Source organism: Silene latifolia, chromosome Y (assembly GCF_048544455.1).
Source record: "Silene latifolia isolate original U9 population chromosome Y, ASM4854445v1, whole genome shotgun sequence".
Classification (NCBI taxonomy): Eukaryota; Viridiplantae; Streptophyta; class Magnoliopsida; order Caryophyllales; family Caryophyllaceae; genus Silene; species Silene latifolia.
The window spans coordinates 203,846,133-203,918,221 of NC_133538.1; positions in this window are offsets into that span (position 1 = coordinate 203,846,133).

Sequence of the window (72,089 nt, forward strand, 5' to 3'; positions counted from 1 at the left end):
CTGCCAGAAAGATGGCCGACCGAGCCGTAAAGGTGGAGGACTATCACAAAACCTGGGTAGGCCACAGTGAAGCTGGGCACCCAGAGAGGAAGAGCCGCCGGGACAGCATAGATGAAGGTCGCCGTGACGGGAATAGGTCACGGCCTGAGAGATTTAATAGGAAATAGCACTCGGCGGGCACCGGGGGGAGTTCGGGACCGTACAACCAGAAGCAGTACAGTAGTCTCACGCCCCTGGTCGCCTCTCCGGCCGAGGTCTTCACCCTAAGCAAGAATGATGGACAGAAGTGGGTGAGGCCCCCAAGGCGAGGGGGGACGGTGACGCAAGCTAGTTTTGCGAATACCACGACCAGACCGGCCACAAAACTGACAACTGTCGACATCTAAGGAACGCCATCGAAGAGATAATCCGAAAGGGGAGCCTGTGCAAGTATGTAGCTGGAGGCCCAGGAGCAAGCGCCGATGGGGCGAATAGAAAATCAGTATTCCAACTGATGGGAGTGATCCAGGTTGTCATCGGGGGAAACGAGAACGATGGGTCAGCTAATGGGCACAAACGACACCTGAATGAGTTATACCAAGCCATCAACTTTGTGCCCAAAACAGCGATCCCCGCTTCCACCATCCCCGATATAACCATTGGAAAGAAGGACTACGAGGGAGTCGTCGCCCGCATGCACGACCGCTTGTAGTCCACCTCGGATATAGCCAACCACTTGGTCAAAAGGTGCCTGATTGACACAGCGCCTACACAAACATCATGTTCAGGGAGTGCTTTCTTAATCTCGGTCTGAAAATTGGAGACCGAGCCCCCGCACTAACCCGCTATCTGACTTCTCAGGGGCCTACTGTACCCTCGGGGTCAATGGGATCCGGTGATGTTCGGTCAAGCGGATGCGGCTAAAAATGTTTTATCTGAGTTCGTGGTTATCGACGGTTCGTCTTACAATGTTCTCATAGGCCAAATCACTTTGAGCGAGGCCGATACAGTGATGTCCATCCGGGCCCTGACATTGATGTACGTCTCGGACCGGGGGGGAAGCACAAAAGCTCGTCTCAAAGGACGAGAGAGATAAAATAGTCAATATCCAAGTGTCGGCCAGGGGGTGCAACATGCAATCCCTCAAAGTGGCGAAGAAGTCGGAGAAAGGGAAGAGCCCATCCTTGCAGCAGGAGGGCGATCCGATGAACACTAATGTCGGCATGGTCGAAGGAGCCGAGACCGAGGAAGTGGAAATTGACCCAGAGCGCACCGTAACTGTCGGTGTCGACCTGGAGCCAAAATTCAGAGCTGATCTCCTAGACCTGCTGAGGAAGAACAAAGATGTCTTCGCATACTCAGCTGCCGAGATGCCAGGCGTGAGCCGGGAGGTGATCGTTCACAAGTTGAACGTACTATCCACCGCTCGGCCTGTCAAGCAGAAGATGAGGAACTCCTCGGCCGAGAAGGATGAGGCCATCAAAGCTGAAGTAGACAAATTATTAGCGGCGGGCTTTATCATGCCTTGTACTTACCCAGAGTGGCTAGCAAATGTTGTAATGGTGAGGAAGTCGTCAGGGGCGTGGAGGATGTGTGTTGATTTTACCAATCTTAATAAAGCGTGCCCTAAAGATTGTTATCCCTTGCCTCGAATAGATAGTTTAATTGACGTCACGGCAGGCTACACTATGCTAAGCCTGCTAGACGCCTTCTCAGGGTATCATCAGGTATTCATGGCAGAGGAAGACATTCCTAAGTGCGCATTCATCACCATTCACGGCACATTCATGTATAAAATGATGCCGTTTGGTTTGAAGAACGCTGGCGCAACTTACACTAGGTTGGTGGACAAAGTGTTCCAAAATCAAAAAGGGCGAAACATCGAGGCTTACGTCGACGATGCTATTGTAAAAAGCAAGTCTGACAGCGAGCACTTAGCCGATTTGAGCGAGACATTTTGTTCACTAAGGAAATATAAAATGAAGCTTAACCCAAAGAAGTGCAACTTCGGTGTCCGGGCCGGCAAGTTCCTCGGCGTTCTTGTCAGCGCCAGGGGAATTGATGCCAATCTAGAGAAAGTCCAAGCAATACTAGACCTACCGGAGCCAAGAAATCGATAAGAGGTTATGACGCTGACCGGAAGGATGGCGGCTCTCGCTCGCTTCATATCTCGGTCGGCCGACAAGAGCACTCCGTTCTTTAAAGTGCTGAAAGGGAATAAAAACTTTAGCTGGGGGGAGGAACAGAGCACGACTTTCGTGCAATCGAAAGCCCACCTTCGACACATGCCGACCCTGTCCGGGCCGACGCTGGGGAGACGCTATATCTATACTTAGCGATTACCTCGGCCACGGTCCGTCCGTAATCGTCGGGGAAGAAAATAAGCAGCAACACTCAATTTACTTTATCGCCCATACACTGCTGGCCGCCGAAAGAAATTACCCACTAATCGAAAAAGGCAGCCCTCGCTGTCGTCGTTGCCGCAAGGAAGCTAAAACCCTACTTCGACGCACATCCCGTGACGGTCTTAACCGACCAGCCATTGGAGAAAGCATTAGAAAAATTCAAAAAATCCGGCAGACTTATCAAATGGGCGGTGGAGCTCTCCGGCTTTGGCATTCAGTACAAGCCGAGGCCTTCGATAAAGGGGCAAGCGCTTTCAGACTTCCTGGCCGAGTGCACATATCAAGAAGAATCACATCCCAGCGTGTGGGAAGTGTATATCGACGGGTCCTCCACGGCGAACAGCTTAGGAGCCGACATCCTTATCATCAGCCCTAACGGAGACGAGTTTGAGTACGCCTTGAAGTTTACCTTCTCGGCCTCAAATAACGAATCCGAATATGAGGCGGTGATAACTAAAGTCGAGTTAGCTAGAGCTGTCGGGGCGGAGCACATTGTGTTGAAAACAGACTCACTATTAGTAACTAATCAAATCCGAGGAGAGTATGAGACTCGAGACGATGGGATGGTAAGGTACCTGGAAAGGGTAAAAGCTGACACCTCAAAATTGAAATCTTTCCAAATACAGTGCATCCCCAGGTCTGAGAACAACCGAGCCGACGCTCTCTCAAAACTTGCCAGTTCAAGCATCAAAAATGTCGAACCGTCTTTGGTGGATATCAGAAATGCTAAAAGCATCACTGAGACCGTGGGCATGGTGGGCGACATCGAAGTCGAGACGACGTGGATGACTCCGATAATGAAATACAAGCTGACAAAAGAGTTGCCGGAGGACCGCAGTCTGTCTCAGAAGATAAGAAGGATCGCTTCAAGGTACTTAGTGTTCGAAGGAGAATTATACAGAAGGTCCGTAATAAGACCACTCTTGAAATGTGTCGGCCTAGCCGACCCGGAGCTTATACTGAAAGAGATTCACGAAGGCATCTGCGGACATCACATGGGGGCGAGAACGCTAGCCCACAAAGCTCTCCGAGCCGGCTACTTCTGGCCTACCATGCTGAAAGATTCCAGGGCAAAAACCAAGAAGTGCAAGAATTGTCAAATGCATGCTCCGGTAATACATGCACCTTTCCGAGACCTGCAACCAGTACTTAGTCCCCTACCATTTGCACAATGGGGGATGGATTTATTAGGACCATTTCCGACGGCCTCCGGAGGAAGGAAGTACCTGATTGTCGCCGTTGACTACTTCACCAAATGGGTCGAGGCTGTCGCGGTGCCTGCCAAGACCATGGCGGCCGTAAGAAAGGTGATTTGGGAGAACATCATAACACGTTTTGGGTTACCCCAAGTCATTGTATTTGACCACGGCCGAGAGTTTTGGAGCGACATGGTGATGAATTGGTTGGAAGAGCTCGGTATCAAATTTGCATACTCCTCCGTCCGCCACCCCCTCGAGCAACGGGCAAAGGAGGCACTAATAAAACAATACCGAACGGGTTGAAGAAGAAGGTTGAAGATCTAAAGGGAAGATGGGTTGATGAACTACCGGCGTGGCCCCCGTGGTCCCTTCGAACCACGAGAGAAAGAAGCAACAGGTACAACCCATTCCACCTAGTCTATGGGTCCGAGGCCGTCCGCGCTAATTGAAGCGGTGCCGACATTAAGAACGCAAACCTTTAACCTGATCGAAAATGAGGAAGGCTCCGAGAGCCTCCTAGACTGGTCGAAGAAAGTCGAGATACGACACGGCTCAACTTGGCAAAGATATCAAAACCGAATGAGAAGAGCATACAACCGTAGGGTCCACAAAAGAGACTTAAGAGTAGGAGATCTAGTCTTGAGAAAGTCGGCCGCAACCAACAAAGGAAACATCCATGGTAAGATGACGACCAATCGGGAAAGACCTACGGGGTGGTTGAAGAAATGAGGCGGGACATACCTACGACAGACATGGAGGGTGTGCCTCTAATGAGCCACTGGAACACAGACAACCTTAGGAAGTATTTCGTATAGCGGCGGAGGTGTCCAAGACCGTTGTGGGCACCCCAACGCGTGATTATATCTTATGAAGAGTGATCCAAGTTTTTCATCGAAAGGCTTGTCCCCTCCGTAGTCGTACCAAAGTAGACGCCACGGCCAAAGCCGGGCAGTCACTAGTAGACGCCACGGCCAAAGCCGGGCAGTCACTACAAATGCAGTTGATACTCGCGAAAGCGACCAACATGCTTAAGAACGTATAAGTACAGTTGAGAAACGCAAATCTGATCGCCGGCCAATCCGGGAGTGGCAGAGGAAGCGATCAATATGTCTATAGATACGAATGCAGTCGAGCCGTAACCTCGATTGCCTCGGCCAAAGCCGGGAGTGACGGGGAAACGACCGATATGCTAACATGTTTACAACAGCAGTTGGGAAGCGCAAATCTGACCGCCTCGGCCAAAGCCGGGAGTGGAGGAGGAAGCGACCGACATGCTAACATGTTGCTAAGCAAATTGGGAAACATGAACCTTGCTACCTCGGCCTGTTCAGGTGCAGCAAAGGACACGACCAATATGCTAAAAACGTTTAAGTACAGTTGAGATACGCAATCTAAGTGCCTCGGCCAAGCCGAAGGTAAAACGAAAAAGCGCTCAATATGTTTAAAAAACGTAATAAGACAACTGAATGGAGGATGAGATCAAAGCCTCGGCCAAGCCGAGGGCAAATAAACAAACTTTATTAAAAGCTGTCCGAAGGGCCGGGTGAATCTGGTGACGATCGCCCGTCTCCCTATGCTTGTTGCTGCTCGCCACCGCAGCATAAAGAGAAAGATCACCAACGGTGGGCGCCCGGAAGGGACGACTTGGCGGCTTCACTTGCCTTTGCCCTCTCGGCCTCCTCTCTAGCCTCCTTCACCTTAGCATCATGGGCCGCCTTGGCGCAGCCTTCCCGAGCGCCTTCGCCGCCTTCGTCTCGGCCGCGGCCTTGGCCTCCGCAGCAGCCGCCTTCTCATCCAGAAGCCTGTCAAAATCTTGCCACGGAAAGGTGCCTTCAGGAAGGAGCTCTTTAATCGCATCCCTGGTAGCATCTTCATCTTGGTCCCGGTACCGGGCACACATTTCAGGGATAACGATGGTTTTCAGCATCTCAATATCCTTCTCCCTATGAGCAAGGATAGCCTTTGTGCCCTTATGCTCCTTCGCCTCGGCCAAATGCAGGGACTTCCATCTCTCCCTCTGCTCAACCATGGCCTTGTAACCACCCTCAAGCTTGTTCCTCTCCTCCCGCAGCTTAGCGGCATCAGCCAACGCAGACTCAACCTTGGCTCTCTCAGCCAGGACCACCTTCTCGGCGTCCTCTTTAAGCTTTCGCTCAGCGAGGAAGTCCTTCATGGTGGCCAGGAAGTCCTTCTTCGTCCTCTCGGTCTCCTTCCTAGCAGCGGCAAGCTCAAGCCTAAGCCGTTCGAGCGTAGGGGCAGTTTGAGCCACGAGCTTTTCTTGCTCGATAAGATGAGTGTCGGCTAGTTCAGCCCACTTCACCAGCCTTTTGGCCAACCTTATGCCGTCCGCCCTGAGCTGAACGGAGGAAACCTTCTCGGACGAGGAGTCGGCGGCGGCATTTTTGTCGCCCGTCTGCACAGGCTGGTTCTCCAATTGTCGTTCGGTGAGAACAACAGCTGGCGACGACTGATCTATAAAAAACCCAGACAAAGCGTCCATGTCAACATTCATCGACATATCAGAAAGCTTATCATCAGGAATGAATAAGGAACCTGCTAAATCCGAGCCATGGGTTAGATCCGTACCAGTCCTGGCCTTCTTGGATTGAGGGCCGGCTGACCCCACCTCTCTCCCTGCCTCGGTAACAGCAGCAGCAGGCGATGTTTCTTTCCTCTTACCAGAGGGAGGAGGACCCTCCAGAACGGTGACGTCCTCGTCAACATTGACGACCACCTTATACTTTTGGACTACGGGGATTGAAGATCGAGTTGGAGTTGACGTCGTAGCCGCCGTAGACGTTGTTTTTGGTCTCCGGCGCGGCACGTTACCGCCAATCTCTGCTTGAGTCGCCCCCACATCCATTGCCTTCAACGCCTGCTCCATGAGTTCGTGCGGGGCCTGTCTGCGATCACGCGGCGCGGCCTTAGGGTGCAGCTCAACAACTCTCCCGTCCTGGTCAAGTCCCAACTTGTTTAGGATGGAGACAGAGAGATCCCGGCCAAATAGATCTGAAGAGTCTATTGATCCAAAATACTCAAGAGGGGGGGGGGGGTGAATTGAGGATTTAAAACTTTTTGAAAGCTTTTTCGATTGTGCGTATGTAATTGATTATTTAAAGTTTATTGATTAAACTTTAACTAATCAACTAATGATTGTAAGCAAAAGAAACGAAACAAACGAAAGAAGAAGAGACACAAGGATTTTTGAAGTGGTTCAGTTTCACAAGTCGAAACCTACGTCCACTATTCTCGATTAATAAATTTAGTACCTTTCTCCGGATTACAAATTTACTAACCCAACTCGTACAACTAACTCTAGCTGTAACTCAATGAGTACCGTTAAATACTCGAGTGACTAACTTACGCTAATAAGAAAGCACTAATGATTCTTCTAATAGTTCACGTTAATGAACAAGTAAGCAATCAATTATAGCACTATTATCTTATAACGATAATGAAAGAACGAATGCACAAGTCTATAAATCACACGACCTTTCTTGAAAAATAACAAAGCGGTTTTTGCTCTAAAACACGGTTTTTGCTTTTTGTAAATATATGAAAGTTATGCTCAAAGGTCTTAACTTTAATGATGTAATGTATGGAGTATTTATAGTAAAAGAGGAGCAAGGGTTTCGGTTTAAAAACCCTAGATGCCGTGTGCCCTAGATGCCGTGTGGAAGCCTTGTAAAGCAAGAAAAGAATTAGGTTAAATCTTTCCTTAATTCTTTTCCAAGACTTGCCTTAATAAATAATATTTTCCTATCTTAACAACTCACCAATATCTTGGAGATTAGGAAAGATAATATAAGGAGATAAATAAATCTCTAACAAATATTATCCTAATACCTTAACCCTTATCCAAGCAAAGACTTGATGTGCAAGAAGGAAAGTACTATTCACGTTTACTATTCACGCGGCACTGTTCACGGGCACTATTCACACAGCACTATTCATCCCTAATATTTTTATAAGATAGAAAGGAATAAATCAAATAATAAAGAGATAACAAATCTCTAATCAAATATTCTTTTAAAGATTTACTTAATCTTTTCCTTCTATCTTTACAAAAATAATATCTTATAAGTTAGGAAAGAATAAATCAAAATAATATAAAAGAGATATTAAATCTCTAATCAAATATTATAAAGATTTACACAAAACCCTAACTTGTACAAAGAGTCATCGTGTAAGAGAAAGAAACGACTCATAAGCCCATTCCTCTTTCACGAAACCCTAGGTAAGATAAATTAGGTTTAGGGTATTATAGAGTATGTAGAAACTAGAAACCCTAATTAGCAAGATGTCTCAACTCATAAGTTGATTCAATCATAATTACTAATTATAAGCTCATAGTAGAACCATACTCAATATTAAAATAAGCTCCCTTGTAAAATAAATACTTTTACTAAAACATTTAAAACGGTTTTCCAAAAACAATTTAAAAACTATTTTGTCGTGTGTTTTATAAACTTCACATCTCAATGTTATAGTAGAAGAGCTATAACATTGAGCTCTTTAACAAGTAATGTTATGGCTGTGAAGCTATAACTTTACCAATCAAAGAAGCGCATTCTTACGTTACCATTACGAGATAATCACCTACGCTATTCTAATCTTCGTTAGGAGATCTTCGAGTGTAGGCTACTTCATTATCCAAGCTTGATCAATCTTTAATTGAGCTTCATCTTCTCATGAATGCTTGAACAATTCTTCCATTATCTTTAATATCTTGATCCTTGATTGAGGGCATGATCATGATATGTTCTTGTATACTTCCGTCACAATTCTTTAATGCTTGCGATTAGTAAGCCCAATCTAAGAGACTAAACAAACAATTACGCGCAACGAGTATATAAAATATAAAGCACTCTTGACATCATCAAAACATAAACATATATCCTATATGGTTCAACAAATTCCCCCTTTTAGATGATGGCAAGTCTCCTAAAATTGTGACTAAGTATGTAGTTCCCCCTCAATATAATACCGTTATCTTTATAGATAAAGATCAACGCAAGATCAAGACAATTTTTCAAAAACCGAAACTTAAGGACTTTAAGAGACAATTGGTCTTGACAAGGAGCAAGCTTAGGCAAATACTAGATCATGGTTATTTCTTCCCCCTCTTGACATCATCGAAAAGACGAGAATAGACATAAAACGACTAGAATGATATCAACCGAGGCAGGAAATATATATTAATCAAAGCACATATTATAGTATAAGAACGATTTCAACATAAGCAAGCTCTAAATATAGAGTGTGTAATACAAACCGAGATGAGTAGAGATTTTGTAGGAGAGAAGAAAATTAGTCACTCACCTAACTACGACCTACAAAAGCATGCATGCAATCTAACATGATAGATATCTCTAGTAACCGTACATATACACTCCAACCAATCGAGGTCCAAAACACATGCCGAGGACTTACATATGAATGTGAGGTGAGGTAATTGGGTAAGAAGGGGTAAAATAATTTGGATATGTGGAGGTAAAAGCCAAGCTAGCACCGATCACAACCAAAGGCAACCATATTCCACTTTCCAACCCAACATAAAGGATGATACACCATGCCAAGTATGGCACAAACTCACTCACATCAACAAGTTCTTCTCCTCAAGTAATATGGAATGATAAGAATAGGAGTAATAAGAGATTTCTGCTTTTCCATCTTTTATAATAACATTTTTTTTTTTTTTTTTTTTTTTTTTTTTTTTTTATTTCATTTTTTTTTTTTTTTTTTTTTTTCGGTTCATCTTTTTCTTCCTTCCTTCCAATATTCATCACAACACCAACCAAATTGACCACAACAAGACTTCCAAATATACCAACAAGACTAGCTTGACAAGGGTAGGCCATATGGAATGTAGTTGAATAAATAGGTCAAAACAAGGCAAATTTGGCTAATGTGAGGTTAATAGGTAAAACGTAAAGGAAGGGTTGCCTCTCCACATGTGTAACCACCACAAACCCGAGTGTATACAGGTAATAAGAGACAAATTTCATGCTTATGCAATTATGATGTTACATGCCATGTAAGGAGTACTACTCACATCCTAAATGAAACCAATCATGAATGTCATTGGTTTATGAATCTCTAAACCTTAGAATGTATATGTGATGAACAAGAGTTATGGTTTGTATACAACACAAAATATAACAGACTAGCAAATGGAATATTCTCATAAGATAATAAAATACTATATAAGAATGTACTTGCAACGGAAAATACGAACACAGTCATATAATCTCATCTTAACTAGCCAGTCATACGGATACGAAATAGTTATGATAGTTTAGGTGCCACCGATTAAACCAATTTCCAACCGTAAAGTCTCAAAACGTCCTCTAGCTAATGATTTTGTCAAAATGTCTGCCCATTGTTTTTCAGTACTACAAAATTCAAGTTTTATATTCCCCTTCTCAACATGGTCTCTAATAAAATGGTGTCTTATTTCAATATGTTTGGTACGTGAATGTTGTGCGGGATTTTTAGAAATAATTATCGCGCTAGTATTATCACATAAAATAGGAATACATCCTACATCAACACCATAATCACGTAATTGTTGCTTAAGCCATAAAAGTTGAGTACATACCGATCCTGCAGACAATATATTCGGCTTCAGCAGATTGAGAGAGCAACCGAATTTTGTTTCTTGAACCCCACGTGATGATACATGGTCCGATAAAAGTGGCAACACCTGACGTGCTTTTTTCCGTCTAGAGAACATCCCGCGTAGTCGGCATCGAATAGCCGACTAGGTCAAAATTGCATTCCATAGGATACCATAGATATAAGTTGGCCGTTCCAATTAAATAACGTAAAATCCGTTTTACGGCCGTCATATGCGATTCTTTGGGAGACGATTGATATCTCGCGCAAACGCATACGCTAAACATGATATCCGGTCTACTTGCGGTCAAATATAACAGTGACCCAATCATCCCACGGTAAGTAGTTTCATCAATCGATTTCGTTTTCATCCAATGTCAATTTCTTGTTCTCGACCATTGGAGTAGGCATAGCGTGTGAATTTTCCATCCCGAATTTCCGAATCAACTCTTTGATGTATTTCTGTTGATGGATCTTAATGCCTTCATCTGTTTGTTGTATTTGCAGACCTAGGAAGAATTTTAATTCTCCCATCATACTCATCTCGAACTCGGAAGTCATCAACTCAGAAAAGTATTTGCATAGGCGTCGGTTGGTTGATCCAAAGATGATATCATCGACGTATATTTGAACAACCAAAAGGTCGAATCCTCGTTTTCAAAAATAGGGTTTTGTCGACGGATCCTCATCAATCCACCGTCAAGTAGAAACTTGGATAATCTGTCGTACCAAGCCCTAGGTGCTTGCTTCGATCCGTATAGGGCTTTATCTAATTTGAACACGTGATCCTCAAATTTGATATTCTTAAAACCAGGAGGTTGTTCAACGAAGACTTCTTCTTGTAGATAACCGTTCAAGAATGCCGTCTTGACATCCATCTGGAAGAGCTTCATTCCTTTGTGTGCGGCGAATGCTATCAGAAGTCGAATAGCTTCAAGACGTGCAAAAGTGCGAAAGTCTCGTCATAATCTATTCCTTCTTGTTGATTATATCCTTGGACCACCAATCTTGCTTTGTTTCTGACAATGACTCCGGCATCGTCTAATTTGTTCCTGAAGACCCACCGAGTTCCAATAACTGTTCGATCTTTTGGTCTAGGAACTAAATGCCAAACCTTATTTCTTTCGAACTGCTGTAGCTCTTCTTGCATAGCGACAATCCAATCTGATTCAGCAAGAGCTTCATTGATGTTCTTTTGTTCGACCATGGATAGGAAAGAGTAGAAGGAACAGAAGTTGTTTAAGGACCGTCTTGTTTGAACACCCTTCTTAATATTCCCAAGAATATTGTCCATGGGGTGTGAGTTCTTGTATTTCCACTTCGTCGAAGTGCTTGGTTCTTCCTCGTTATTTGAGCTTGTCCCGACTTCATTTGGCTCGGAATTAGAGGAAGTTCCCCCTGAATCCAATCCGGGTGTTGTATTTGAGCCGATTATAACCTCGGACTCTACACCTTGATTTGGATTCAATGTTACAGTAACATCATCTATAACATTGGTTTGGGAGTTCTTATTTTGAGTAGATGTTATAGTATCATCAACTATAACTTTGTCCTTCTCCTTTTTGTCTTTTGAGGAACGATCAAGTTCATCGTTTATTCCCTCAATTTCATTATCCTCTAATTCCAAATCCGGGGGATCATCTCTTGAGAGACGGAAGTCGGGTTCATCCAAGTCTTCTTCCTCATCCTGTAAAGGCTTATCGAACATGTTATCTTCATCAAAGATAACATGGACACTTTCTTCAATACAGAGAGTTCTCTTATTGAATACTTTATAAGCCTTGCTATGATCTGAGTATCCTATAAAAATCGCCTCATCACTCCTAGGGTCGAACTTACTTAAACGGTTTTTACCGTTATTATGTACAAAACATTTACTCCCAAAACAACGAAGATGGGAGATATTAGGTTTTCGACCTCTAAGGAGTTCATATGGGGTTTTCTTAAGGATAGGTCGGATCATAGCACGATTATGGATGTAGCAAGAAGTACTAATGGCTTCAACCCAAAAGTTACGAGGTAAACCACTACACAGAAGCATTGTACGTGCCATATCTTCTAAAGTTCTATTCATACGTTCAACGACACCGTTTTGTTGCGGAGTTCTTGGTGCGGAAAAGTTATGTCCTACACCATTAACTCTACAATATTCTATAAAGGTTTGATTATCAAATTCGGTGCCATGATCCGTACGAATAGATACTAGATTAGTCTTATATTTATTTTGAACACGTTTCATAAGACAATCAAATTCATCAAAAGTTTCATCTTTTGAATGAAGAAAGATAGGCCATACATACCTTGAGTAGTCGTCTACAAGAACAAAGACGTACCTTGATCCTCCTCTACTTCTTACCTTCATAGGTCCACATAGATCCATATGTACCAGTTCCAAGGCTTCATTTGTGCTCACTACTCGTTTCGGTTTGAACGATGATCTTACTTGTTTACATCTAGCACATGTGTCACACATCTTTTCTTGGTCGAACTTTATCTTAGGCAGTCCTTCAACCAAGTCCCACTTCTTGAGTTTATTCAAGGTTAGTGAGCTAATGTGACCGAATCGTTTATGCCATAAACAAGGATCATCAAGAGTAACTTTCATACACGAAAAAGAGTTAGTAGGCACAGCATTTAAATCTACCATATACACGTTCCTTTTACGGTGGCCTTCAAGAATGACATTGCTAGTTCCTTCAATAATAATGCGACAACTATCAGTATGAAAGACTACTTTGTTACCTTTGTCGCATAGTTGAGATATGCTTAGCAAGTTGTGTTTTAGACCATCTACGAGATAAACGTCACTTATTGCGTGAGATTTGGAGATTCCGATTTTGCCAACTCCTATTATTTTTCCCTTTTTATTATCCCCGAACGTCACTTTTCCTCCGTTGAAAGGCTTGAGTGAAAGAAACAGATTTTTGTCTCCGGTCATGTGTCTTGAACATCCACTGTCAAGATACCATTGGTTGTTTTCTTTCACTTCTTCCTGCAGAAAGGATTAGATACAATTTTTAGGTACCCAAGCTAAGTTGGGTCCCTTGTGATTAGTTACTCTAAATATTAGATCCTTTCGAACCCAAATACTTCTAATCACCGTCTTTCTAACTTTAGGTTTATTTATCTTGGCAGGATTTCTAGGGTTAGGGTTTTCTCTAGGTCTCGGAACTTCTCTAGGTCTCGGAACTTCTCTAGGTCTCGAAACTTCTCTAGGTCTCGGAACTTCTCTAGGTCTCTCTTGACTAGATGCCTTGTGAATAGGTTTACTAGGTTTAGATTTGCAAGGGCTTTGTGAGGTGCTAGGTTTCTTAGAGTAGTCAAAGGCCATGTCATAGAACCAACGGAATTTATTGTTCCTTTCTTCGTTAGGTTCGTCAGTGGGAGTTTCCTTATCCTCGTCAACTGTGTCAACAGTTTTGGCATGTTCGGCATTCTTTCGTAAGTCATGAGCCTTTTTGACACAGTTGATTTGGATGTGACCCGTATGACCACAGTAATTGCAAATCAAATATTCAGGAAGATCAGCATACTTCCTTTTTCTAAAATCAAAATCCGAAGGTGTTGATTTGCATTTAGAGTGATCTCTACGGCTGTAGCACTCATGTCCTAACCCCATCTTCATATTGTTGTCAGATTGTTCGGTTAGGAAGTTCAGGACTTTTGTGCTACCTTCCCACTTATCATGGACCTTTCTAGCGTGTAGAAGCAAGTCTTTTAGGGTTTTGATTTCCTCTTGACATTTCGTGTGATCTACATCATTGTCCTTTTTAAAGTTGTCACGAAAGTCTTGGAATCGTTTGTTAAGAATGAACACAACGTCGGTGTGGTGTTTCTTAACATTGATCATATCGGTCTTGGATTCTTTCAATTGCTTTGAAAGAGAGTCTATCTCTTTCTTTTGATCCAAGATCACTTCTTCATTAGATGTGACCTTAGTTTCCAAGATTTCTTTGACTTTTCTAAGTTCTAAAGTTATAGCTTCATTAGCTATAACTTTGGCTTGAAGGTGCTTGATTTTAAGCTTTAGGTCGGAAGTTATAGCTTCATTAGCTATAACTTTGGACTCTAATTCCTTCTTTTCAGCCATCGTAGAATCTAATGTTGTAGCTTTCTCATTGTAACTTTAGATTTCAACTTCTTAGCTTTAGTCTTGAGATTATGATTCTCTTCCGCAATATCGAGAATCTGTTCCTTTAGATCTTTCAATTCCAAATCCTGTTCATGGCACTTATCAAGAGATTGTTCAAAGAATTCAATTAGGGCACTTTTAGACAATTTCTTAACACGTTTTTTAAGCTCAAGGTAACTTACCTCTTCATCGTCATCTTCGTCCGATTCTCCAAGAAAACAATAGTTTGAGTGAGAAGTTGTGCTTTCATCATCACTGTCGGAGATTAGGTCAAGACTAACACTGCTCAGACAAAGGTTAGCCACTTCGTCGTCTTCAGATTCCTCGTCATCTTCTGATTCAAGGTCTCCCCAACACGAAGCCATCATAACTTGCTTGAATTCTCTCTTTGTCTTCTCACGTTTCGTCTTGTCCTTTATCTTCTCCCATGTTGGACAATCTTTGATCATATGACCAGATTCTCCACATCTGAAGCAACCTCTATTTGCGAAAGACGACTTTGAGTCATTAACCTTTTTGTTGAATGACTTGTTGTTGTTGTTGTTAAAGGATGATTTTGTTTGTTTGTTTCGAAATATTTTGTTTTTGAAACGGCGTGCAAAACAAGCAGTTTCATCCTCTAATTCGAGTCCACTTCTTCACTCTTTAAGGCCATACTCTTATTTCGGCTTGGTTCAGCGTCATCTTTGTTAAGAGTAATTTCATGGGCCATGAGAGCACCTATGAGCTCTTGATAGGATAAGGTTTCAAGATCTCGTGATTCCTCCATTGCAGTGACCTTAGCACGCCACTTTTTAGTAAGGCTCCTAAGAACCTTTCTAGCAATGTCCTCAGTACTGAATTTCCTACCTAGGTTTTTCAGTTCGTTGATGATGCTTGAAAACCTTGCGGACATACTATCTAGAGACTCATTAGGCTCCATGATGAATAGCTCATATTTTTGCATAAGCAAATCAATTCGGTGCTTCCTAACAATGGAAGTACCTTCATAAGCTAATTCGAGCCCATCCCATATCTCCTTGGCCGTGGAACAAGAGGAGAACCGATCAAACTCTGTGGAAGTCATTCCGTTTTGCAGAAGACTTATTGCTTTGGAGTTCTTCTCAGCTTTCTTGTAGTCGGCCTCGACATAGTCCTCTTCTTTCTTTTCATAGGTAGTGCCTTCCTCGGATGCCACAAGAATTTTATGCGGTCCGTTTTGAATAATCCTCCAAAGACTCCCAATCGTGTCCTTTCACATAGTGAGTCATCATGTTTTTCCATAATCCATAATTCTTCCCATCAAAGACGGGACACTTGAGATATTTGGAATCCATTTATCACGTGATAGGCGGCGGAATATAAAACGATAAGATAAATGAAAAACAAGATAGATCAGCCTCTTTGCGGTTAGGCAATCAAGAGCACGAGGCTCAGATACCAATTGAAGAGTCTATTGATCCAAAATACTCAAGAGGGGGGTGAATTGAGGATTTAAAACTTTTTGAAAGCTTTTTCGATTGTGCGTATGTAATTGATTATTTAAAGTTTATTGATTAAACTTTAACTAATCAACTAATGATGTAAGCAAAAGAAACGAAACAAACGAAAGAAGAAGAGACACAAGGATTTTTGAAGTGGTTCAGTTTCACAAGTCGAAACCTACGTCCACTATTCTCGATTAATAAATTTAGTACCTTTCTCCGGATTACAAATTTACTAACCCAACTCGTACAACTAACTCTAACTCAATGAGTACCGTTAAATACTCGAGTGACTAACTTACGCTAATAAGAAAGCACTAATGATTCTTCTAATAGTTCACGTTAATGAACAAGTAAGCAATCAATTATAGCACTATTATCTTATAACGATAATGAAAGAACGAATGCACAAGTCTATAAATCACACGACCTTTCTTGAAAAATAACAAAGCGGTTTTTGCTCTAAAACACGGTTTTTGCTTTTTGTAAATATATGAAAGTTATGCTCAAAGGTCTTAACTTTAATGATGTAATGTATGGAGTATTTATAGTAAAAGAGGAGCAAGGGTTTCGGTTTAAAAACCCTAGATGCCGTGTGCCCTAGATGCCGTGTGGAAGCCTTGTAAAGCAAGAAAAGAATTAGGTTAAATCTTTCCTTAATTCTTTTCCAAGACTTGCCTTAATAAATAATATTTTCCTATCTTAACAACTCACCAATATCTTGGAGATTAGGAAAGATAATATAAGGAGATAAATAAATCTCTAACAAATATTATCCTAATACCTTAACCCTTATCCAAGCAAAGACTTGATGTGCAAGAAGGAAAGTACTATTCACGTTTACTATTCACGCGGCACTGTTCACGGGCACTATTCACACAGCACTATTCATCCCTAATATTTTTATAAGATAGAAAGGAATAAATCAAATAATAAAGAGATAACAAATCTCTAATCAAATATTCTTTTAAAGATTTACTTAATCTTTTCCTTCTATCTTTACAAAAATAATATCTTATAAGTTAGGAAAGAATAAATCAAAATAATATAAAAGAGATATTAAATCTCTAATCAAATATTATAAAGATTTACACAAAACCCTAACTTGTACAAAGAGTCATCGTGTAAGAGAAAGAAACGACTCATAAGCCCATTCCTCTTTCACGAAACCCTAGGTAAGATAAATTAGGTTTAGGGTATTATAGAGTATGTAGAAACTAGAAACCCTAATTAGCAAGATGTCTCAACTCATAAGTTGATTCAATCATAATTACTAATTATAAGCTCATAGTAGAACCATACTCAATATTAAAATAAGCTCCCTTGTAAAATAAATACTTTTACTAAAACATTTAAAACGGTTTTCCAAAAACAATTTAAAAACTATTTTGTCGTGTGTTTTATAAACTTCACATCTCAATGTTATAGTAGAAGAGCTATAACATTGAGCTCTTTAACAAGTAATGTTATGGCTGTGAAGCTATAACTTTACCAATCAAAGAAGCGCATTCTTACGTTACCATTACGAGATAATCACCTACGCTATTCTAATCTTCGTTAGGAGATCTTCGAGTGTAGGCTACTTCATTATCCAAGCTTGATCAATCTTTAATTGAGCTTCATCTTCTCATGAATGCTTGAACAATTCTTCCATTATCTTTAATATCTTGATCCTTGATTGAGGGCATGATCATGATATGTTCTTGTATACTTCCGTCACAATTCTTTAATGCTTGCGATTAGTAAGCCCAATCTAAGAGACTAAACAAACAATTACGCGCAACGAGTATATAAAATATAAAGCACTCTTGACATCATCAAAACATAAACATATATCCTATATGGTTCAACAAGATCTGCAAGAAACAAAGTCAACAATTAAGCAAAAGAAGTAAACCAAGGCTCAAATACAGAAGCATAAAAAGCAAAGGTGGGCCTCATACCGACCCCACTCACCCTGGTGAGGGCCGGTATGAGGCCGACGTGACAAAGCGGCTCGTCTTGAAGGACGATCTGCGTCGGAGGCATCCATCCCTTCGGCGTGCCATCCCTCTCAGCCTCGAACAGGCTCATTGCCCGCACTTCGTTGTCCTTAAGATAGACCTTCTTGGAGTCCATCTTAATTTTATTACGGGAGACATATCTTTCATGCTCCCCCTGACTCTCACACCGCAAACTGACACGGCGCTGGAAGGACCGGGGTAGTGGATAGTCCTCCGGAACCTCGACATACACCCACCGCCCCTTCCAGTCTTTGCAGGATGTCAGCTTGGAGACGGTCACGTAACCCGGCTCGGTCTGCACGTTATACCGCCCGAGCCGCCTAGGGTAGACTGCCGAAGATGGTGGAGCTGGCGGAAAAGGTTCACCGTTGGGGCCTCCCCTTTAAAGACACAAAACCATACAAAGCCAATAATCGTCCTAATGGCCAACGGATGTAGTTTTGCCACGGCGACATTCATGGCTTTGATTATGGCCGCGACGTGTTCATTAAGAGGAAAACGGAGCCCATACTCCAAATGCCTAATATATACGCCTATACAGCCTTCGGGAGGGCAACAGACTGCCTGATCACCCTCAGGGACAATAATTCTATACCCCCTGCCGAAGGAGACTTGTTCGTCCAAACACGATCGGGTTTAATCGAGCAGGCTTCACCGTGCCACAAGTAATGCGGCCTCTCTGAGTCAGATTGGGTCTTTTCATCATCATCAAAATCCTCCAAAAATTTCTCATCAATTTAAGGAGAAGGCGACTTGCGACCCCCGAACCCTATCGAGGTGACAACCAGTGGCTCCTGTTCATCGAGACGCGACGGTTCGCCCCCCGGAGTTGAGGTACTAGGCAGAGCATCAGCAGCAGACATGGTGGCAACAATTAATTAACAAATAAAAGTTGGGGAAGAATTTGTTAGTTTACCTTGAAAGAAAGTGTTACGCCGAGTAACGCTTCGAAAATTAGAGAGAGAAAACGCTTCGAAAACTAGAAAGAGGAAATTTTTTGAGAAAAAGAAGTTTGCAGGTCAAAATGAGGGGCATACTGCTCTATTTATAGAGCAAATCCCATTCAGTGGACCAATCAGAGCAAAGCTCATGAAGCGTCCACCAATCAGCACCAGGCCACCTGTCAAGCATGCAGCCACGAAATGTCAATCGACATACAGTGACAAATCTTCTTTGACACGCTCCTTGGTATCTACTTGCTAACGGCCAGCTGATCAACAAAGCTTGGCAGCACCGGCCGGGGGCAATCAAAAGCACACGGCACTCTCAACCTTGGTCTCGGCCAGCGCCATTTCCTTTTCCACATTCGATGTCCATTACACAACCATGTGGAGGGGGGATATGGTACGGCCTGAACAGGACCAAGCCGAGGAAGAAGTCCCACATGCGCAGAATACGCTCAACACGCATCGAAGGTCCATACCACGGCATAGACTACGCTGGGGGTAAATTGATGGCGCATATTCTGCACCCGCTGACCGAGTCAACATATTGAGCAAGGTCAAAGATAAAAGACAACAAGTCAACATATTAACAGCCTAACCGACAAAGCCTGTCGGCCTGTCACTTGGGTCTCGGCTCGGCAACTAGCCGGCTGAGAGGCATATCCGCGTACTCACATCCAGTCCCCTCGGCATGGAGTCAACCAGCCCGCCGGCTGTGTCATGGGTCCCTCGGCCGAGGGCAAGATAGTCTTTCCACCTGCTAGCCACTTGGCCACTACGTGACAAAAGGTGAAAGTCTATAAATACTCATCACCTCTCATTGAGAAACTAACTGAAATAATCTGGTATAAACTCCCTTATCTCTCTACAATATACTTTGCCAAGTTAACATACAACTTATCTCTCTAAGTTTACTGACTTGAGCGTCGGAGTGAGTACGCTCGGTACCAAGCCGAGCCCTCAGTTTGTTCATTTTTACAGGAGAGAGTGAAAGGAAGAGACAAGCAACGACGTCATTCTACAAGCTCAAGTGGTCACAATCCTGCTCCGTAATTACACCCGGAACAATAATAATAATAATAATAATAATAATAATAATAATAATAATAATAATAATAATAATAATAATAATAATAATAATAATAATAATAGTAATAGTAATAATAATAATAATAATAATAATAATAATAATAATAATAATAATAATAATAATAATAATAATAATAATCATAATCATAATAATCATAATCATAATCATAATCATAATCATAATCCTAATCATAATCATAATCATAATCATAATCATAATCATAGTAATAATAATAATCATAGTAATAAAATTTAATACAATTAAATAAATAAAAAATTAATCTCTCTAACTTTCCCCTTTGGTGAGTGCGATCTACTGGCGATTTAGAGCTCGATTTTCTTGCAAAAATGGCAAGGAATTCAGCTTCTAAATCTGCTAAGCTGCGTAACATCACCAAGAGGAAGGCCGTGACTTCAAAAGGGAAACAACAACAGTCCTCTAGCTCGCAGAAACAGCTGAAACATCCCACTGATGAGGAAGCAACAAATCATGCAAGTCTACAAGACATTGTAGGCATACCTGCTTTCAAGCTAGATGATGACGAGGTAACACCTGAACCCACTGTTGCGGATGATGAAACAACTCAGACTGAAAAGGAAATTCAGCAACCAATGGAACCACAAGGAGAATGGACTCACGTACAAGGTAAACTGAATACTTTAAATACTGAAACTGATGAAACTCCTATAGTTCATATTACTACAGAGGACGTGAGTAATGAATTAGAATACTGGAAGCAAGCCATTTATGGTTTTGTCCTAGGAGCTAATCCTCCCATGGCTATTTTAGAAGGATATATCAGACGTATTTGGCACAAACATACCATCGACAAAATTTCATTTATGCCAAATGGAGTCTTCCTGGTTCGTTTTCAAACGAAAGAAATGCGGAGCGAGTTCTAAAGGTGGTCACTACTTGTTTGACAAAGAAACCAGTCATTATAAAACCATGGAAGGAGGATATATCACTTGAGAGAGAGGAGGTTAAGAGCGTCCCAACATGGGTGCGACTACATAGGCTACCCTTAAAATTCTGGGGACAGAGCTTACCTAAACTTGCAGGAGCTATAGGTTCACATATACAAAATGATGCTGGTACAGACACTAAAACCAGATTGGGCTATGCAAGGGTAATGGTGGAGGTCCAAGTCAACCAAAAATTCCCTAAGACTATTAAGGTGGTGGATGAGAAACAACAGCTGACTGAGATAGAAATTGAATACGAGTGGAAACCAGTCACTTGTAAGGGGTGCAAAAGGTTGGGACATGAAGAAGAACAATGCAGAACTACTCACAGGAAAATAGTTAAGCATGCTCCCACAGGGAAACCAGTTAACAAGGTTTGGAGGGCACTAGCTGCCACCAAAGTTTCTCCTCCTACAGAGAACCTGAAAGTTACCCCTCCAGTGGATAAATTGCAGGTTACTCCAACAGCAACAAACAAGACAACAGATGATGAATTAAGCAGGGGACAAACCCCTGAGAATCATAAGGATGATACCCAAACTGCACCAGACAATACTGAAGCACAGGGTGTAGCAGGGCCAGATAAGTTAGGATTAGAGGGTCACTCAACTCCTACAAATAATTAATGTTAAGCATTGGATTTTGGAACGTACGAGGTATGAATAGGAGGAATAAACAACTAGTCATCAATAAATTCCTGCTAGAGAATAATGTTGGTATGTTTGGATTGATTGAAACTAAAATCAAACCTAGTAATGTGACTAAAGCTATGGCTATCTTTAATAACTGGAGTGTATCTACAAATACTACCTGCCATCCTGGGGGGCGTATTTGGATCCTTTGGCAAGCCAATCTTTATAATATTCAGTTCATTGAGTATGACTCCCAGTATATGCATATGCACATCACTACTCAACCTGACAATGTGAGTTTCTTTTGGACTGTAGTCTATGCTTTTAATGGCCCTAAGGAGAGGGAATCCCTCTGGAATAATCTTAACAGACTTGCTAACAGTATAAAAGGCCCTTGGGCAGTGGTAGGAGATTTCAACTGTGTGCTTAGTCCTGAAGAGAGGATAGGGGGCACGTTTTCAAGAGCTGATGCTGAACCATTCCTGAATTGCATACACCATTGTGAATTAATGGATTGTCCTTATTTGGGGGCGTTCTACACTTGGAATAACAAGCAATGTCCTGAACATAGGGTGTATAGCAAACTGGATAGATGGCTAATTAATCAGGAATGGCATGATAGGTTCCCTGAAATGATGCTAATTTCTCTCCAGAAGGGCTATTTGATCATTCACCATGCTTGACTAGAAATGGGGTGCACCATTCTGCTAAGACCAGGCCTTTTAGATACTTCAACATGTGGAGTAAAGCATCTAATTTCAATACTGTGGTTCAGGAAGGGTGGCAGACTAGTAGGAAGGGCACTAAAATGTTTGAAGTAGTAGGGAAGCTGAGAAACCTTAAACCTTACCTGAAACATCTGAATAATTCTCAATTCTCAGATATTGAGAGGAATGCAGATATAGCACTGACTAAACTCACTCAGGTTCAGCAAGAGCTAGGAATCAGGCCACAAGATCCAGAACTCATTCAGCAAGAAAACCAGTTAAGGGAGGACTACACACAGCTAGCAGAGGCTCAACAAGAGTTTCTGCAACAAAAAGCTAAGTTCAAATGGAACTGTGATGGGGACACCAACTCTGCTTTTTTCCATGGCATCCTCAAAACAAGGAGAAGACAAAATCAAGTGCTCCAAATTACTGACCAGAATGGAGATTTGCAGGTGACACCACAAGGGATACAGGAAAGCTTCATACAGTATTACACCAATCTGCTGGGCAGGACTACTGCCACAGTGAAAGTTAGCAAGAAAGTAGTAGAATATGGGAAGAAATGTGAACTGCAACACAACCATATCCTGCTGGCGCCTGTAACCAATGATGAGATTAAAGAGGTCCTTTTTAGCATCCCCAATGATAAGGCCCCTGGACCAGATGGGTACTCAAGTCAATTTTTCAAAGCTAGCTGGGACTTGACTGGGGGAGACATATGTGATGCTATTCAAGAATTTTTCAGGAATGGCAAACTTTTGAAACAATTGAATGCTACAAACATTACACTAATACCTAAGGTTACCAATCCTGGCTCAGTTATGCAGTTCCGTCCTATAGCATCTTTGCAATGTGGTGTATAAGTGTATCTCAAAACTGTTGTGTGCTCGTCTGTCCAAGGTCCTCCCTCAGCTCATCTCCCTTACTCAAGGGGGATTTATTCAAGGTCGAAGTATCATGGAAAACATACTCATCTGTCAAGACTTGGTAAGACTTTATGGTAGGAAAACGGTTTCACCAAGATGCCTATTTAAACTAGACCTCCAAAAAGCCTATGACACTGTAGAATGGGAGTTCTTATTCCAAATGATGACTGAGCTCAATTTTCCTACTCAATTCCTCACTCTCATCAGGGAATGTGTCACCACAGCTAGCTACACTTTGAACCTGAATGGTGACTCTTTTGGGTGGTTTAAGGGTCAGAGGGGCCTGAGACAAGGAGACCCACTGTCTCCATTGCTATTCACAATATGCATGGAATACCTCACCAGACTCCTAGCTTTCACAACTTCCACTATGAACTTTAAATTCCACCCTTTATGCAAGCCTATGAATATGAGTAGCCTTATGTTTGCTGATGACCTGCTACTGTTCAGCAAGGGAGATGTGGAATCCATGATGATATTACTCAGAACCTTCTCCACTTTCTCTAAGGCATCAGGATTGCAGATGAGCAAAGGCAAGTCCAATGTTTTCTTCAATGGGGTGCCTACTGCTATCAGAAATGAAATTGTACATGTATCAGGGTGTAGTGAAGGCACACTACCATTCAAATATCTAGGGGTGCCAATCAAACCTTCTAAACTGAGCATTAAAGATTGCCAACCTATCATTGATAAGGTCCTTGAAAGAATTAGAAGTTTGGGTACCAAAAAACTGTCTTATGCGGGGAGATTGATTCTGGTTAAGCATGTCTACAAGTCACTCCACGCATACTGGACCTCCATCTTCATCCTACCCAAGGGAGTCCTGGTTAAGATTGAAGCAATATGTAGGAACTTCTTATGGAGTGGAAGCTCTGAATTCACCAAAACGCCTACTGTGGCCTGGTCTAAAATTTGTACAGACAAGAAGCAGGGGGGCCTGGGACTGATGAATGAATGCATACGTAACAAAGCAGCAGTTGGTAAACTTATATGGTGGATCCATGCTCATCCTGACAAGCTCTGGGTTAAATGGATCCATAGTACCTACCTTCGAGCAAGCATATGGGGGGAATACCAGTGCCCCAGTGATGTTAGCTGGACTTGGAGGAAGGTATGCAGACTCAGAAGTGAGTTGCAGACTGCATACAACCAGAATGAATGGAGCATGATGCCTGGGAAAGCGTACTCTATTGGGAAAGGATACGCTTGGCTGCAACAAGCCTCCCCTGATGTGGGATGGCACCATCAGGTATGGAATAAGTGGACTATCCCAAAACATGGAATGGTAGCTTGGATGACTCACCAACAAGGACTCAACACCAAAGACAAGCTCTTTCGCTTAAGCATCAGTAGTGACAACCTCTGCTGCCTCTGTGGAGCCGAGGAGGAATCCTCAAACCACCTGTTCTTTAAGTACCAATATAGTGCAGAAATTTTGATACGTATTCAGAACTGGATTGGTATTGTACTACCCAAGTCCAGGGGTCATGACTGGAAAAGGACTGCTGGAATGACTAGACTCAAGGTAGGCATTCGAAAAAGATTTCGAATCTTTGTTACCTACCACATTTGGCGACAAAGGAAAGGTGCGAGGCATGACATGAAGCTCCTAAGGCCTGATGGATGTGTGACCATGATTCAGTATGAAATTAGAACTAAAATTAACAAGCAAATCACGGGCAAGCTAGCTAGGAAAGATCTTGCGTGGATTGAAAAACTCATGTAATTAAACTAAAATGTGTGTGTGTTTTGTCTGACTATATTGTCAGACTTTATTAGTTGATGTAATTTGGTGCCTTATTAATATAATTTACCTTTTACCAAAAAAAAAAAAAAATAATCATAGTAATAATAATAATAATAATAATAATAATAATAATAATAATAATAATAATAATAATAATAATAATAATAATAATAATAATAATAATAATAATAATAATCATAATAATAATCATAATAATAATAATAATAATAATAATAATAATAATAATAATAATAATAATAATAATAATAATAATAATAATAATAATAATAATAATAATAATAATAATTAATACCGTCGTTTCAGTACCAAAAATAATTACATAAGTACTACTAACAGAAGTCAGCGGTAAATAGTGTCAATCTCCACAGGGAGGCGGTCATTATCTACTTGTCTATTCGGTCTGTCTAAGGTCACAGTTGAGGGTTTGATTTGTTTAAGCTAAACTAAATAAGATTAAAGCGAGAGAAGAAAGCAAGAGAGATTATCAAGAGAGAGAGAGAGAGAGAGAGAGAACTAGAATTGTCGGGTCATCAATGAATGTCAGATAGTTGCAGCTACGGTCACAGATCGGTCAATTGTATCGGTTTAAGGAGCAACGAATATCTCCTTCCGGTCTCAATTCGCCCTAAAATACTATTAGCTTTGCTTCCGCCCTCGCTAAAGCATCCTAATGTTCACTGCAGGTCTCACCCCTTCCAACCTTCCGGTCTAGGTCACGGCTTACCAAGATTAATTAGCTAAATGCATCGATTCAAGCACCTATTTACAGTTAAATAGCTAAATGCAACGAATAATAATAATAATAATAATAATAATAATAATAATAATAATAATAATAATAATAATAATAATAATAATAATAATAATAATAATAATAATAATAATAATAATAATAATAATAATAATAATAATAATAATAATAACCGCTCTTGCTTCTCTTGCAGCTTAATTTTGGCGGCTCCTCTAGGGATGGAAGTAGGCCCAGCCCAGGCGCTATGTTATTTAGTGTAACTCCTGCCATTACTGCCCTACCTACCCTACCTTTCTTTAGTATCGTATTATATGCATAGTAAGCCTGTTTATGTTATGCAGCTTGCGTAGCATCGGAACAAGATCTGGAACAGCTTGCTTTTGTTCCGCACCTTGCAAAGTGAGTCGATCATCAGCGGCCCATTTTAGGGGTAATTGCTTCGCACCTGGAATTCTATTTCTTGAATCTGATATGGGAGATCCTACCACTTCGGATTGAATTTAAATTAATTCCTGGGGCTTTACGGCTGGAAAAGAAGAAGGGTGTCAGTATCTCTTTATTCTTCGTGATATTGACCACATTTTTTATCCCAAACTCAAAGGAACCTCTTCCTTTCATCCTATCATATAATAATAATGATAATAATAATGATAATAATGATCATAATAATAATAATGATGATAATAATAATAATAATAATAATAATGATAATGATAATAATAATAATAATAATAATAATAATAATAGTAATAATAATAATAGTAATAATAATCATAATGATAATAATAATAATAATGATAATCATGATAATCATAATAATCACAATCATAATAATAATAATAACTAGGTAGTATCCCGCGCTTCGCGCGGCCTGTTTTAATATTTTATGATTATAATTGAAGAAAAATTATACTATAATTCATATATGACCTTCAATATTTTATCTTATAAATATTTTTTTCTCAAATTTAATATTTTTAGGTTTAACATCAATGTTTTAAATAATATACATAAGTTTTTTAATTAAAACAAAATAAGTGATAATTAATGCATGATCAACGTTTTATAAATAAATTTGTGTTTGGTGAAATATCATATTAATCAAAAATAAATTTATTCGAATAATACAACAATCAACAATAAGTTCTCAAATTATATCATTTCACAATACTTTATGTCTCAAATCAATTAATATTTATTCAAAATGATGTGAACATAATTTTATGTAATTTTAAATTTTTTATGTATAACATGTGACATTTATCTATCAACCATATAGAGTTCAAACTCAACTTATTCAAAAGTTTTGATTGTGTCTTGCATGTCATATGTGTCAAACTTATCTATGAGAAATTTGCACCTTTTGTTTTTTTAGACAATTATATATAATGATGTTTAAGAGTTTATTACGTGTAAATATAATAGATTGAACTTTCTCAAATATTATTTTTTGATGTTTAACTTCAAAGTATTTAAAAGATAACATATAAAATATTTAACTAAGAGTAATACGGAGTATTTGGTTAGTCATAATCAATATTTTATATTTGACTTATACATATTTAATTAAAGATATTAAAGAAAAATGTAACGTGTTTTCTACGTTTTCATGTCGTTTATAATACTATATTACTTAATAATCATTACTTTTGTTTTGATTATTCAAATGCACTCGTGATCACTATGTACATACACACTCGTACACACACTCGTTATCACACTATTGAAACCTATCAAAATCTCAAATGTATTCAATTTGTCCAATATAATTTTTTTCATTCCCAGACTATAAAACTTTATCTCTGAGTTTTTTTTTTAAAGTTGTGGTTTTAATATATACAATGACTCTTCCAAATATATTTTTCTTAATGGATTTAATAGTCTAAGTTTTTATAACTTTCTCAAAGTGTTTTTTTACGTAAATGTAAAATATTGTGAGACACTCACTTTAATCATCTCTACATATCAAAATAAATATTTCAATAAATATAATGAAAATTATACTCAATTGAAAGCATTTTTCACAATGAACGTAATTATTTACATTTTAGAATTTTTATCAAAATAACTTTTTAGTAAATTAGAATCAAATCATCGTAATTATTTAATAAAATTTATTAAATTATAATTAATATTTTGCTGAGATTTATACAACATTTATTATGTTTGTATTTAATTTCAGTTGTAATTAATACGTATATTTAAGGCTGAGTTGACGCATGGTGCTTCCACAACCTTTTAACCCAGTTTTATATATATAGTAGGTAGTATCCCGCGCTTCGCGCGACCTGTTTTAAAATTTTATTATTATAGTTGAAGAAAAATAATATAATTCATATATAACCTTTAATATTTTTACCTATAAATAAAAATAAATTATTTTTTTCTCAAATTTTATTTTTTTAGGTTTAAGTTCAGTGTTTTAAAATAAAATACATATAATTTTAATTAAAACTAATACTAAGCTATAGTTAATTACGCATGATCAACGTTTTACAAAAGAAATTGTAACTGATCAAATATCACATTAATTAAAATAAAATTTATTCGAATAATGTAACAATCAACATTAAGGTATTAAATTATATCATTTTACGATACGTTATGTTCCAAATCAGTTAACATATTTGTTCAAAATGATGTGAATATAATTTTATGCAATTTTTAGTTTTGTATGTATAACGTTTGGTATTTATGTATCAAACATATATGGACCAAACTAAACTTATTCAAATGTTTTGGTTGTGTCTTACATGTGCTATATGTCAAATATATCTATCAGAAATTTGCACCTTTTTTTTTAACAACTATATATAACGATGTTTAAGAGTTTACCGTAAATAAAATAGGTTGAATTTTTTCAAATATCATTTTTATATGATAACATATAAAATATTTAAATAAAAGTAATATCTAGTTAGTCATAACTAATGCTTTGTTCTTGACGTATACATATTTAACTAAAGATATTAAAGGAAATAAGTAATGTGTATTATACTTTTTCATGTTTATATAATAGGGTTTTTCTACATGATACCCTTGTATTTATTCGAATTCTACGTGATACCCCTCACTTTTCATAAATACCTGTGTTACCCCTAAACATGATAAAAACATCTTAAAATACCCAAAATGTTCTAATCCGCCTCTTTAAAATGTTTAATTTATACATTTTTTATTGAATTTTTGGTAATGTCATGTCATTAACATAAACATCGTCTACTCAATTGTAAACATATTTTCTTTACAAAATCTAACATATTAAAACGTGATTTTTAGTAGATTGGGTATTTTTAGAACATTTTACTAAATTCAGGGATACCACTTATATTTTCAAAAATATAGGGGTACCACGTAGAATGCGAAGAAACACGGGGTACCACGTACAAAAACCCTATATAATATTATATTACTTAATAATCATATTACTTTTCTCTTAATTATTCAAACCCACTCGTAATCACTGTTTACATACATACTCGTTATCACAATATTTAAACCTCTCAAAATCTCATATGTATTCATTTTGTCGCAATATAATTTTTTCGTTCCCAGAATAGAAAAACTTATATCTTAGTTGCTTTTTTTAAGTTTTGTTTTTAATAAATACAATGACTCTTCAAAGTATATTTTTCTTAATAAAATTAATGGTCTAAGTTTTATAACTTTCTCAAAATATTTTTTTACGTAAATGTAAAACATTGTAAGATGCTCACTTTAATCATCTCTACATATCAAAATATGTTAATAAATATAATGAAAAGTATACTCGATTGAAAGCATTTTTCGCAATGAACATTTTTATTTACAATTTAGAATTTTTATCAATTTTTTTTTAATAAATTTAGAATCAAATCAACTTAATTTTTTAATATAATTTTATAATAAAATTTATTAAAATATAATTAATATTTACTGATATTTTTGCTGCATTTATTATGTTTATATTTAATGTTCAGCTGTAATTAATACTCGTATTTAATGCTGGGTTGACACGTGTCACATCCTCAACGTTTCAACCCAGTTTTATATATATATATATAATAATAATAATAATAATAATAATAATAATAATAATAATAATAATAATAATAATAATAATAATAATAATAATAATAATAATAATAATAATAATAATAATAATAATAATAATAATAATAATAATAATAATAATAATAATAATAATAATAATAATAATAATAATGATAATAATAATAATAATAATGATGATAATAATGATGATAATAATCATAATGATAATGATGATAATGATAATGATAATAATAATGATAATAATAATGATAATGATAATAAGGGTTATAATAAGGGTTTTATAAATGAGTTGAAAAGGGTAGGTATGAGTTGTCGAGTGTCGACTTGTGATTGGTTCGGGAAAATGTCTCCAGTCTATAATAACTTAAGACCGGAAAATGTCTTAAGTCTATAATAACTTAAGACGGGAAAATGTCTTATTCTAGGCGGGAAAATGTCTCAAGTCTATAATAACTTAAGACGAAAAACTATTATTATTATTGTCACTATTATTACTAACCGACTAAAATACGTATTTTTATAAATTATGTTTTAAATATTACCTATATAAATATCATGTTAAAAATGAAATTAATGAAATTAAATAATTTAAAAATATAAAATAAAGTAATAGAATGGTTAAATAAATTATAAATGTAAAAAAATGGGAAATTCGCGGGTGTTACAAACATAGTTCTTGTACCCAAGAAAGACGGAAGATCGAATTCGAGTTTGCGTCGACTTCAGGGATCTGAACAAAGCAAGTCCAAAAGACGACTTCCCTCTGCTACACGTTGACATCCCGGTGGATAATAGCGCCGAGCATGCCCTACTATCATTGATGAACGGGTATGCTGGGTACAACCAGATCAAAATGGCTGAGGAAGACATGCACAAGACTGCATTCACTACACAGTGGGGTACATACTGCTACACTGCCATGCCCTTCGGTCTAATCAACGCCGGAGCGACTTATCAAAGAACCGCCACCACACTCCTACATGACATGATGCACAAGGAGGTGGAGGTATATGTCGATGACATGATCATCAAATCAAAAGAGCGGGATGGCCACATCAAAGCCCTCCGGAAATTTTTCGCTCGTCTGCGGAAATATAACATGAGACTGAATCCTCAGAAGTGTACATTCGGGGCCACCTCCGGAAAACTCCTAGGACACGTCGTCAGCAAAAGAGGCATCGAAATTGATCCTACCAAAATCAAGACTCTTCAACAAATACCTCGGCCTAAGAACGAGAAGGAGATTCGGGGATTTCTCGGTCAAGTCCAATACATCAGCCGCTTCATAGCCAAACTCACTATGATTTGCGAACCAATCTTCAAGAAGCTTCGAGCCTCCGATCACACCGATTGGGACGACGACTGTCAAAGGGCCTTTGACAGGATAATGGAAATCCTATCCAAACCTCATGTCCTCATGCCACCTCAACAAGGAATTCCCTTATCCATGTACCTGACTGTCACCGATACAGCCATGGGAGCAATGCTAGCAAAAACAGTCGACAGCGAAGAACGAGCTATCTACTATATCAGAAAAAAGTTCATCGAGTATGAGATAAGGTACACCCAACTGGAAAAGACATGTCTTGCCCTAGTATGGTCAACAAAGAAGCTGCGACACTATATGCTCAGCTACACGGTTCACATCTACTCCAAGATGGACCCGGTCAAATACATCTTTGAAAAATCTGTACTAAACGGAAGGCTGTCTAGAAAGACACTCATGCTATATGAATTTGATCTCAAATTCATACCCCTCAAGGTTATCAAGGGAAGGGCAATCGCCAATTTCCTAGCAGAAAATCCCGTCAATGAGGATCCAACGACTGACACATGGTCACTCCCTGACGAAGACATCCTTTGTGCCGACACCGACGCATGGGACCTATACTTCGATGGTGCATCAAATTTGAGAGGCTTCGGGGTAGGAATCCTTCTAATATCACCAGAAGGGGAAGATGTTCCGATCTCAGTCAAACTAGACTTTGCCGTCACCAATAATGCCGCCGAATACGGAGCATGCCTCATCGGCCTACAGGCAGCCATAACACTTGGCATCAAGAAATTGAGGGTCCACGGCGATTCCTCACTCATCATCAATCAGGTGTCCGAATTATGGAAAATTTGAAGCGATAGCTTATCACCCTTCCGAGCAAAATTCAATCAGGAGGCCGAATTCTTCGACCAAATTGACTACTGCCACTTGCCACGAGAGAAAAATCAATTTGCTGACGCCCTGGCAAAACTTGCCACGCTCGTCAACATACCTGACGACATGACATCGATGCCCCTATGTGTCGAGAGAAGGAGCGAGCCAGCTCACATCTGCACCATCCACAACGATGAGGAAAACATGTCGAACCTCGGTACCAAGCCATCCTCAACTACAAAACCAAAAACGAATTTCCTCCCAACTCTGATACAAGAGGACAAAGAGCCATCCGTTTACTTGCATCACAATTCGTGATAAACCAAGAACAACTATACAAAAGAATGCCCCAAGGGATTCTTCTCCTTTGCATTGATCACCACGAAGCCAAAAAGTCATGGGAGAGGTCCATGACGGAGAATGCGGCCCTCACATGAGCGCAATGATGTTGACACGAAAAATCATGCGGTTAGGCTACTACTGGACCACCATGGAAGCAGATTACAGAAACTACGTCAAACATTGCCACAATTGACAAATCTTCGCCAACATACAGCATATACCACCATCCCTTTTATACACCATGACATCACCCTGGCCTTTCTCGACCTGGGGCATCGACATCATCGGGAAAGTCAACCCGGTGGGCCCTAAAGGGCATTGCTTCGTCCTCGTCGCCATCGACTACTTCACCAAATGGGTGGAAGCACAGACCTATGCAGTCTTGACCGTCAAACAAGTGGCCAAGTTCATCCAGGATAACATCATCTGCAGATATGGGGTACCCCATGAAATCATCAGCGACCAAGGCTCCCATTTCCGGGCGAAAACACAAGCCTTGCTAGACAAATACAAAATCAAGCGACATCAATCATCCCTCTATCGTCCCCAAACCAACGGAGCGGTAGAGGCATCAAACAAAACACTTGTCACCATCATCAAGAAGATGCAAGATAATTACCGTGATTGGCCGAGCAAACACCCATTCGCACTCTGGGGATACCGAACCTCCATTCGAACACCCACAGGAGCCACACCCTTCTACCTAGCATACGATATAGAGGCGGTTCAACCAGTAGAGTTGAAAGTCCCATCTCTACGCATCCTACTGGAGAGTCAAGTCACCGAGGCGGAATGGACCCGTCGAAGGTTCGAACAACTCACGCTTCTAGACGAAAGATGACTCAACGCCTTGCCCAATGTCCAGCTATACCAACAACGTATACAACGGGCATTCAACAAAAAGGTCAAACCCAGGAACATCAAAGAAGGCGACTTGGTCCTCAAGTTGGGTCGAGCACCATTACCCATCGATCCGAGGGGAAAATTCAAACCCAATTGGGTCGGGCCATACCTGGTCAAGAAAATACTTCCGGGGGGCGCAGTGAGACTGAGTGACCTAGACGGGAGGATTTCACAAACCCGACCAACCTAGACCAACTCAAGAAATACTACCCTTGAGACCTAGCAACCAACAAACCTCGCCCTAGTTTTACAGCAAGCGACCACCATATCCCTTTCAAGTCAAGTTCCTCAACGCGTTCTGATTTGAAATTTTATGTTTTATCGAGTCTAAGTTGCGGCACCTTGCCACGTTTCAAACGTCCTTTGATCTGTCAAAGGCAACATCCATTTGCACTCAAACCAAACACCTGAACTACGAGCATGGTTTGATTTCACCTCTTCAGGTGGATACGTAGGCAGTCCTTTCTTACACAAGAAGGATACAACCACAAAACCCAAATAAAACTTTACAAAATATTTAGAACTACGATCATGGTATGATTTCGCCTTTTCACGTGGATACGTAGGCAGTCCTTTCCTACACAAGAAGGATACAATCATCCCCACATACAAAAAAAAATCGCCCATATCAACTTCAAATTCAAAAAAAGAAAAGGAAAAACATTCCCCTTTCCACAAAACAAAAAGACAAAAAGGAAGCCTTTCTCCCTTCACATAAAAATCCCATTTCCCAAGTGCAATGTTTAGGATAATTCAAATCGAATTATCCTTTAGAAAATGGATGGAGTGAACAAGCGTTCACAATTTCTTTTTACACAAGCAAACCTCTTATTTAATTAATAATGAGAAGGATTACAAATTTGACAACAAATAAAGCTAAGCAAGTCTACAACTTTTCGAAGCTAGAGTGTCTACTAAGACATCTCACATAACAAAACTAGCAGAAAATACACGATACATAGCTAGTAAAACATAATAAAAACTCACAACACTAATAAAACATAATAATAAAGTGGGTAATGGAGGTCTTCATTCTTCCATTCTACCCTTGCCTTTTCCCTCGGGGTACATATTCCCCTTGCTTTTCTTGTTGCCCCGTCTAGCTTGAACTTCCTCTTCGGAATGGATCCTCAACGGATCTACAATAGTGACGGCCTCCGGTCTCTTGCAAGACCCCATACTCGGTCCAAGACGAGCCCATACACGGCCCACTACCTCTTTGGGACCCGAGCTTCTCCTCTTTGGTGGCCTCATTACACCCGGGCTAACATCATCGACAAAGTCATCAAAGAAGGCACGATTGGCCTTGCCGACCTCTCTATTCTTCAAGTCGACGACCTCGTCCTTACGAGATTTGGACCTTTCCTCCAAGGTTTGAGCTCTTGACCAATTGATAAAAGTGGGAGTCACCCATGTCGTGGCAACGGGGTTTGGTACCTCCCAAATCGGCCGAGTGGCCCACCATCTTTCGAAGACCTCCACAAGTTCAGAGTTTCGAAAAACACTCTCTTGGACGAGAGTATCTTGAGCGGGCACCTTTTGTTGATGCCCCATTTGCCTCATAAGCCTTTCGGGATAGATGAAAGAAGCAACCTTCAAACCCACCACCATCAAAGAACAAGAACTAACAACCGAAGCGGGCAACCCCGTGAAGGACCTCAAGTGCCACTATGGAACCACCCAACGGAGATGAGGACCACCCTCCTCCACCAATCTCGAAGTCCAATAGGCCTCGGTGGATACAAAACTATCTGAATACAACTTCATCCTCATAGTAAGGTGACGGAAGGAGTAAGAAGAAGAATCGGCCGGAGACTCTACATACCTTAGCCTCTCCAATAGCCACACTTGGAGGATCCTTAGAGATTTGAACAAGAGAGCTTCTCCACAAGAGCCCTTCTTGTCCAAAGCTTGGATGATCTCGCGAAGCACCAACCATGATGGATCCCTACCATGCTCCATTTGCTCAACTATATGCACAAGGGTCATGCTACCATAACACTTTGGCCCCTCCTTCTTCAAGGCATCGACGAAGAGGTATGCATGCACTAGGCAAAAGGCAAGAGCCCTTCTCCTAGTCACCTCCGAAACATTAACATCCAACCGGTTTGAGAAAATGTTGATAAGACCCAACATATCCGCACCATGGGGAGCAAGGAGAAAGTTGACTTGACTTGTTGACAAGCTCAATATTGAACGAAACTTCTCTTTGTAACACAACCGAGTTGGGGGAAGCACCAGAGTACAACCCGGCCATCCACCAATGGCGCCTACTTCTTCGGCAAGAGGACAAATTTCACCCTTCGGGAAAACAAAAACATGATGTTTCGAATCCCAAAACCGAGAGCATGCTTCAAGAAACGAGGATTGCACCTTTACTTGAGGAAGCACCAAAAATTGACCAACTCCCATTACAACGAGTTAATACTTCTCGGGAGGCGACAAATCCCGACACCAATGTCGCAACCCATTTTCGAAAGCATCCATGAATTATTTTGTGGAAGAAGAAGAGATTTTTTCGTAGAGATGTGTTTCATGTTTCGGATGATGAAACAATGAAGCACAAACGTCCCTATTTATACAAAACAATCAGCGCTTTTTTCCGAAAAAAGGGGAAGCTCACTTGCCTCACCCTTGGCCTCGCGCCTCTTTGGGGTGGTCCTCAGGATCCGCACCTTGATTTGTCCCTATCAAGTTGTGTTTCTTCCTGACACCTAAATCCTCCCGCCACAAGGCCCGCGCCTGTTCGGGCCTATCCAGGAACTTTTTTGTTTTCTCACGCTCACATTTCCTTGTTTTCACGTTTTACGAAATCCGACAAGGTTTCCATGACGCAGCTTTAAACATACGGGTTTTTTTCCTTTTTTTAGGGGTGAGGGGCTTGTCGCCCCGATCCGCGACGGATCGTTTCCATGTCAGTCGAAAATTCCAAAAAATTTCGCTTTTTCACATTTTCCACAAAAATCGAAAATTGATAACACAACGTCAATTTTCTCCGAGTCTTGATCTCAAAAAAATCAAACCAAATACACTCGCAAAAATCTTGCTTAAAATTCATCCATGGCGGTTTGAGTTTTAGTTTTTCGATTAACAAATCAATTTTTAGCAAAATTCGATGCAATTTAATTCAAACACTAGTTAATTGCTCAAAATTTCAAATCAATTTCTTTTCAAAAATCCAAACGTGACGACCTGTCGCGGAAATTTCAAATTTTAATTTTCAAATTTTAACTTCGAGTCAACGTGGTTATTTTTGCTTTTGTCAAAAGCTTTTGCGCGATTACGTGTATGTGTACGTGCTACCTGTTGCTTGTTGCTTGTTTTCTACACTAACGATGTAGGAACAAATGCAAAGTAAAGGGGAACTACCATCTGACCATGCTTCTCCGAAACACAACACAAAAAAGCCAAACAAAATAAACCACAATCCAAAAACACATATACAAACCGCCTCACGCAAAATGTAAATATGTACAAACAAAAGTCCAAAACACGGACAAACAACTACAACTACTCAGCACCTCCCGGTGGACCAGTCTCAGTCTCACGAGGAGTCACGGCCAAGGCAGACACCACATCCTGCTCGGGCCCCCTCTCCGGAGAAGTATCCAACGTCTCGTACTACATCGCGACGCGAAGCTCCTCCGCCGCAGCCAACTGAGCCTTAAGAGAGGCAATCTCCACATCTCGGCTCCGGAACCCGTCCTCACGACGCCTCAGCTCCTGGTCCCGACTGATGAGCCCCATCTCCTGTGCCTTGATCATCGACCTCGCTGCGTCCAACTCAGCACGGACCCGAGCAAGCTCCGCCGAATCCGCAGTTCTCTACGAAAACACAATACAGGTAGTTAAGATCTAAACGCGAAATGCAACACAAAAACACACACATAACCAACAAAAAGTACATGTGCAAGCCGAGACTCCCTCACAGCCAGATCACCAGCAAGTGCCCTCCACTGGTTAGCCATCCGCCACAAAGCCTGATGACTAGTGGTCGACACCTACAACCAAAAAAGTCCTTCAATACAACAAAAATGCAAGGCAAAATACAAACGAGGAGGAGTATTCAGATCAGAAACTCACCCTCAGAACCGTCAACCTCCACTCCATACTGGCATCGGTTACCTCAGCGGCCGCAGGCTCTGGCAGACACGGCTGTAGCTCCTCACCACCCGGCCCCTGAAAGGTGGTCTGTGTCGGGAAAGCTGGGGGCTAGGTCCTCATCAACACGTTGACACCCTATAATATGGATCCGCATTGAAGGTAACAAACCCTTCTATCAAAAAGAGGCAATGAAAACAAAGAACGGAGGAAAACGTACCTCAATCGGGTACCAAGCAAGCCTCGACAAGCGGAAGGTGTCGTAGTCGACCTCCCGTAACAACAGCTCCTCACCTCCGTGGCCATGAAGGAGCTCCTAAACCTCATCGGGTGTGGACTCCTGGAACAACACCCTAGGCGGATCGACGGGGACCACAAAGGTCTCACTAAAACACTGACGAGCCAGGCGCTCTCCCAGGTACCAAACCGGCTCGATCGCCGTCTCGAGGTACAGACGCTGGGAACTGCGAGGTCGCAGACGCTACCTGATAGCAGCCGGCAAGCCTGTGTAGTGCTCCCAAGGCCACCCGACAAACTGCATTCAAGTAAAAGATAATCATCTAACTTGGGGCTTTCTAGGCTACCTAGTCATCCTATATCTATCCGTTTCTACAAAATAAAAGAGGTAAGAAACAAAGACTTACGTCACCAACTCGGAGGGCGTTAACCCCACGCATGCAGTCCTCGTAAGTCGACTTGGTCGACTTCTTCCGAGCCACCGTCCAAGCCCTCACAGCGGGGTAAGTCGAAGGAACATCGCCAGTTGTCCTCGGGCGCAGGAGACGAAGTAAGCAAACAACCAAGCCTGTAACAAAAACACAGCAACCACAAATCAGCCAATTTTTCAAAACTTGCCAAAACTTAAAATCAATCCAAAAATCAACCACAAATCAAAATTAAAAAAAAAACCAAGAACACACTCGTACCTCCAAGATGACGTCGGGACCAACCAAAGCGGGAGAACTCCCATGCCCCATCACCTCCGGACGAACCGCAGCATGCAGGTAACGGGTGAAACTCGCCAAAGTCGGCGTCACCCAGTCAAACTGACCTAAGGCGTCCAAGTCAACAAGCAAAGGAAGTACCTTGGTCGACAAGCACTCACCCTTGTCACCAAAGTACGTGGTACCCAAGAAGTACCACAACCACAACCGCACCTCCTGCGCGTCAGTCTCGGCTTCCAGAGTCGCCAACGGCGCCGGAACAAAGCCCGCCACTCTCCCCCTGAAGTGATCCCTCACATATGAGTTCGCAATCAGGAAAGGAGTTATGTCAGTCGGTGCAGGCAAAAGATTGCCGATCAAACCCGTAATCACGGCAGAAGACACTCTCTCCAGCGTCTCCAGGAACTCAACAGGCGTCTCGCTACAGGGAAGGCCCGATATCATGGCAAAGTTCTCCAAGGTCACACCGACCTCCCCAAACTCCATGTGAAACGACGACGTCGTGTCCCAGTAACGGTTCAACATGGCACGGATCAGACACGGGTTCGACCTAATCGAAGCCCTGTGCATGTCACACCAAGCAGCCACCAACGGCCCCATAGCCAACCTCTCTATCAACGCCCTCCTACAGGCCCGTAGAATGTCGTAGAAACCCAGACAAGTCGAGAAGCCTGAGAAAGTCCTGATGTTAGCAATCTCCTGAAATTTGGAAACAAACAGCATCAGAATACCTATACAGGTCTGAAACAACAAAAACAGCAAAAGCTCGACAAAGTAGTAAACTCACCAAGCCCTCGTGTGCACGGTAGGATATGTGAGTGTCTAGCCGCAGCAACAGCTGGCTACCGTCAAAACCCTCAGCCCAAGTAGGCGTCGCCCACAGGTTCAACCCCCGCGGAGCTGTAACCTGTCTAACCTCTCAGCCGGCTACAAAAGCGTCATCCGCCTCCGTCTCCACTCTCCGCCTCTTCTGCCCGCGAGACTCCACGTGATGGGGAGGAGGCCTCTCAATGACCCTAAAGACGTTACTCTCGTCCAGTGGGACGAGGACCCCTTTTTCTAGTGGTACTAACCCTCCGCCCAGAAGTACCGGCCTCAGACCCTGTCTGAGCCCTCCCATCACCAACAGCCTCAAGGACAAGCTCCTCCCGAGCCCCCGTGGCTCCCTCAGCACCAACAGCCCCAGCAACGGGCTCCTCACGAATCTCTGTGGCTCCCCCAGCCCTAACAGCGTCCTCGGTAGGCTCCTCCTCCTCGGAAGAGTCCTCCACCACCGCCTCAAGCGCACTCGTCGGAGTACTAACTAACCCGGTCCCAAACAAGACCTCTAAGGTCTCAGCAACGGACCCAGTGGGCCCAGAACCCACCCCTGCAATTAGGACAAAACGAAACGTCGGCCGAAATCTCGGCATTATGACGGCACAAAATGGACAAATCCAAAAAAACAAACCTGCAAATGCAAAAACAAAAACAAGGGCAAACCCGTCCAAACCCAACCAACAAAAACAATTCACAAAAATCGCACAAAAAACGACACGCCCTTCTTTTCAAGCAAAAGACGAGTCAAAACAACAACAAAAATTTTCAAAAACCACCCAATACCTCAAGGCCCGCAAAAACAGCAATAAAAATTCCCGACACACCTAGGTATTTTTTCGCAGCTCAAAAAGGAAATTTCACGCCAATTCGGACACAAACGGGTCAAAATTTCAAAATACGACCACGATAAAACAATATGATTTAATCACGTCTCAAAGTGACCTACCGTTAGGGTCCATTTCAAGACAAACTGACTCAATTTAAGCTCAAACAGACGTTTATTTGATCAGACATAAGACTGTCGCAAAAGGCAAAAACTCAAATTTTGCCCACAACACCCAACGAAGGTTCAATATGGCAAATACAGTCTTCCCCGAGTACAATATAACCTAGTGGGGCCTACAACTAAAGCAAACAAACTTGGCATTTGTGAAATAAGACGGTTTTTTCGTATTATTCACGTTTTTTTAGCCTAGGGAGCGGGAACGGGGACCACAATGCAGACAAAAAGCACCCCTATACTCCTAAACAAGTTTCTAACCTAATGCAATCATCAATTTCGCTCGAAAATGGGCTAAACAAAAATGCCTAATTCAATTTTCGAAAACCGCCAAAATTTGATGCCCGTCGTTGTGTGCACCAAAGATAAAATTTATAATACCTATTAAAACTAACATAAGCTAGTGGTAACATGGTCGAACCACATGGAGGCGATGCAATTATTAGTTGTCTAATTTTAAGTCCAAGGTAATAAATGTGGGGGTTCGATTTGATTTGGTTTATAGCTAAGGCATTAAAAGACAATGAACTAAATAAATGGATAAAACAAATATTAAAAGGGTGCTAAGATGGTCGGTTCACCGTAGTTTGGTAGCGAGTGTACTAGGTAGGTCTAAAACAAACACGTGAGACGGAAAAATAAGAAGTCCTCTCGGTCCATTCTTACAGTGCAAAGATCTTCGATCTTGCTACAGGTCCCAAATATCACTAATACTAACTTTCGTTCTGAAAAGTGACTAAAAAGGCTAAATTAACTCATCTTTCGATCCCATTAATCTAGTCGTCTTAATTAGGTAGGCTATTTCCCTTCCCTATCTTTCGATCTTTATTAGGCCGGTCAAATCCTAGACATTCAACTAGTCGCGTGCACTCGATTCGTCAAACATGGAGATTAAATTAATTAAAACGAAACTAATACTCACGTGGCCAGTCAATCAACCAGGGAACCCGGTCGATCGACCATGGCGCGATTTAGGTCGTACTATTCTAATGCCGCCTGCTTCTACAGATTCCCTACATCCTGGCACAAGGTATTTAGCTACTCATACTCATGATAAAAACAGCAATAAACTTAACAATTAAAACATTCGAATTCATACTTAAATTGATTAAACGAACGATTAACATGAAACGATAAATTGGCTTCGGGAGATCTAACCTAGCAATCCTATACTACGAATGAGAGCAACAAACTGAATAATAAAACAGAAGAATACCGTGTAGAGAAATTGCGGAAGAAAGATCAAAACCGAATGCGAAACAAAACTTTTTTAACGGAAATAATCTAAACTAATGTATATGTAGAACTTGATAATAAAACTGAATTAAAGCTCGATAATTATTCTGAAAACCTAAGCTACGTTATATAGGAATATATGTAACACTTATTCCTGAAAACCTAACTACTATGGGCTTCTTAATTCTCGTTCTATTAATTCTCGTCAGAATTAGCGGCTTGGACGATCAACCATGCAAAGCAGTCGATCGACTGCTCTTCGCTGAACAGTAGCTACTGGAACTCGTGGGTTGGTCGATCGACCATGGAGGCCAGTCGATCGACTGCTTTAGCTGATAGTCCGCTTCCAATTCTTCATAAAATTATCTTTCAGGCCTCGAAATGCGCACCAAGCTCGTTCCTTGAGTAAGTACTTCACGTCAAATGCAATGCATGGTACTCGGGGACGGATGTAGCTCAATATCTACTCATTTCCGCATAAATCTGCAATATTACATAAAAATACGAAAGTAGACGAAATGGGGCGAATAGTAGTCTTAAACTACATATTTGAGCTCTGAAATGCGTGTAAAATAAGGTGTAGAACATCATATATATGACACGCATCAAACTTCCCCAAACCAAACCCTTGCTTGTCCTCAACCAAGAACTAGACTCGATCCTAAAACCTAATGGAACGAGTTCAATCTCAGAGCGAAATACAGCATGTAAAGCCTAAACTAATTTAATGCAACAACTAACAATCAATTAGTAATATGAATCATGCAAACGAGTTATGAAGTCATTAAAAACTGCTGAACCGTCAACTGTAGAGACTTATCAAATTGGACTCTCACGGGTCGCTCAGATCACTCAATAAATACAGGTGAGTATATGTGAAGATAGAAAGAATTCATTTTGTAGTGACTCTCACGTAACTACGACCTATAAAAACATGCCTGCAATCTAATATGAAAGTAATCTCTACAACCGTACATATGCATTCCAACCAAACAAATGACCATGACACATGCCGAGGTAAATTTGGATATGTGAGGTAATGGGTAAGAAGAGGCAAAACATTTATGGAAGTGTGGAGGTATAGATGATCAAGCTAGTACCTAAACAAAACCATATGACAATATCCAACTTCTTGCTCAAGATCTTGAACCGACGCGGTGCTAAAAGCAAGCACAAAACTCACAATCTCCGTAATTAATCAACTCCTCATAAGATATGAACGAAACATGGAGCAAAAATCGCCATATAATAAAGACTTTGAATTATGCGAATTGATTTTTTTCTTTTTTCGAGCTTCAGTCGATCGACCAAGATGGCCAGTCGATCGACCACATCTACAGTACAACACTCTTTTTCTTTTTCGAATCATTTTTCCTCTCTTTTTTTTTTCTTTTTTTTTCCTTTCATTCCTTCTTTTTTTTTCCCAACATCATCTCAAAAGAGCATTCACTACCAAAAATGAAGTAACAATCCCAAGAACTTAAACTACTAGCTTGACAAGGGCAGGCTAAATGTAGGATGTAGTAACGGGACAAAAAGGCTATTTCTGGCAGTCTGGAGCTTATGGGCTAAACGAATAAAGGAAACCTCTACCACATGTGTCAACGAACCACAAACCGAATGCATACAGGTATTAAGCAGATCAAATTCATATTTATGCAAATTGATGTAACATGTCTTATAAGGAGTAACCACTCTCAATCCTAGATAAACTGGTCATAGATGACACCAGTTATAGGCTCTAAATCTCAAAATATATAAGTAGTTTGCCAAAAATCTAAGTCAAGTCTTAAGTTCAGCAAGAAATTTAACGAAAACTCGTAGACTATGCATATTGATTCTACTAATAACATGTCAATTAAGCAAGGGTCAGGCATAAAACAGCTGAAAATGCAATGTCATCATTGAAATACTACCGTTCCGACTCGACCTATATGCTAAAATAGACGTGGAACTTTTTTGAATTTTTGAAAGTTTTCAATTTTTTTGGTATTTTTGATATATATGTAGGAACTGAAATGAACAATACAAGACAAAAACTAAACGTGAATACAAAACAGAATGAATGCAACGCAAAACCCTTCCCCAAACCAAATCGCACAGTGTCCCCATTGTGCAAAATCATTAAGTGAAATAAAAAGGAAAACTGGAATTTGCGTGAAATTAACTACATAAGACATGAAGTAAGAACCCGGAAACTCACAAGACTTTAAGCGCATCAAAAGGAAACCTCCCCAAACCAGCGTGAGCTAGGAGGTTTCAGTAGCCAGCAGTGCTACCAATAAGTACCTGAAAAGACAAATAATACCACGTATAATTCCGAGAAAGCAATTTATGAAGCGCAAAATTATGTGTAAAATAAAGGAACGGGAGAAAACAGAAACGAAACGGAGAATATAGGGGAGAAAAGACTCCCTCAACTCCGCAAATCGACCAAACTCAGTAGCGAAATGATCGAAAAACAGGTACAGCAGCTAAAGTGGTCGATCGACCACATTACCCAGTCGATCGACCAAGGTGAACAGGAACAGAAGCTCCTGGAAATCCCAGCTCAGTCGATCGACCATAAGAGGCAGTCGATCGACTGGAAAACCTGCTGTAACTTTCTGACTTCCTTCAATTGGCTCAATAAATTGAACTATCAAGGTCTATAAACCTGCAATTACACAAAATAACGCGCCCAAAATTGCGCAAAACCCAAAGTAACAGTCTAAAGTGTATAAAATCCTAAGCAATATTATTAAAATACGAAGTCTCGTGCACACGAAAAACGATAGATAGTCTTAAAAAGCAATAAAATGAATAGTTTATAAAGCATTTGATCAACTAGTAGTTGATCAAGAACGGCCACGGAATAGCCCACTTGCTCGGCTCCTGGCTACAAGAAGTAGCCTCTACAGTGCTGATCTCCTCAGCTACACTCTTTTCAACTCCAACATCCGCTAAACTCAATGGATCAACGGCTTTAGCATCTCCCCAATCAATGACCTCTTCTGGCTCATCAGAATACAAGTCGGACTACGTCGCTTTGAATGGCTCATCATCGGGCTCCTCATCAGTGCCATAGCTAAGACATCCTAGACCGCCTCTTTGAACGATTGGCTCCTTCACAGCTGGAGCAACATGCAGCTCTTCCTTCCCCAAACCAGCTCCTGCAAAATCCAAAACAAAAGAATCTTCCTCCAATTTGCTCCCAATCTGGGGCGGAGGTGTTATAGAAGAAACAGGCATAGAAACAGGCATGTGAAGAAGCACAAAATAACATTTCTTCTCAGAAACCGTATTACAAGTGACTGGCCACATGGGGTCTTTCTTCTTAGCCGTCTGGGCAAAGACAATGGAATGCTTCCCTACTTTAAAAGTCAGAGTACCTGAGCCAACGTCTATAACTGCACCAGCAGTGTGCAGAAACGGTCTACCCAATATGATAGGAATGTGGGCATCCTCGGGCATATCTAGTACAACGAAGTCAACAGGGAAAAAGAACTTTCCTATTTGCACAGGAATGTCCTCTAAGACTCCTATAGGCTGGACTGCAGATCGATCAGCCATTTGTAAAAGTCATGTTGGTGACTGCAAACCTAGTCAATTTCAACTTCCTAGCAAGACTCAAGGGCATTACACTAATACTGGCTCCTAGGTCACACAAGGCCTTCTCAATAGAAAAGGTGCCAATACTACATGGAACGGAAAAGCTACCTGGGTCTTCTAGCTTATGGGGTGCAGTGTGGGTCAAATAAGAGCATGACTCCTCAGTTAGTGCGACAGTATGCACAGTTTCAAGTGACTACTTCTTAGACAAAAGTTGCTTCATAAATTTCATGTAAGCAGGCACTTGATTAACCAATTCAAGGAAAGGAACTTGTACATTTAACCTACGAATGACATTTTCAAACTTATTAAATGATACCTGTTCCTTTGTCGGCACCAATCTCTCCGGATAGTGAAATTCAAATTCGCTATTTTCACAAAATTTCAACGACGGCATTAAAAACCGTCATTTTTCAAATACAAAAACAAAGTAGTAAAATTCAAAATTCGCTATTTTCATTAAATTTGAACGACGACATTAAAAACCGTCATCTTTCAAATACAAGAACAAAATAGTGAAATTCAAATTCGCTATTTTCACAAATTTCAACGACGGCATTAAAAGCCGTCAACTTTCAAACATAAAATCAATAGTGGAAGTTCAAATTCGCTATTCTCACAAAATTTTCAACAACATTTTTAAATCTCAGGTAAACGGCATTAAAAACCGTCAAACCTTCAAAGAGGGATGCTGAAATTCACTACCCTTCACAAATCGCAAGTCGTGGGAAGACGAAATCGAAACCGTTATCCTCAAACAGACGTCGAATGGCAGAATATACATCTGTCCTTTCTCTACAAAACAAACGGCAATAAAAACCGCTATCTCTCTTCGAGATTCAAAATCACCACCAACCACGGGAGCCAGGCTCACAAGCCTATCCCTTTCCGGCGCCACAAATATTCAATATAAACACCGAGATTCCCAAGTAGGATATCGGAGGCTTCCTCACAGAGCCCGCTAATTCAAACAACTTCTCGAAATAGGCCCATCCAATGCGGCTATTTCCCAAAGTAGATCAATCGACATCCAACATAGCTGGCGAGCCTCACAACGCACATCCTACATGGCTGGCGAGCCTCACAACGCACATTCAACGTAGCTGGGGAGCCTCACAACGCACATCCAACATGGCTGGCGAGCCTCACATCGCACATCTAATATGGCTGGCGAGCCTCACAATGCACATCCAACATGGCTGGCGAGCATCTCAATGCACATCTAACATGGCTGGCGAGCCTCACAACGCACCTTCAACATGGCTGGCGAGCCTCACAACGCACATTCGATGCGGCTAGCGAGCCTCTTCATATCCGCAACGCGGCTGGAAGCCCCATCATATCCGCAACGCGGCTGACGAGCCTCTTCATATCCGCAAAACAGGTGACGAGCCCCTTCATTTCTACAACACGGCTGGCGAGCCTTTGTCCGCAAACAAGGAATGACTCAAGGATACATCCCGAAGATGCCTCGTGTATGACTCCTTCTTATGGCTGGCGAGCCTTTGTACGTAGTCTAACGGACTTTAAACGACCCGCAAGGACAGTCGATAGAATCTACATTGTTCCCGACGATAGGTCCTTAACTCGTATCCCCTAGTCGCCTTGGCGTCGCCCTTCCCGACGACAGGTCCTTGGATCAAACCATTTCGAGCCGCCTTGACGTCGCTTCGGTCTCCAGGTTGTAATCTTCGATTGACCTGGGGGCTATACTTTGACTTTTGCCCTGTCCTAGCCTCAGTCAATGTGGGGGATCTGTAGATACCCAGTATCTATCGAGTCTCCAACAAACACCCGATGATTATTGGACTACAACATGCTTAGGAATCGCAGCGTTTGATCGACAGTTTTATATAACTATACGTCGGAAAAATTAAAATGATTTCGAAAATAAAACATTTCAAAACTTTTCAAAAGTACCTGGAGTGTTTAATGCATGACGACGGGGTCACAATGACACTAACGAGAGTCAAAACCGACACCAAACCAAAAACCGACTCAAAATTCAAATCTCGTCTCCAACAACGAGTCAAACAAAAAAAATAAAACTTTTCAAGACTTCCATTGTAATACTACGGTTTTATGAGTCTCTGGGTACTCTATCGAGTGGGCCTTACGCTGTCGAGTAAGGGTGTTTTAATTTTAGAAACAGTGTTCTGCCTGTAGGGTACTCGATCGAGTAGCCTGGGTACTCGATCGAGTAAGTGGCACTCGATCGAGTACGTTAGTTACTCGATCGAGTAGGTCGGGTTACGGGAGTTAATTGACGGGTTTTGTTAATAAAGCGGATTAATATATAATAAGTTCGTCATGTTCCTAAAACACTTTTGCTAAAACGTAATTCACTGTTTAAGAGAGTTCTCAAGTACATTGCTTTGCTATTCCGCTTTATTGACAAATCCCGGAGCTAGAGAGGTCGGATTTCATCATTCTTTGTGTCCTTGTGATCCTTGCGTCGGGGTAAGATCTACATACCAATTTTGTAGCTTTTAATGAACTTTGTTTAAACCCTAGTTTGAGGGATTGGGGGTTTTTATGGTTAATTGTGATTGTTAGTAATTATATAATTATGTGAATAGGAGGAGGATTCGTAGAAGAGCGTTTTTGAGACAACTGTTAGATCATCTGGTGCTTGTGATTGCATTTCAGGTAGGGTTTTCCCTACTCAGTATTATTTACATGATATGTGTGGTGAATTATGTTGTAGTTAGTATTGTTGATTATTTCAGACGGTTGTTGAGATTGTATTATGATTCCTGTTTATCTGTCTGTGTTCTTCGGGGCGTGTCCCTGGCTGAGTGGAGTCACTTACGGGAGTGGCTTCACGCCCATGATTCGCCTTCTATGGAACCTGCCACAGAAGGGATGTGCACATTAATGGACGTGGCTTTATCGCTCGATGGAGATGAGCGGGGATTTGGTGGGTACGGCTGCAGTCCCCCACTGGCGGTGTGGAGTATCTGTTACGATGGTTATTCTGGCAGGACTACACACTTCAGTGTGTTGTCAGTTACGTGGTGATTGTTCATGGAGACCGGGGTTTGATGTGACGATTGTGCTGTTTGGTAATTGTTGTATTGTACTTTGTTTTGTGTAATTAGTACTGGCCCCGTTTACTTGTTTTAAAAACTGTGGTGATCCATTCGAGGATGGTGAGCAGTTATTGAGCAGGTTTGACTAGAAGCATTTGGGCTAGCTGGGATGTGTCACCACGAGCTGATTAGAGTCTTCCGCTGTCATACTTTAGTTATTTAGACCTTTGGATTTTGAGAACATGTATTGTACCTTTTGTCAGTTTGGTTTTGGATTGTAATCACTTTAAACAGTTTGGCTATTTAAGTTATGTTTCTTTATTGTCATTTGATTATCATTGCCTCGGGAAACCGAGATGCTGACGTTCTTATACCTGAGTGGTCCTGGTAAGGCACTTGGAGTATGGGGGTGTCACATCTATGTTAAGTATTTCCCGGAATGGTTCATGGTCAAGTACAAATCATATCATCCAACACAAAGGATATAACAAATCATGATTTCAATTGCATGATAGTGACAAGACACCTCAAAGACCCGCGAAATGGCTCGTACCTCTTCGAGAAGCCCATGCGGCCACGTCGCTCAAAACTCACACAACCACCCATTTCTATATAAATACCCACCTTCAAACACCATAACACCTTACGTGAGTGTCCGCCCCCTCATTTCTCCCTTAAACGACTTCTCAAGTCACAAACCGACACGTGTTTTCGACCTATCGATCGAAAACACAAGCCTTACATAATGTTTGGTACCGTCATCAGGTAACAAATCACTTGACCGACCATCTCGACCAACTACACCATCACTAAACTTAAAACACACTTTTTACATTGCTAAAAAGGTTTTCAAACCGAGTTTTCCGACCAAACAAGTTGATACACTTTCGTCGATTTCGCATCTCAAGCCTAGCATGTAAGTATGAGGGTGTAAAAATCCTCTTCTATCATGTTTTTCATCTGTTTTATGACTTTAACATGCTAAAACATGCATAACATGATTCAAATATGGGATAAATTAGCCAAAACCGGATTTTAACCGGAGACAGGGGCTGCTTGTATATCAGCATGGCTCGCGCCTAAAGCCCCTCTCACACCTTAATCCAGCCGTGTTTGGTCTCATCTTCCTCTTTGTTTCATTTCTCATTTGTAATCGGTTTTCAAATCATTTTTATGATAAACTTTTAACCACAAAACATTTTTCACCCTTGGTTCCTAATACCATGACGGTTTAATCCGTGTTTCGCTGATAATATTTGGTTAATCACATTTTAAAAGGTATTTTAAAGCCTTTTATTTCATTTCTTTACATTTTCAAAACAAACACATCAGTCATAAATACGAAATCATCCTTGGTTCTATATACCATGTCGGATTTTAACCTGTGTGCGATGATAAACATTGACTAATCACAAACAAATGAACTTGAAACAATTAGTTCATAATCATTTTCAAAACTATTCATGTCAAGCTTTCAAAACCGAACCCGACATCGAATATTGTCAAAATAATGATAATTATTCAAGTCTCGTTCTTCATATCAACACAAAAGCGGTCTAAACGACCTTTTCAAATCAAGACGGGTTCAAACACCCTCTTTTCAAACCATTTTACAAACCCTTTTAATGGTCAGAAGACGTCCTTCCAATCTTCTGTTGACCTGCGCCTAAGCCGACCTCTCTTTTTCCAATTTCCAAATCAGGATAGGCCTGTTTGCGTCGCCCGGCGGCTCGCGCCTATATAGGCTGCCTGATGCAGACCTTGTTTCCTTCCAGTACTTGTGTAGGATGATCCCGACTTCGGTCAACCCGAATATAAGACGAATCAGATGACGAATCTGCCCATTTTACATTGTATTTGCAAAACACCTTACTAAGACAAATGGATCACGTTATGCACCATAAACCTAATTCGGTAAATGGATGTTTAATTTCCGTCTTGCATGCAAATTAATATTAAAATCAACTTGACATCAAATACTTGATACTTGGATTAAACAACCGCTATATAAAGCTCACATGTTAGGTTCAAACTTGTGGATGCGCATTCATGCATTTACCCATTTTATCAACTTTTGCATTTAACCAACCAAGATCGATCAGTAGAGGTCGCTACCGCGGGCGGGATTGGGTGTCCTATTAAAGGGCTTACCAATACGTACCTTCACCTCTTACTCAGAAACGTTAGATAGTGGACGGCCTTATCCAGGGCGTATGAGAGTCATTCTAGAGATAGGATGCTAAAGAGGGACGATTCCTTATCTTTAGTACCTATGTCAAACACTGATTTTTGCCTTGGTTGACCTGGGTATAAAGTGGATTCGAACGGGTTCCAAGCATCCCACAAATTCTTGGTGTCACCTCCGAACACCTCTTGCATCGTTTCGAGACCCTTGCCGAGACGAAACCGACCAATCTAAAACGATCCAGTCGAAAGCATTTTCTTACGCCGGCGAGCGTGGCTTTCAAAAGACCGCTGCATGTCCACAGATTGGCTGGGCGTCGCAGGTGGCTATGTCCGCAGTTCCACAGAAGGCAAAACTAGGGCGCGAAGCCACTCCCGCAATTGACTCCACTCAGCCGAGAACGCACCTCGCGAACATCACCATCAACTATCACAACACCAACACCAACTCCAATACACCAACAACAATCACCAGATAATCAATCGTACAACAATTACCACACAATCTTATAACAATTAAACAGTAAACCGAGTAGGGAAACCCTACCTTTTCGCAATCCACTACGATGCAATCAATCATACAAATGCTTAACGAATACCACATCGTCACCTACAACAATGATAATCAACAATCAACACACATATGATGACCAAACCTTAAACTCCAAATTAACCCAAACTAGGGTTTACCATAACTCAATCTAATCCAAACTAGAAGAACTAGAGACTTACAACAACGATAGAAGCAATGCTAGATGAATCCGGAATCACAAAGGCTTGATCCTTGCTTGGAAAATGATTAAGAAAGTCGAGAGAGAGTCGTAGTAAACATTTAGGGATTTTAAAATTATTTACAAACTGACGAAATATATAAAATACCCCTCAACTCTTTTAATCAAATCTCTGGAAATTACCCGTAACTGACCGGGTACTCGGTCGAGTATAGAGCGTACTCGATCGAGTATGCCCAACTCGATCGAGTATCTTCATACTCGATCGAGTACTGACTCACCAGAACCCAAACTCATAACACCCAACACCTTACTCGATCGAGTAAGGCCCACTCGGTCGAGTAACCCCTATACCAAAACCTGTGGTATTACACAAGTAGTGTAATCGTGAGCATGCTTTCAGCCATAGGCTATGTGCTTACATTTATCTCCCTTTTATAGCTCAAAGATATGCCGTGAAAGAGATCATCCGCGTATGTTAAGGCTCAAGAGATGATCATTGAGAATATTGCCAAAATGCTTGAGCACCAGGATGCGCTAACCGAGACCCTCAAGAAAATGGGGAAAGATAAGGAGGTTGGGGTAGACATTGCCAAGATGAGCACTACTATATCCCGCTTCAACCCAACTAACTATATGGGTACATGTGCGCTGATTTTGCTCGACAACTGGCATCATGAGATGGAGAATATCCTAGGGGTGGTGCATTGTCCAGAGGAGTTTAAGGTAGAACAAGCTGTGTTCTACCTAAGGGATTCAGCCGAAGAATGGTGGGATAAGGTAAAAGACAATGCCTTAGAGATCTATCTGAAGCAGGGTAAGACTTCAATTCCGTGGTCCGAGTTTAAGAGAGCTATAAAGAATGAGTTTGTTCCGGAACATGTTCGTGGCAAGTTACGTGATGAGTTCGATTCTTTCAAGATGACGGGGGACATGACAGTGACAGAGTAGTACCATAAGCTCAATGAGAAGTCAAGGTATGATGAGGATATGGGGCTAAATCCAGTGAATTCAGCACTTCATTTTGAGAAAGAGTTGACTTATCAGATCATGGAGAAGCTACCGGCGGGGACTCTTACCGATGTGAAAGAGGTTTATGAGAGAGCTGGACGGGATGAAAGGTTAGTCAAAATGGCCAAGGAAACTACGAAGAAGGGCTTAGAGAAGAGGAAGGCTGAGAGTGATGGTGGTGTCCAATCGGGTTACTAGCATGGTAACCCCAATCAGACAGGGGCTTATTCTTCTGGGTCAAGTTTCAGTGGAGGATCTTCTTATGGGCGTGGTCGTGGTAATAGCAGCAACTGGAGTATCGCATATTTTAACTGTGGCGGTGTTGGCCACAAGAGGCATGAGTGTACTAGTGCAGTTTGGAGAGGCTTTCAGAGACAGTCTCAGGGGAAATTTTCTCAGGGACCAACGCAGAGTTATGCTAGTAACCGGTCAGCTGGATCGTGGAACAACCAAGGTGGACAGAGTAATAACAATTGTGGTTTTAACCGCAATGGCGATAATTCTTATCAGCAATCGGTGACTAATAACAATTAGGTGTCAGCTGCCAAGACTACTACATCAGCTAGTACGGTACAAGGGGGAGGTCAAAAGAGCACTGGCAAAAATTTTATGATGGATAAGGAAGCTGCAGAGGATGATGCTCACGTGATCACCAGTATTTTTCTTGTTAACAACGTTAGACCTAGTGTATCGCCGTGGGGTGCACCAGTCTTGTTTGTGAAGAATAAGGATGGGAGTTTGAGGATGTGTATCGACTATAGAGAGTTGAACCATGTTACAGTGAAGAACAGGTATCCTTTACCAAGGATAGATGATCTTTTTGACCAGTTGAGTGGAGCTGGTGTCTTTTCGAAGATTGATCAGAAATCGGGGTACCATCTGGTGAGGATTCGGGATGAAGACATACTAAAGACATCTTTTCGATCATGGTATGGTCACTATGAGTATGTGGTGATGCCGTTTGGGTTGACTAATGCGCCAGCAGTGTTCATGGATCTGATGAATCGGGTTTTCACCAGTACTTGGATCAGATTGTGGTGGTGTTTATAGATAACATCTTAGTCTATTCCAAGACTAAGGAGGAGCATGAGGAGCGCTTACGATTGGTGTTGCAAACTTTACGTGACAATCAATTGTATGCAAAGTTGTCTAAGTGTGAGTTCTGGTTAGAGAAAGTGGCTTTTTTGGGCCATGTGATTTCTAAAAAGGGTGTATCTGTTGATCCTTACAAGATTGAGGTGGTGTCTAACTGGGAGGCGCCAAAGAATGTGGCCGAGATCAGGAGTTTCTTGGGTTTGGCAGGGTACTATCGACGGTTCGTGAAAGACTTTTCAAAGATTGCCAGACCTATGACTGCTTTGATGAGGAAAGACAACAAATTTCATTGGGATGAAAGTTGTGAGACGGCGTTCCAAACATTAAAGGAGTGTTAGACCACAGCTCCAGTCTAGGCTTTACCTGAAGGGAGTGAAAATTTCGAGGTGTATACAGATGCTTCGAAGAAAGGGTTAGGTTGTGTGTTGATGCAGAACGGGAAAGTCATTGCCCATGCTTCTAGGCAGTTGAAGTCTTATGAGGATAACTATCTGACGCATGATCTAGAGTTGGGTGCAGTTGTTTTTGCTCTCAAGATTTGGAGACACTTTCTATATGGGGCGACCTTTAAGGTGTTTTCTTATCACAAAAGTTTAAAGTACATCTTTTCTCAGAAGGAGTTGATCATGAGGTAGAGGAGGTGGATAGAGCTCATTGAAGACTATGACATGGATATTATATACCATGAAGGGAAAGCGAATGTTGTGGCCGATGCGTTGAGTAGGAAGAGTGTGCATTCTTTATGCACAGCTATGTCACTGATGAGGTTAAAAGATGAAGTGACCAAGATGGCATACATGTGATTCAGAAGGGGGATGCTAGGGGAGATTTGACAGTTGAACCGGATCTTTATGATGATATTCGCAGGAAATAGGCTCTTGATCCTAAGATTCAGGAGTAGAGGGCTGGAGTAGAGAAGGGGACGGTGTCTCGGTTCTCTATTCATTCTGATGGGAGTGTTTGGTTTGATGAGAGATGGTGTGTGCCTAAGGATGAGGAGTTGAAAAAGTTAATCATGACAGAGGCTCATTGTACTCCATATTTGGTGCATCCAGGTGGTGACTGTAATACTCAGGATATTTTCGGACTTTGTTGACCGACCCTGTTGACCAAGAAAGACCTTATGGAGGAATGGGTGAGGGACTAAGTTTGGAACATGAACCTTATAGGATTGATTACTCGACCTAGAAGAGTCTACTCGGCTGAGTATCGCCTATACTCGACCGAGTAGAGCCTAATCGGCCGAGTACTCTAGTACTAGACCGAGTATGGCTGTTGTTGACGTGTTAATATAAAACGCAAGTTCGCGAGATTCATTTCATTTTCTCATTGTCTCGACAGTTCCTCTTTCTCTAACCCTAACCTGCCCCTCTCTCCTATCACCCCTACCTCCGTACACCCTCATATATATAGCCTACATCTCCACCATGGGAAAGACAAGATTCGCTTAGGAAGGTTGCGTGCATGGTCGTCGTCCGTGTCATCGTTGATTCGCATCATTAGCTAAGTCTCTGCCTTGTGTCTTCTAGTAGGTTATTGAGGATAGTTGTATAATAGAGGATGGCTATCATTGTAAGATGCATATTAGAGTCTTGCTTGGCTGTGTGTGGATGCTTTTCATGGCTTGCGACGAGGTAGGGTTTCCCTACTCGGTTACTGTTAATTGATTTATGATTGTGTTTGTTCGTAATTATTGTTATCTGCTGATCATTGGAGTATGAGTGTTGTGGTGACGGTGGTGATGTGGTTGTGTTGTAATGGTTGTGTTGTTGTGACAACTGTGTTGCTGTGGTGTGTGTGATTATGGTGGAGTCACTTGCGGGAGTGGCTTCAAACCCTAGTTCGCCCTCCGTAGAACCCGTCACGGGAGGGGATATGCACATTAAGGGACAGGGATTGTTAGTCGCTCGTTGAGGAGCTGGACTTGGTGGGGATGGGCAGTGGTCCCCCACTGGCGGCGTGGACTACCTGTTGCGATGGGTAGTCTGGCAGGGTTGCACACCTCGATGTGTAGTCGGTTACTGTGTGAGATCGGGAGACCGGGGTTGGTGGATGATCAGCTGGTTATTTATCGTACTTGTCTTATCTTAATGCTCAGTAACTGACCCCGTGTTATGTTTTCAAAACTTTGGTGATCCATTCGGGGATGGTGAGAAGTTGGCTTAGTAGGTACAGGTTGTTGTTGTTGTTGAGCATGGAAAGAATCGAGTCACCACGCTACCGGCGTAGGTGTCATACGCATGAGTTCTTTAGCTGTCATAGTTATTACTTGTATTCAGTTTTGTACCGTGGTTATAAAGTGTTAAAGTAATTAATTATAAATGTTCTTTTATGGTCTATTTGATCTACTACCTCGGGCGACCGAGATGGTAACACCTTCATACACGGGGATGGTCCTTGGTAAGGCGTCCTGGTGTGCAGGGGTGTTACAAAGTGGTATCAAAGCCAACGATTTTGGAACATGAACCAATGAATCTAATGAATGTAGGGTGTCAACTAAAATGAACCTGATGTATGTGCATTGGGAGCCCCAGCCGATGCTAGATTTTGGGTGAGTAGGCGCCCTCATTTCAAAATCATGGCCCCGTCGTGCTTAAGCCAGACACGGGAAAAAGGGTAGCTAGTAAGAGTCGTTGCTTAATGATGGTTGTTGTGTGCATCTGCGGTTAGAATAATGTGTATCAATGTGCGTGGAAAAGCCTAGAATCGGTTAAAGGGTTTGCTGAAATGTGTGGCAAGGGGTAAGTCAAATAATTGTTTGTCAATGTTTGCGTTATGTGATGATTGCTGTCTTGTAAACGTTTAGTTTAAGGTGAGTACAATGTGATCGGTGGAATGTGTAATAATGTGATAAATGAGTTAAACTTTGCTTGTGCAGTAGTTAATTGTTACATATGCTTAAGGGTGACATGTAGTTGTTCTTATAGCAAAGTAGGGAATGTAAGTAGAAATGACGATTAAATTGGTAAGGGATGTGCAAAAATTCGTGTTGATGCGTGTTTATGTGATAGAAGTAAGCTCTAACAGTGACGAGCCGTTTGCACGGAACTCCGAACTATGCTATTTGTTTTGTAGGAACATTAAAATTTAGATTCCATCTCAGCTCTTAGACACTCGACCGAATAGAAATTCGTACTCGACCGAGTAGACCACACTCGGCCGAGTATGAATGTGATCGACCGAGTGCTCAGTTTGTGGAAAATCAAAATCACTACTTCTCTTGAAAACTCGGCCGAGTATATAGAATACTCGACCGAGTAGTCGACACTCGGCCGAGTATACCCAGTACTCGACCGAGTATTGCTTTATCGGGACTCATCCGAGTTATACAAAAAACCCTATTTTCATCCCTTCTTTTCTTATTTCCGCCTCCCATCTCTTCTTCTTCCTCTCTCTAAAACTCCATACTTCTCCTTCTTCAAGCTCTTTGGGTAAATTCTTGATGGTCAACTTGTTCTTACTTGCCACAAATCAATTCAAGGTAAGGTTTTAAATCAATTTCTTCCTTTGTTTTCAAAGTTATAGTATGATTTTGTCAATTTCTTTTGAAATTCCATCATGAGTAACTGAAATTAAGTCTCCTTCTTGTTATTCCTTGGAATTAATTGTATATAAACCTTGACTATACCGTCACAAGAGCAATTTTAAGGTTTAAATTAGATTTTTTTTTGAATTTTAGGGTTTGCTAAAATCGATATACCTCATCTTTTGTTTGATTATCATTCGGTTTCAAGCTTTTGGATGTCAGTAACAATGTTTTAAGTAAAGTATTTGGTGTTTTGATGAGAAAAATTGTCTTAAAAGTTCGTCTCAAAATTGTATACAATTGAAAAACAGTCCATCTTTTGCAACATTGTTAGTGTGTCAATTCCCTTGTTAAAGCTTGTCTCTTTGCAGTATGGTGAATACCAGAGGTCTAACAAGCAAGAGGACCCATCCAAATGTTCAACTTGAAACGGGTTAGTCTAGCCATGAGCCCGTGGTTCCACCGGTGGAGGCATATCCATCGGTAGTTTTCTCTGATTTCAAGTAGCGCAGGGCCTTTGTAGCCTTGATGAAGCGTCCTTTCCGACCTACTCGGTGTGTGAACCCCGAGATTTTAGAGACCTTGGGGATTAAGGGAGACATAATTCATATATTTGAGATTTTGGGAATGGAGGGGTTATACCATTTAAGGAAGAAGTCCTACCCCCACCTGACCTTAGAATTCTTGAGCTCGTACGAGTATGACGAGAAGGGGAAGACCGTCTCCTTCCGCCTCATGAATGAGGATCACGAGCTGACTTTGGATGAGTTTGCGGTCCATCTGGGTTTGGAGGAGGAAGGGACGGGATACCTTAGTGACGTGGCCAAGAACAGTGGTGCCCCTCTCTACCTTCCTTTCTTGACTGGCCAACCTGCCCCTAGTGCCGGTGCTATGCTGATCAATGATGTGCAGCATCTTTCCCTTCGTATGTTCCTGAGGATGATAACTTATTTGTTGTATGCGAGAGATGATGTGAGCAAGCTTAATTCTCATGAGGTCATGTTGCTTATGTCTTACCTTAACCTGCACCGTAGGAAGCCGTTCTATTATAGTGATCCGGGGATAGTGTGCTCTAGTCTGGAGCGCATGGCACAGTCTAAGACTCGACATATTGCTTGCGGGGCCATAGTGACCCGCCTAGCTCAGCGTCTGGCTGATTTTGAGGCCCCACCTCCAGAGGGGGATGAGTATGTGGAGACCGTTCCTACCATGGACGTTCAGTATTGGCGTCAGAACAGATGGTTGAGGAAGATGAATGACAGGTCTTATGCCTGGAGGGTGAGGGGATCTATGTGGATGGTACTTCCTGACCCTACCCATCTCCCCGTTGTCGACCACTTGGCCGAGTGGGAACCCTGTGCTATACCTAGACCTGAGCCCCAGACCTATCTGATTGATCCTACCATTCTCTTGGATCTACCTGAGTCTGTCACGGTACCTGAGGGATAGCAGGCACCTCCCCCACCTCGTGAGCGCCGTAGGGTTAGGCAGTCTAGGGCAGACCCGGCCGAACCTGAGCCCTCTTACTCTGCCCCTGGCTTTTACTCTCACCAATACTCACCCTATCCCACGGTGCATGACCCTAGGATGCAGCCGAGTGACTTGTCTGAGCGGATCTCCACTACTTTGGTGCTCCGCAACATACACGAGATGGCCCTTAATCGGGGGGGGCACAGCCTAGCTGCACTGTTTGGTGGAGAGGACTGGAGTGGACACGGGAGTCTTCCACAAAGAACGGAGTTGATCCGGTTTTGGAGGCCACCCGAGGAGACCTAGTTTGGCCGCCTCGCAGACCCCGGGGGAGCCAACTACGGTAGCGCCTAGGAGGGGACTACTCGGCAGCAGCAGTAGCTCGGGCAGTACTTTGGTGGAGGTGGTGATCAGAACATGGAGGAGGGTCCTAGCTATTGATCCTTTTGTTGTATTTCCTGGATTTGTTTCTTTTGTGTTGGATGTTTACTTTCCGGATATATTTCTTATTGTTGGATGACTGTACTCGGCCATAAGGCCGTTACTTATTTAGATTATTGGGTAGTGACTCATTTGAGTTGGTTATGTTTAGTATGGTGGTAGTAAGTTTGGCTGCAGATGAATTCGAGGATGCATTGTGTTGCAGTGCCTTAGAAAGCTCTCTGCCTGTTTAAACTTGACCGAGTAAAGGCACTACTCGACCGAGTAAAGCTTACTCGGCCGAGTATACTATTATACTCGACCGAGTAGAGTTTACTCGACCGAGTAGCCACTCATACTCGGCCGAATGTGACTGTTACAGGAACCTTTTGTGTTTGATATTTTCCGAACCATCAGATCTATGTGATTATTGATGTGTCAAGTGTGTGGGTGCCTCATAGTATCGCTTAGCGTAACCAATTGTCCAAGAATGTACTACGATCATGTTACATGTATGCATGTACTTGGATAATATGTCAAAATATGAATGTTTTTTCACATTGCCATGGTCAACATGAAGGCTCTTATCTTGTTCAAGGTGTTGCAATTCGATATATATAAACATATATATATACATAATGTGTGAATGATGACGTAATGACAAGAATTGTCGTAGCTGTCATAAGTCCTGTACGTATATATGCTTGGTTATTTAATGCAATCTTCCGTGGTGTCCGTAATTGATTACAATTATAGCAGGTCCAACTGGATGAGTGTAACTTAATGGTCGTTACGTCACTAGATAACGGTTAATCAATTGAGTTACTATTATTCGGTAACAATGTCTCTGTATATATATGGATTACTTAATTTCCGTCACATTATATGGCTATGGGTCGTAATTGTGTAACGTCATAAATTGAGTTTCGTAGCATGAATCAAGGTTAGTCGTAGTTTGTGAGTAATGTCACTATTAGGATATAGGTGTTTATTTTGGGAGCGGGGAAGTTGTTAGTAGTGAACTTCGGGGACGAAGTTCCTTTAAGAGGGGAAGAGTAATGTCGCAAAAGCAAATGATGAAGTTATGTCTATAGTATTTGAAATTACATTTATATTACATGTATTGAAGTTGCATGTATGATTCCTTGAAGTTGCATGGAAATTTCGCGGATGTGTGTCTTTGTTGGTCGTTGTGTTACATTTAACAAGATGGTGTATAATGAAAAATAGGTAGTATGGGATAAGAACATATTTTTGCTGTGAATTTGTGGTAGGATTATTTTCCTGTATGTTTTGTGCGTGATAGTTGTTGGTCGGTAACACATGGGAGAATAGTTATGGTGGTATGATTGTTTGTTTGAATAAATGATTATTTGTTTGAATAATGTGGTGGGGTGGTGGTATCAAGGTTGGCCAGAGTTCGTATGTCTTTATGTATGTGGATTGTGTTCATAATGCGTAACCTTGCTGTTGGTGTCGTGGGGACTGAACTTCGAGTTCGTATGTCTTTATGTATATGGATTTTGTTCATAATACGTAACCTTGTTGTTGGTGTCGTGGGGACTGAACTTCGGGGACGAAGTTCTTTTTAAGGGGGGAAGACTATTATACTCAGGATATTTTAGGACTTTGTTGACCGACCCTGTTGACCAAGAAAGACCTTAGGGAGAAATGGGTGAGGGACTAAGTTTGGAACATGAACCTTATAGGATTGATTACTCGAACTAGCAGAGGCTACTCGGCCGAGTATCGCCTATACTCGACCGAGTAGAGCCTACTCGGCCGAGTACTCTAGTACTCGACCGAGTATGGCTGCTGTTGACGTGTTAATATAAAACGCAAGTTCGCGAGATTTATTTCATTTTCTCATTTTCTCGACAGTTCCTCTTTCTCTAACCCTAACCTGCCCCTCTCTCCTATCACCCCTACCTCTATACAACCTCATATATATAGCCTACATCTCCACCATGGGAAAGACGGGATTCGCTTAGGAAGGTTGCGTGCGTGTTCGTCGTCCGTGTCATCGTTGATTCGCATTATTAGGTAAGTCTCTGCCTTGTGTCTTCTAGTAGGTTATTGAGGATAGTTGTATAATAGGGGATGGTTATCGTTCTAGGATGCATACTGGAGTCTTGCTTGGCTGTGTGTGGATGCTTTTCATGGCTTGCGACGAGGTAGGATTTCCCTACTCGGTTACTGTTAATTGATTTAAGATTGTGTTTATTCGTAATTATTATTATCTGTTGATCATCGGAGTATGAGTGTTGTGGTGACGGTGGTGATGTGGTTGTGTTGTGACGGTTGTGATGTTGTGACAGCTGTGGTGTGTGTGATTGTGGTGGAGTCACTTGCGGGAGTGGCTTCACACCCTAGTTCGCCCTCCGTGGAACCCGTCACAGGAGGGGATGTGCACATTAAGGGACAGGGATTGTTAGTCGCTCGTTGAGGAGCTGGACTTGATGGAGATAGGCTGCGGTCCCCCACTTGCGGTGTCGACTACCTGTTGCGATGGGTAGTCTGTCATGGCTGCACACCTTGGTATGTAGTCGGTTACTGTGTGAGATCGAGAGACCGGGGTTGGTGGATGATCAGCTGGTTATTTATCGTACTTGTCTTATCTTAATTGCTCGAAGAATCGACCGGTGTTATGTTTTCAAATCTCGTGGTGATCCATTCGGGGATGATTAGCGATTGGCTTAAAGTAGAGTTGGTTGGTCTTTGTTGGGCATGGAGGGAATCGAGTCACCACGCTACCGGCATAGGTGTCAGACGCATGAGTTCTTTAGCTGTCATAGTTATTACTTGTATTCAGTTTCGTACCGTGGTTGTAAAGTGTTAAAGTAATTAATTATAAATGTTCTTTTATGGTCTATTTGATTTACTACCTCGGGTGACCGAGATGGTAACACCTTCATCCACGGGGATGGTCCTTGGTAAGGCGTCCTGGTGTGCGGGGGTGTTACAGTGACAAACTTTATAAGGATCTTAAGTAGAGGTTTTGGTGGCCTGGGATGAAGAGGGAAACAGCTGAGTTTATGGCTCGATGTTTGACTTACCAGAGAGTCAAAGGGGAGCAGCAAAGACCGCAAGGTAAGATTCAGTCTCTAGAGGTACCTGAGTGGAAATGGGAATCTATCTCCATGGATTTCATTATGGGATTACCGAGGACTCAGCAAGGTAATAACATGATTTGGGTGATCGTTGATCGTTTGACCAAGTCATCTCATTTTATTCCCATGAAAGATACGTGGAGTAATGCGCAGTTGGCAAATGGCTACAAGAAGAATGTATTGAAGTTACATGGGGTGCCAAAGAACATTGTGTCAGATCGGGATGCGAGATTCATTTCTCGGTTTTGGCAAGAGTTGCAGGAATTGATGGGGACTACTTTGAAGATGAGTACTGCATTTCATCCTGCGATAGTTGGACAGATAAAGAGAACAATCAAGACCTTGGAAGACATGTTAAGGGCTTGTGTGATGGAGTTTGGTGGTAGCTGGGAAGATAGATTGGATCTGATAGAGTTTTCTTATAACAATAGCTACCATACGAGTATTGGAATGGCTGGGTTTGAGGCATTGTATGAGAGAAAATGCAGGAGTCTGATTTGCTGGGATAATAGCACAGAGGTCATGGTTTTAGGACCACAGATGGTACAGGATATGGTGGAACAAGTGAAGTTGATTCGGCAAAAGATGAAGGTGCTTCAGGATCGACAAAAGAGTTATGCGGATTTGCATCGTCGGGACGTGGAGTTCCAAGTTGGGGATAAGGTTCTTTTAAAAGTGTCACCTATGCGTGGGGTGTTGCGGTTTGGTAAGAAAGGGAAGCTAAGCCAAACTTCATCGGTCTTTATAAGATTTTGGATCCTGTGGGAGAGGTTGCTTATCGGTTAGCTTTGCCACCAGCTTTGGATCGAATACACAATGTGTTTCATATGTCTCAACTACGGAGTTATGTGAGTGACCCTTCTCATGTGCTAGTGGTTAAGAACATTGAGTTGGATGAATCTTTGTCTTGCCTTGAGGTGCCAAAAGAGATTCTAGATTGCAAGCTTTGCAAAATTAGAACTGGGGAGACAGTGTTGCTGAAGGTTTTATGGTCCAATCACAACGTTGAGGAAGCAACTTGGGAAGTGGAGGAAGCTATGAAGGAACGCTATCCGTCTCTTTGATGCATTATGGAGAGTGTTCTGCTTCGTAGTTACTCTATCGAGTAAGGGCAACTCGATCGACTAGGCGGTACTCGATCGAATACGTTAGTTATCGATCGAGTAAGTCGTGTTTTACGGTTTTTCGGCCGGGTTTGATAGTAATGCGTGAAGAGGTATTTAAAGTATTTCGACAGTTTCTTTTACTTTTACTTTTATTTTCTAAACCTTTTACAAAAGAAAAACAAAACGACGTTCAATCCTCTTCTCTCTTTGCTATCAAATCAAGGTTATGGTTGTCAGATTTCTGAGTTAATCATACCTTTGTGACTGTCATCTTGTGGGTAAGTTTTCTATATTGTTGTTAAAGTTGGTTAAACCCTAATTGGGTGATTTGGGGTTTTTTGGAAATGATTATGTGTAGATTTGTAATTATGTGATTATTGATTATAGGAGGTGATTTCGTAGACGAAGGTTTTTTATCTGTTGCGTTGATTGATGGTGATTCCGTCTCAGGTAGGATTTCCCTACTCAGTTGACTGTGTAAATAATATAAGATGCCATGATTGTTTGATTGGCATGATTATTGTTATCATTAATTGGAATTGGCATGTTTACATTGGTATTGTGGATTGGTTGTTTGTTTGTCTGTGGTTCGCGAGGTGCGCCCTCGGCTGAGTGGAGTCACATGCGAGAGTGGCTTCACGCCCTTGATTCGCCCCATGTGGTTCCCGTCACAAGGGGGTGTGAACATTAATGGACATGGGTTATTCGCTCTATGGTGTTGAGCGAGGCTTAGGTGGTACGGCTGTGATCCCCACTGCCGGCGAGGAACATCTATTGCGATGGGTATTCTGGCAGGGCTACACACTTTAGTGTGTAGTTAGATGATTGTTGAACTAATGAGATGGAGTTGGAGGAATGTGATTGTGTAATTGGATATTATTATTGCTTATCTTGTTTATGCAGTAACTAGCCCCGTTTAAATGTTTTGAAAACTGTGGTGATCCATTTGGGGATGTTGAGCAGGTAATTAGCAGGTAATTCTTGGAGTACGCGCGGAATCTAGCTGGGGATGGAGTCACCACGAGTCAGAGTCCTTAGTCTTCCGTTGTGTTGCATGACGGTTTTACTTTAGTTGGATTTCAGTTTTGAGACAGTTGTCTTTTACTTTCAGTTTGGTTTTGATGTACGCACATTAAACTTTTGTACTTAAAGTACGTTTCTTTATGTTCTCCTTGATTACTATACCTCGGGTAACCGAGATGGTAACATCTTTATGTACTAGGGTGGTCTTGGTATGGCACCATGGTGTATGGGGGTGTTACAAAAGTTTTCTAATGAAACTCAATTATCTCAAAGACTTAATTCCAAAAGATGATTTAATTAAGATTATCTTTATTTGGTGGAATACATGGTTTTATAGAAATGACATTATCTTTATTGCTGCAAAAAAAAAAAAAAAAAAAAAAAAAAAAAAAAAAAGACATTATCTTTAACAATGTTCATATTAATATCAACAAACTTATTACTTTATGTAATAATAGCATTAAGATCTGGAATGAGACTAGACATAAGGATATCAACAAACCCGAAAAAAAAAACTAGAATCAATTCTAGTAAGGAAGAAATATGGTGGGAGAAACCCAACAACGGTTTCGTAAAGCTAAATTTTGACGGTTCAAGAATAGAAGGCAATAAAGCTGCTTTAGGATATTGTATAAGAGATAATAATGGTAATGTCATTTTATTAGGAGCAAAAAAGTGTGGATCCAATAGTATTCTTGTTGCGGAAGCTCTCGCTTTAAAAGAAGGCATTTCAGCAGCTAAATACTTAGGAATCTCAAAGGTAATTGTGGAGGGTGATAATTTATGTGTTATTAACTCAATTCGTAGTACTTGGCAAATTCCTTGGGAAATATCTAGTATTATTAATGAAATTAAACCTTCATTGTTTTCGATGAAGTGATAATTAAACATTTCTTCCGTGAAGCCAACAAGGTTGCTGACTTTATGGCTTCTATTGGACATTCATGTCCACTTTGAAGGTTGTTTGAAAGCCGGTGGTTTCAACTTACCTCACTCATTCGAAAAGATGAGATAGGTTGGTCCTATCCCAGAAGATCAATCTAGTTTTCTTAGCAAAAAAAAGGATGTGGTTTGAAAGCCGGTGGCTTCAACTTACCTCACTCATTCGAAAGGATTTGATAGGTTGGTTCTATCCCAGAGGATCAATCTAGTTTTATAACAACAAAAAGGGTTTTAAAAGGACAAAGATATGCAAAAATTGAGCACTGTAGGTATCGAACTAGCGCCTACCAACATAACCCACAATCTTGTGGCAGCACCTTCAACTACACTGGTTCGGTTGTTGCCCGTACAGCCCAATAGCTGGATCCGCCCCTGATCAAAGGTAAACAAATCGACATAATTTTCCGACGCACAACGAAGTTCCTTCAAGCCTGATTTCAATCATACCGATTAGCATAGCCTCGAATAGCCATGTTAACTCCCATGTTGGTTTACAATAATGTTTAGGAAATGTAAATATACAAAAAGTATAGGTGTATTAATTATATACGCGTGATGCTATGTAATGTAACCCTATTAAATTGTCATGAGTGACTTCTCATGTTTGAATTCACGGTGCTTGACTTTGATCTTAGACTCGAGTGTTGACTATGATGGAGTGACCCTTATATGGTTGACCTTATTGACGGGATTGATGACTCGTGTTCGGGACGTGTCATTAGGAAGGTTTTGAAAAGGCGGTTTTGAAAGAAAATGGATTTGAAAGGTGAGCCCCATTAAGACTTTTGTGTAAGACTCGGGCACGTGTGATTCGAGGTGTTGGAAATGTTTAGATCCTAACTGAAATGGGGTAGGGGGTCCAAAATGACGGCGAGGACTCCTTAGGACTTGACTTGAATTTGAAAAGACCCAAAATATAAGGAAAGACGGGTTTATAACTTGATAGAGTTCCGGCTACGACATAGTCAGTTTGAATTTTGACTCTGACTTAGCCTAATTGAATTTACACTTTTTCATTTACAAGGTTTGAAAATATTTTGATTTGAAACGTTTTTTCGTTATTTTTTTTTATTTTTTTAGAATTTACAAATGATTTTATTTATGGAAAAATTAAAATTGAATGGAATTTCACAAAAGGGTTTTTTTTTTTTTGTGTAATTGGAAATGGATTTATATCTACAGAAAATTGGAGATTATTTAATTTACAAAATGGATTTTTTAAAAGGATTTTTTTTTTTAGAACGTTTTTTTTTTAAAATTAATTTTTGTTTTCTTCTAGAAAACTGAATTTTGAAAATTGGAATTTTAGCAATAGAAAATTTGCCATTGTTTGGTTTACAAAATCGACATTTGAAAGGTTTGAAAATGAATTTTATTTACACAAAAATTTTGACATTATTTTGTTTATAAATGAGGAATTTAGACACTTGATTGATTTGGAAAACACACACAATGTACACATATAAACAGGCATTATAACAGTATGTTGAGTGCATTTAAAAGGTTTTGGCTTAAAAGACTGGGTTGCCACACCCAGCTATCATACCCTGGTCTGTGGAGAGATCCGTGCCTAACATGAGTCGGGTCGGTTCCTAGTCCATTCGCTGAGTAGTGAAAGCTCATGATACAAGCATGAGTAAGCATCGTGGTATGGTTGGCGTCAATCGCTATCCATCTTTGGGCACAAATAGGAATTTGCACCGTCCAGACTGTTGGAGTATGTGTCCTCAACAATAGTGCGATCACATATTTAAATCTCAAATTAAGAATACGGAAGGGATGATAAATTATATAGTCAACTGATCAACATTAATCAGTAACAATTGGCTGACTAGATTTTGACGTTACTGTCATGTTGACGGTGGTGATCAGTTGATCCCTTAGAGTCACACCTAAAGGATGAGACCCAAATAAATAAATAATTAATTGTATTTGATACGGATTAATTAATCCTTTATTTATATGAGTTGGATTTTGTATCTTATTGTAATGTGATTAAATAATATTCGATTTAGTGGATTAATATATTAATTTACTAAATTATGTTGAGGTTTTATAAATATTTTGAGGTAGAGGTAATTAGTTATTTACATTTACAAGAAGTTGTAAATTTAACTAACTAGCTATTATGGAACCCATTATATGTTGATATAATGGTAAAATATTACTCAATAAGTTGAGTGAATATGTGTTTATTAATTTATCACATAATTATTTTATGATCAAATTAATATTTAATTATGTAAGATAATTAAACATAAGACTTATAAGCATTTGTGGGACAAATATTATAAGACAAAAATGGACCAAAATAGAGTATGGGCACCGGTTTTTAGAGTAGATAGGACACTTGTCCTAAGTCTTCTATTTTGTCTAAAAATCTTTGACACAAGCACCACTTGTGATGTTGCCTCTACATAATATGAGAATACCAATAAAACATGCAAGTGATATTTGGAGAAGACAAAAATGCTCTATAAAGAGTAATATGGCCGGCACTTTCAAGGTGTGGGAAGAAAAATTGTTGTTCTCAATATTTCTCATTTTTATTCTCTCTAGATGCTCATCTCTTCCTTACATGCAAAAACCTCAAAAACCACTCAAATACTAATATTTGTCATATATTACTAGTGTAGTAACATTAGTAATATTAGTAATAATTAAGGGTATATTACTACATAAGATCTAGTTAACATTAGTAGTAATTTTAGGTCAAATCTTGGGTGCAATCAAAAGGAGGGCTCCTAATATAGAGTCTTGGAGGATCATCCTAATACTTATCATAGCTCAAGAATAAGTGAAGGTAGGAGACCTTAATTGTGCCCATTTCGTTCCATACAACAATGTAAGGAACATTTTTTTTTTCTTATTCTTTTATTTTGTTATGCATGCACTAGATCCACTATTAGAAATGAAATATGTTGATTAAATCACTATTAGATATTTCCATAACAACACATGCATATCATATCGAGTCTTCGATCGTGTCAATTATAATTATCGATAATTCGATTTTTAGCTCACTTAAAATTGATAAATAATAAATTGACAAGACCTTTACTTTTAAAAGATTGAGACTTAGCCTTACCAAATAGTAGGAGCCCATGAATCTCAATTTCATAAGGGGTACAATACGATTTTTCGGGGTGCTTCTATTGATATTAGGTAAGTGGGGTAATAAGTAGTTATTACACTTCGAAAGTTTGGTTGATCTCAACGAAGGTATTTTGCGACCGTAGCCGCAATAGGTTCGGGCTAAAGATGAATTTAATGTAAAATCATCGACCGAGAGTTTTAATTGTAGAATCGGTTAAGAGGGTTAACCCACCAAGTTATATTAGTAAAGTTGTAGAGGGCCCGTAGGCTCACATCTAAGTTAATATGATTTTGGATCTCGGAATTATTTATTATAGTTGGTAGAGGCCACTATATAAATGCTATACTTGTATTAATATTTACAAGTATTATAACGATGAATGTTGTATTTTCCCACTATTTCGTTGTTTTTTAATGTTGTTCTATTTCATTGCTCCTACTCATATGCGATATCATTCCATTATAACACAAGTCTCTGCGAAACCACTATTGCTAACGACAAAGAATCTCTTTCTAAAAATGAACTGTATCATAGAATGTGGACTAGCTCCATAGGAATCGTTCTATTCCATAGAACTCCATAGGAGTGTTGGGTTTATATACCTCTTATTAGACTCTTCGAATAGTGAACTAATTAACTTCTTAATATTTGTTCTATAGATCTAGTGCATGCATAACAAAATAAGAGATTAATAAGAAAACAATGTCCCTTACATTGTAATTTTCGGATTTATGGGCACAAGTAAGGTCTCCTACCTTCACTTGTTCTTGAGCTATTATGAGTATTAGGATGATCCTCCAAAATACCAATGTAGAGATCCTCCTCTTGATTGCATCCAAGATTAGCCCTTATCACTACTAAATAATATTAACTAGATATTTGTTTAGTAGGCTACCTTAAAATTGATTACTAATACTCATATATTACACTAATAATATTAGTAATCTTATTGAACAATTTGAATCAAAATTTCTCAAGTTTTGGTGAAAGAGAAATGAATATGTGTGAGAGAGTTTGCATGTGATGTGAATGAATGAATTAGAGTAAGTAAAAATGAGAACAAATTCTCATTATATGATAGAGGTGGCCGGCTAGGGTAGTGCCTAAGAGAGCATCTTCTCTTTTTCTTTTTACCTTCTCAAAAATATAGGTGTGTAAGAAAGTAGTGTAGGTTTGTAAGGCTAGTAAACAATAGCCATGATTAAATATATTTTATCACATAAAATAATATAATCACAACCCACTACTACCTCCTCCAATTCGGTCCACTTACATAAAATGGACTACCATTTTATTTTGTCAATTTGTCATTTGTCACACAATATGTCACATGTAGTATGTTACATGTTATTAATTAATTTAATGCATATTTATTAAATAAATATCATTTTATAAATTAATTAAATTACATACAACAAATTGACTAGTGATACTTGATCATATAAATAAAATGGGTCATATAATTATAATTCACAACATCTTATAATTATAATCAACCATTCATTCTCATCTCTATTGTTTCACAAACAATAAACAATTTTACTAATAAAATATTTCAATTACTAAAATAAGTCTTATTTAATCCCATTACAATAATATATGAATATACTCTCTCACAAATTGAATTGTTCAATTTTAAGGAATTGATTAACTTGTATCGTCATACAATTAATCAACTTTACTGATAAGGGCATCATCCTTTAGGTGTGACCTTAAGGGATCAACTGACTACCACCGTTCTACGACAGTAACGTCAAACTCTAGCAAGCCAATCGTTACCGATTAATGTTGATCAGTTGACTATATAATGAATCATCCCTTGCGTATTCTTAATATGAGATTTAAACATGTGATCGCATTATTGTTGAGGACACATACTCCAACAATGAGTTGTCCTATGTCATATAAGATTAGCATCTTAAAATTCCTAACATACTTATGTATGATTTCTTATGAAGAAATATGACTAGGGGTAATGATTAGTCAAAATATGTTTTGATTATATGTTATATGCATCCATGGTTCAAAAGTCTTATTGCTCAACCTAAACACTTGTCATCAAGCACTTAAGTTGTTAACAATATGACAATGTTAAATTGGTAAATTGATTTGTTAGAAATTTTGATTGACCTAATAACACAATAGAGTTCCTCTTTTTGAAGGATTAACTAGGAATTTATATGAAGATAAGTCCTCATCAAGTAGAAATTCTTGAAGTGAGTGGGAGCAATAAGAAGTAAGTACCTATCTTAATTGTTAAGGATAGAACTAGGCACGAAACAAAAAGGTGTTAAGACACTAAAATAGATACAAACCCCAATAAGTAAAGATCAAGGAAGTTGGTCGTGTGACTCCAACATATTCCTCCTTGAATATCTATAACATTGACATTGCATTCTTGCCAATTACCACATCATGAGTATTTGATATAGATTTGTGGATTTCATTATAATATTTGGCATTATCGTTTGACGACTAGCAAGAATAAGTTCAGAAATTTGCATGAATGAAACTAGGGTAGTTCCTATTTCATCCATGAACATATGAATGTTGAAATGTACTCATTTTAGTTTTGCATTTAGAAATGTACCTCAATAATTGTTATGATGTACTCCCTCCGTACCACACCAAAGGTAACGTAGGGAAAATTGGAGTATTTAAGAAAAAGTGGAAAAAGTAAGGGTAAAGAGGGGAAAAATAAGTGGGGTATGTAATTGTGGGTTTAATTGTGGGTTGGTAGGTGGGGTATGTAATGGCATTTTGTGTAAATATCAAATGGGTATAAGGATAACTTGGTAATGTTGTGGGCCAAATAAGGAATGTTACCTTTGGTGTGGTACGTCCGTTTATAGTAAGTGTTACCTTTGGTCTGGTACGGAGGGAGTATAATATGTCTAAAAAGGAATATAATTTGAGTTTTGCACAAAAGGTAAAGGGTTTTACCATTATGCAATTAAAACAAGCGTTGAACTCATACATACCACGATTAAGTTTATGGTGAGACCATACAAAATAAGGTAATTATATTCAAACTAAATAAATGTCATATATATTATATAAGACTCAAGTTGGTGATCCCAAATTATTTCTCATTTCTTGATTGAAAGTCGCATTAAAACTAGTTTTGACTAGTATCCCATACCATTTGATTGTGAATCTCATGAAATGTGCGAATCTTGTATTCAAGGCAAGATGTTTCGTGACTTTTCTTGAAAAGTATAGCGAATAGAATAAGTTATTCACCAAATTACACTTCAATGTGTATGGTCAAATATATTTTCAATCCGAGAAGGTCATTATTACTTCTTCTCTTTTACCGACGAACTAGGTAGATACTTGGTATCCACTTAATGAGGTAAGAAGATAAATGCTTTGAATAAATTCAATGAATTCTTCTTATGAAGTATAAAAACCAAAGTATTAGTACTTTGTTTAGGATGAGAACCATGAAGTAATGACTTTATTTTACACCAAATAGAAAGTGATATGGTATCACAAGTTCACTTTCATTACGATATGATTGAATCTTTACAATATAGTTGGAGGTAGTTTCTGTTATAAAATTTGTTTGGCATTTAAATTTTTTCCACTAAAACAGAATATAGTTAAAGCAATCAACTACAATTCATATGAGATATGGTTAGGCCAGGCACCTAAGTTGTAACTTGTTTCGATAGTAAACATGTGCTCTCTCTTCCGACATGATCACGAGAACAAAGGGTTTGTGGCTCGTGATGCTGTCTATTAAAGAAATGAGGAGTATTTCTTAAAGACAGAGTGGGAGAAAATGTTCAAGAGCCACAAACTGAGAATAAGACGTAGGAAGATGTTCCTTCTTGGTCAAAATCAGTAATTATTTCTTCGAAATTTAAAGTGGATAGGAGTCATGTTATTTTTGTGAGTAACAAGCCTGTAACTTATTAAGATGCTTTATCTAGTTTCAACTCCGCAAAAGTCCGAAGTAAGCATAAACATGAAGATGTTTATTTAGCTTGGTTGATTGGTGACAAAGGGTTTTGCACGCAACAACAACGCCTCATTGAATTCAGATATAATATGACAGTTGGATTTTAAAAATCATCTTGCATGAGTTTTTTAAATCGCAACTATCCTAAGGTAGGATACGAACTTAAGAAGAAATCTTAAGTAAAAGTCAAGGAGTTGAAATTTTATGTTTTGATCATGTGATAAACTTTTCTCGAATTGTCGAGTAGTTCTATTTATACATGGAGTTTAGTGGGAATAATGTGGTATTACTAGTCTTATATGTAAGGGACATATTGATCATTTTGAATGATGGAAGACTTAGGAGAAGAATAATACATCTCTAAAGTATCCAGACCTATAAAGATAGTTCTAAAAGGATATTAGCGTTAAATGAATATTCTTATGTTAATAAGAATCTTGACAAGTTCAAAAGTATTGAACATGTAGAAATTGAATCCACATGCTTCCGCTGCGAAATTAATTCGTTATGCTAACATGTATCACCATTCTTAAACTTCGTATACTTGGATTATTTCGATAAGTTATAAATCGAATCCTTGAGAGAAGTCTCCATATAGCCATATAGTTCATTGGTTAGTACTCGGGAAAGTAATAAAGAAATGAAGCTGAGC